Below are 72,089 nucleotides of genomic sequence, written 5' to 3' on the forward strand. Positions count from 1 at the left end.
CTGTCAGGCTGGTACACTCTTTTTAAAATGGGTATAATGAAGAACCTGATGGTTGCAATGCAAGTGTTTCTAACAAAGCGTACAGTACAAAAGAGTACAATAATCTTACATTTGCATAAAGCTATATCCTTGCTCTAAAATAATTCTTAAATTTCTTAGCAAATTTACAAGTCTCATGTCACACCTGATGCCTTTTAGAAGATGTGAGCAGCAATATACCACAAGCATAACTTTCAATGCTACAGATACATACTGAAATAGAGACATATTTAGGCATGTTGACAGGAAAAAAACAAGATTGTCTTACCTTTATTTGCCAACTACTACAGTTTCTTATTGTGACCGTTTGACGTTGTGCCTTTGAGGAAGGGGCACACTGGATAAATGTTTATAAAATATTTTGGTATTCTAAACGAGTTTCATTGGCCAAGTTAAGGTGGGAGGCGAGGTTAGTCCCAGCACGGCTGGAACTTTCTCTCAGTCTTCCTTTCTCCGCTGTCCCTTTTGGCTGGATCTGCTTCTGGGCTTCTTGCCAAGAGATAAGAAACTAACTCCCTGTGCATAGGCCTTTGTCTGCTGTGCTAACCCCTCTTTTCTCGTCTTCTACCTCTTGGGGGGGAGAAGGGAGGTAGGGGGGTGAAGCGGGCACAGGGAGACCCCCCCCTCTGTTGGGGGTCTGGTTTCTGACTGTGTTCATTTGCTGTATATTCCTGTATATATTGTAAAATACCTGTATTTGTTGTGTTACATTGTGGCCGTTTGACGCTGTGCCTTTAAGAAAGGGGCACACTGGCTAAATGTTTGGAAAATATTTTGGTATTCTAAATGAATTTCATTGGTAGGATTGTGGGAGGTGAGATTGGACCCAGGGGAGCTGGGAACTTTCTCTCAGTCTTCCTTCGCTGTCCCTCTCGGCTGGATCTGCTTCTGGGATTCTGGCCAACTAAGATAAGATACTAACTCCCTGTGCCAGGCCTTTCTTCCTTTCCTGCCCTGTTAACCGTCCACATCTCTTTTCTACCTCTTTTGGGGGAGAAGGGAGGTAGGGGGGTGAAGGGGGCACAGGGGGAAGCCCCCTCTGTGGGGGGTCTGGTTTCTGGTTGAGTTCATTTGCTGTATATTCCTGTATATATTGTAAAATACCTGTATTTGTTGTGTTACATATAATCTGTTTCCTTGTAAAATATAATCTCATTTCTCCGACTGGGTTTAGCCGTGGTCTCTTTCTCAGTGGGGGAGGGAAAGCAGAGCCTTTCCTTTCAAACCACCACACTCTCTTTATTGGCTCACCAACGTGGGGCCAGGTAATTAAGTAATTAAGTTGATTTATTGCTTGTCTCAGCCGGAGAAACGAAATGAAGGTGCTCTGGGTTTTAGAACGTTTATTCTTCTCGGTCTGTGGCATGTTGGTCTACCGGTACTGCATCGGATTGATGTTAGACCAGATAGGTAAATATTTAATGCGTAAAATCTATTTGTAGTTTATGCATAGGATCCAGCTGTTGTATAAACACTGTTTGGGTTTTTTTCGGCTCACTAATTACGGCAATAGAACGTCTTCCACTTTGCCGATCGAGATAAGGGAGTTTAACACTTCAGGAGGTCAAAGAGTAACTTTAAGTGCTGGCTGGGATCTTAAGGTGATTTATTTGACGGGTGTAATCCTCCTGTTGCTGATAATTATTGTGTGTCTGCTGTGGGCTCTACATAGACAGAAAAAGGTTTCTCAACCATGTTTTGTGATTAAGCAAAAATCTAGGAAGCGTAGGCGTTCCTCTAAATGTGCCCCAGAGTCCTCGAGTGATGAGGAAGGGGCTGCAGTTAGAAAAATAGCAAAACCTATTGGCAAAGCAGCCTTAAATGCTCCGCTCCCTGACTTTGGCAAGCAGCCAGGGGCGGCTCCTATTCCCAAGATGGCGACCGGTAATGAGGCAAGGTCATTTCCGTCCGCCATGACAGGACCGGAAGGGGCCCCCATGGTGGCTGGTTTAGATCAGGACCTGTCAGCTTCTATCAGGATGGCTGTAAATTCAAACACAGCTCCAGTTAAACAAGTAGCAGTCTTAAAGACCAGAGGTGGAAAGGCCAAAGCTGATCCAGGAGCTAGTGGAGCTAATGGAGGAGAAGAGCAGGAGACTGATCCCGGTGAGGGAACCTCTGCTAGACAGGATGATCCTGGTGAGGGAACCTCTGCTAGGAAAGGGCCTGCTGGAGATGAAGAGAAGATTTGTCTTAGAGATATAGCTGAGTTATTGAGATCATCACAGGATGGAGATGCAGCTAAGACAGCAGCTGGCAGTGGCGCTTTTCAGCTTAAAGAGGTCCTTAGGAGAGTGACAGCAGGATTATGGGGACAAAAGGTTCAGGAAGATGTGATAGATGGAGAGCAAGATGATATCACCGAATGCTCGTCACCGAGGGAGGAGATTCGCAATGTCCGTAAAGATTACCTCAGAGCAGATAAGGAACCCATCCTATCTTGGCTTGCTAGGTGTTATGATACAGGTGCTCCAGCTCTAATAGTTGGAGACAAGTCAGCAGCTCAGCTAGGAACTCTCTCAAAGGATAATGGAATAGATAGGCATCTAGCCAGGATTCTCGGTAAGGTTAATCTGTGGATATGCCTCTTAATGGCGGTTTCCCTGAGATACCCTTCCCGAGATGATCTTCCATGGAATCCTAAGCCCTGGACTACCATAGATGAGGGAATTAAGCGTCTGAGAGAGTTTGACATTAGAGAGATACTCTATGGTGACCATGATACTCTGAATCCTGACAATATTCTTGTGGCAGCTGGTCTTGCTAAAAAGCTTATCAAACTTGCTCCTTCCAATTATGCAAACATTCTGGCAAGGAGAATTGTGGCAAGAAATTATGGTGGAGATCCTCCTACAGTTGGCCAATTCACTGATCAACTAAGACAATTGGATGATAGCATGACACGTGTTTCTTTGGTTTCAGCCATTGAAACTCTGTCTGGAAAAATTGAGAATTGCATGAAAGAGCTCAAAGATTCCATATCCCAATTGGCACAAAGAAATAATTCCAATTCTTCCTCCAGGTGGGTGCAGGTTTCAGCTGTGAGGAATAGACGTCCTCCAAGGAGGTCATTCCAAAACAGGCCAAACCAAAACAGACCACCAAGGCAATCACGTAGGATTTTTTGGATAACTCTGTGTGATCAGTTTGGTAAGGACATGAACAGGTGGGATGGTCAACCGACTTCTAATCTTTTCAGGAGACTGAGGGAACTGCAAAGTGGCAGAACCCAGGGTAGCAATACCAGAAGGGTAGCTGTTACTTCCACAGTTTCCCAGGACAGCTCTAATAGCTCCAACAGTGGCTCCAGTTCTAACACTGCACAGTGTGCTCGTTGCACCTGTGGAAATGTTCCCCATAATTAGGGGTGCCCTGCCTCCCGCCAGGGGGAGGAGAGGGATAATGGAGATAACAGAATCTATTGGGATGTGTACATCCAGTGGCCTGACACTTCACACTTTCGGAAGTACAGGGCCTTGGTTGACACAGGGGCTCAGTGCACCATAATGCCATCAAATTATCAGGGATCAGAGTCTATAATTATTCTGGGAGTCACTGGTGGATCTCAAGAGTTAAGTAAGGTAGAGGTTAATATAAGTTTAACTGGTAAGCAGTGGAAGAAGCATACAGTTGTGACCGGACCTGATGCACCTTGTATTTTGGGAATTGACTTTCTGAGAGAAGGGCGTTTCAAGGACCCTAAAGGTTACAAATGGGCTTTTGGAGTAGCTTCTGTAGAAATTGATGGACAAAAGCTGAAGCTGTCTGCTAGACCTGAGCTTTCTGATGAAACTGCAGTTGTGGGACAACACAAGATTCAGGACATTAAATTGCCGGCTGCTTCTCAGACTGTGTATCACAGACAATAAAGAACCAACCGTGACTCTTTGTTGCCCATTCAGAATCTGATTCGTCAGTTGGAGAGTCAGAAAGTCATCAGCAAAACTCATTCACCTTTCAACAGTCCAGTGTGGCCTGTGCAAAAGCCGAATGGAGACTGGTGTCTGACAGTGGACTACCGAGCCCTGAATGAAGTAACACCACCTATGAGTGCAGCAGTACCAGACATGATGGAACTCCAGTATGAGCTGGAATCCAAAGAGGCCAAATGGTATGCTACCATAGACATTGCTAATGCATTCTTCTCTATGCCCATAGCAGAGGAATGCAGGCCTCAGTTTGCTTTCACCTGGAGAGGAATCCGGTACACTTTCAACAGACTGCCAATGGGCTGGATCCACAGCTTCAGCATCTGTCATGCAGTAATCCACAATGCTCTGGAGGAAGGTGGTGCTCCAGAACACATCCAGTTCATCGATGATATCATCATCTGGGGTAAAACTGCTGAGGAAGTCTTCGAGAAAGGTAACAAAATCATGGACATTCTTCTGAATGCAGGTTTTGCCATCAAGAGAGACAAGGTGAAAGGTCCTACCACAGAAATCCAGTTTCTGGGAGTGCAGTGGCAGGATGGACACCGACACATTCCAGTGGATGTGGTAAACAGAGTCTCTACCACGGCAAATCCCACGAACAAGCAAGAAACCCTACGTTTCTTGGGGATAGTGGGATTTTGGAGACTACACATTCCTGGATACAGTCAGATTGTGAAACCTCTGTATGATGTGACTTGAAAGAGGAGCAGTTTCCACTGGGGACCTGAACAGCAAGCAGCCTTTGACCAGATAAAGCAAGAAGTAGTTCAAGCAGTGGGTCTGGGACCTGTCCGATATGGTCCAGACATTAAGAACATTTTGTACACGGCTGCAGGTGACAATGGTCCAACCTGGTGCTTGTGGCAAAAAGCTCCAGGTGAGACACGTGGGCGACCTCTTGGTTTCTGGAGTCGAGGTTACAGAGGTTCAGAGGCTAATTACACTCCAACAGAGAAAGAGATTCTAGCTGCCTATGAAGGAGTGAAAGCAGCTTCTGAAGTGATTGGAACTGAATCACAACTTCTCTTAGCTCCCAGATTGCCAGTTTTGAATTGGATGTTCAAAGGCAAGGGTTCCACACCACATCATGCCACAGATTCCACTTGGTCCAAGTGGATGGCTCTGATAACACAGAGAGCTGGAATGGGAAATCTTGAAAGACCTGGTCTGGTGGAGGTGATTTCGAGTTGGCCTGAAGGTACCAACTGCGCTAAACCTCCAGAGGAGAGAGTAACTCGTGCTGAGGGAGCTCCTCCTTACAATGACCTTTCAGACGATGAGAAGAAGTATGCTTTGTTCACAGACAGTTCCTGTCGTCTCGTCGGGAACAAGCGAAGGTGGAAGTCTGCAGTGTGGAGTCCGACACTCCGAGTTGCAGAGGCGAAGGATGGAGAAGGAGAATCCAGTCAGTTTGCAGAGGTAAAAGCTGTCCAGCTAGCTCTCGATGTAGCTGAACGTGAGAGATGGCCAAAGCTTTATCTCTACACCGACTCATGGATGGTAGGCAATGCTCTATGGGGTTGGCTAAAGAACTGGAAGAAGAATGGTTGGCAGAGGAAAGGAAAACCCATCTGGGCAGCCAACCTGTGGCAAGACATTGCTGATCGAATCGAGAGAATTCCAGTGAAGGTGAGACACATTGATGCTCACATTCCTAAGAGCAAAGCTACTGAGGAACAGCAGCACAACCATCAGGCAGATTTAGCTGCAAGAGTTTCTCAAGTAGACAAGGACTCTGATCTTGATCTCGACTGGAAACACCGAGGTGAGATATTCTTAGCTCGGTGGGCCCATGCTTCATCAGGACATCAAGGCAGAGATGCAACATACCAGTGGGCTCATGACAGATCCATAGACATTTCCATGGATGCTATCACACAAGTCATCCATGACTGTGACATTTGTGCTGCTATTAAGCAGGCAAAACGAATTAAGCCCTTGTGGTATGGTGACAGATGGGCCAAGGTACAGGTATGGTGAAGCTTGGCAGATTGACTATATCACTCTACCATGTTCTCGTTCTGGTAAGCAATACGTGCTTACTATGGTAGAGGCGAACAATGGTTGGCTGGAAACTTATGCAGTTCCACATGCAACTGCATGCAACACCATTCTCGGTTTGGAGAGACAGATCCTGTGGAGACACGGAACTCCAGAGAGGATTGAGTCAGACAACGGAACTCAGTTCAAGAACAACCTTGTAAAGAGCTGGGTAAAAGAGCACGGTATTGAGTGGATTTTCCATATTCCTTACTATGCACCAGCTGCAGGGAAGATTGAACGCTACAACGGTTTGTTGAAGACCACTCTCAAAGCCATGGGAGGTGGATCTTTGAAAAACTGGGAGAAACATTTAGCACAAGCAACCTGGCTGGTGAATAGTAGAGGTTCAGTGAATCCAGCTGGACCGGCACATTCAGATCTGCTACAGAAAGTAGAAGGTGATAGAGTTCCTGTTGTTAGAGAAAAGAACCTGTTAGGTAAAACTGTTTGGGTATTTTCACCCTCCGAGAGGCTAAACCTGTCCGAGGGGTGGTTTCAGCAGAAGGTCCGGGCCACACTTATTGGGTAATACAGGAGAATGGTCAAATTCAGTGTATTCCACAAAGAAATTTAACTTTAGCTGAAAGAGCTTAATTTCAGACTGTCGTACAGCTACAACGCGCCCAAAGGAAGAATCCCTGAGGAATCTACAGTGCACGAACCCTGAGAACCCTGAGAGCCCTGAGTCAACTGAGAGTCCCTGCGTCCCTGTTTGCCTTTTCTTCACTTTGTCTGCAGAGAGACAAGCTGGTTTCCATTTTCTTATTTCCTGACTTTTTTGGACTTCTGAATCTACATCTGAGTATAGCCGGAACGGACTATGAAGTTTACTCACGAACTGTAAATATTGTTTCCGATTGGATGGACAGTGCGAACAATGAAATTGTTTAGAAGGGGTGGACTGTGGCCGTTTGAAGCTGTGCCTTTAAGAAAGGGGCACACTGGCTAAATGTTTGTAAAATATTTTGGTATTCTAAACGAATTTCATTGGTAGGATTGTGGGAGGTGAGATTGGACCCAGGGGAGCTGGGAACTTTCTCTCAGTCTTCCTTCGCTGTCCCTCTCGGCTGGATCTGCTTCTGGGATTCTGGCCAACTAAGATAAGATACTAACTCCCTGTGCCAGGCCTTTCTTCCTTTCCTGCCCTGTTAACCGTCCACATCTCTTTTCTACCTCTTTTGGGGGAGAAGGGAGGTAGGGGGGTGAAGGGGGCACAGGGGGAAGCCCCCTCTGTGGGGGGTCTGGTTTCTGGTTGAGTTCATTTGCTGTATATTCCTGTATATATTGTAAAATACCTGTATTTGTTGTGTTACATATAATCTGTTTCCTTGTAAAATATAATCTCATTTCTCTGACTGGGTTTAGCCGTGGTCTCTTTCTCAGTGGGGGAGGGAAAGCAGAGCCTTTCCTTTCAAACCACCACACTTATCCAGAGATATTTTTTATATAGTATGAATTGTTAATAGGACTGATGAAGAGCAATGATTATGCATGTTCTGATATTCATAATTGATCTTGCTGCATTCGCTTTTCCAATGTCTAGTACATTTTAAGCCCTAATGCAGTAAAATGAATTTTTTTTTTTTTTTAAATTCAAAGCAAAATTTAATTCAGATGTCACATATGCAACCAAATATTTGTACTGAATATCCTGGGCTTATGAATATTATATTAGGAATGTTTATTAGGTGGCAATTTAAATTAACCTATATTTACATGTGCAATTTTAAGCCACAAAATTGCATAAGTTTCCAATTACAATGAAAGAACTGAAATTATTTCCAGTGTTTAAAGTGACTTCTGGGAAGTTACTGTATTAGAATAATGGGAAAAGAACTGGAATTTAAACCTGTAATATCTATCAATTCCTTAGAGGGCTGATTTACACATAATTGTCTTCACTCAGGCATCAAAAGAAATATTGTAGTCACTTAAAGTTTTAGAATATGGTGCCAAGTGATGGTGATTATGGATTATATCACAGTACCCCTCACACAGACTAAAGGAATTTTGCAGGGAAATATGCAAGCAATCATTCCTACTGGAAGTCTTGTGAATTATTTCCCTTCTGTGTACAAAGTGGAGATAACAAAGCATCAAATATTTCTGCTAATATACTAGATGCCTAGAAAAACTAAATGTTTGTGTATACTCAGGAAAACTTCATTTATTACCAATATTACCTCTCCTGTTTTTTGAGAAGCAGCAAATACAATGAAATAAATTTTCCAGACTATTTTTTCCTTTGGTAGAATGTGAGCAGGAGCAAGGACAAGATTAAGATGCCAGAATAGACATTTGGGGTAAACATCAATTCTTGTTTCTTTCTGAATAAATTTGGTGTTGTTTTTTCTCAAAATGATAACTGCAAAATAAACCCTTAATCTCATGTATGATGTTTTCTCTGGATCAATGCATTCGGCATAGGCAATCTAAAATAGACTCTATAGCATTAGTAACAAGTTACAGAAGTTTGTGGCTTGTAAGTTTCTGGAAACAGAAACATCATATTTTCTAATGAATCTTCCCTTGATATGAATATGAAATATTAATAAAGTAGAAAAACTAATAAAATATTCATTATTATTTATTAATATTAATAAAGTGCCCAAACTTATTAATGGTATAGTTAAAGGTACAGCTGTATGGTCATGGTGGTAATCTCCATGAAAGAGTACAGGCAATAGTTTAAACAATATTGGCAAAACTAGAAAATGCAAAACAGATACTCAATTAGAAAAAGAATCCATGGTGTAATATGCCATGCTTTGACAGGCACTGACTGCTTCTGGAAGCAGTGGCAAGGATTCAGGGCATAAAGCTAAAGAACCTTTGCAAAGAGGCTCATCAGGAATAAAACAATTTTACTCACAATTTATGACTCCAGAGGTTACCGGGGCTGCTGCTATTATAAACCACGGATTATGATACCACACAAACAAGGGCAGGGATTTTTAACAAAACCGAAATGACACATCAATGCTGAACAAGTACAGTTGCACTTGTGGCTGTTTCCAGGGCAGTCCCTCCTGGGGACACATGTGGAAGTAGCTCACTCCCATGGCTGCGGGAAGCAGCTTGAGTTTCAAGAGTGCACTCCCTGCTGCTGAAGGTGGCAGTCCCCTGGCACAGATTGTAGCTGGCCCTGAGCTTCAAATGAGTGGCCAATTCCTCTTGGCTGCTGCTTTTTCTGGGATTTTCCTGGAGCTGGCTGTTGGCATGTCCCCGCGCTAGGCTCTTCAGGGCTGTGGAGCACTGCAGCTTATGGGTGATGGCTCCTTTTCCAGCTCAGCTAAATCCCTGCTCAGGCAACTCCTATGTCTCTGTGGACTGGGCTGTCCACAGATGGCAACAACTCTCCTCTCTCGAGTGAGTGGGTCTCAAATAGTTCCTGTGCTTGGTGCTGCAGGATCAGTCCCCTTGGACCTGGTGTGCTGCAGTTTGCAGTAGTCATGTTTAGAACTGCTAAAAAAGGTTTGAGCAGGTTCTCTGCCAGCTAGTGGGTCACAGATTCTCTTGCAACTCAGGCAAGGTCCTGGTTCTCCCTGGTGCTTGGCCTCCCAGATCTCTGTCCCTTCTGCAAGGCTGGGCAGCTTCTTTGTATCATCAGGACTGGTACAGCTATTTGCTGCAATGGGTTCTTTACTGATTCCATGTAAACTGAGGCACAGCTTGGTTCCAGGTTTTCAGGCAGGTACAAGGCTTTTCCCAGGTAGCAAACAAGGTTGACAGGGTTTCTTTCTGGACAGCAGGCAAAGGCAAGGTGGTTTATAGCTTTGTTAGTATTTATCATTTGCTCAATGCCTGAATTACCTAATGGCAAAACTTGGTAAACACACCAATTAACCTATAGCAGAGCATTTGACCAGAGTTCTTCCATACATGGAAGAAGCATAAGCACAAACATAAGCATCTCACAAGCAGGATGCATGATTCTTGTTTGCTCCAACTAGGCAGGGAGGGCAAAAAGTCTAGGCATGTTGGTGTTTTCCCAGGCTACATGGTGCCTGGCCTTTTGTCTTCAGCTCTAGGCTAAAATGCCCACTCCAGAAGGGAGGGAGAAGAAGAGGGGGATTGAGTAAAACATGTAAGGACATAATTCTGGGCATATTCTGACACATCCTTGAAGAGATGTCTGATTTATTTGGTTGAAGTTACCACCCAGCATTAACTTTGCCAGACCAACTCAGTTAGAAGCAAATGAAGTTGTATTTACAAGCAAAATCTACAATCTACGATGGAATGCAATGAATATGTACCAAATATACTGTATTTACAATTAGCAAACAACATGAAAAACCCACTGGCCATTCAAAGATCCACCCCCCATGGCTTTCAGAGTGGTCTTCAGCAAACCGTTGTGGCATTCAATCTTCCCTGCAGCTGGTGCATAGTAGGGGATGTGGAATAACCACTCAATGCCATGCTCTTTGGACCCTTTTTTTTACAAGATCGGTTTTGAAATGAGTTCTGTTGTGTGACTCAGTTCTCTTCGGAGTTCCGTGTCTCCACAGGATTTGTCTCTCCAGACCAAGAATGGTGTGATGCGCAGTTGCATGTGGAACTGCATAAGTTTCCAACCATCCAGTTTTTGCCTCTACCATAGTAAGCACTTATTGCTTACCAGATCAAGAACAAGGTAGAGTGATATAGTCAATCTGCCAAGCTTCACCATACTTGTACTTGGACCCCTGGTTACCATACCACAAGGGCTTAATTTGCTTTGCCTGCTTAGTAGCAGCACAAATGTCATAGTCATGGAGGACTTGCATGATAGCATCCATGGAAATGTCTATGGATCTGTGTGATAGTTTCAGGCTGTGCCTTTAAGAAAGACAGCTGCAAATTCTCTATCTGACAGTTGAGTGTAAAAAGGAAAATAAAGAAGGATAATTCCAAGCAAATTTCATTGGTCACATGTGTGGAATGTAGTTGTATGATCTTACATTATTTTCTCACTCCGTTTCTCTCTGCTGGCATGCATGCTGCTCCTGGACAGAGACAACTTACCATCTAACAACTTTGAGATAAGCATGACTAGCTTTCTAATGACGCTTTTGAACTAACTGAAATTTCCCTAACATCTTTCCTTTTCTCTTGGCCTCTAATTAACCAGAGAGAAAAGGGAGGGAGAGGTTGGGGGACAGTGGAGCAGTGTCCTACCCAAGGAGGATTTCTGTGCTGTGTGTAAAAACCTATATAATATTGTAAATAGTGTATATTTTGTACACATTCACTGCATTCCATTATTGCTTGTAAAATACAGCTCCTTAATTTGCTTCCCAGACTGAGTTCAGCCAAGCTTTTGTTGATATGCATGGGTTAAACCATCACAATCTGTCACAAGCCCACTGGTAGGTTGCATCTCTGCCTTGATGTCCTGATGAATCACAAGCCCACTGAGCTAAGAATATCTCACCTCGGTGTTTGCAGTCAAGATCAAGATCAGAATCCATGTCTGCTTGAGAAACTCTTGCAGCTGTATCTGCCTGTGGTGTTGCTCCTCAGTAGCTTTGCTCTTAGGCGTGTGAGCATCAATGTGTCTCACCTTCACTGGAATTCTCTCAATTCAATCACCAATGTCCAGCCAGAGGTCAGCTGCCCAAATAGGCTTTCCTTTTCTCCGCCAACCATTCTTTTTCCAGTCCTTTAGCCACCCCCACAGAGCATTTGCTACCATCCATGAGTCAATGTAGAAATAAAGCTTTGGCCATCTCTCACAATCAGCTATGTTGAGAACTAACTGGACAGGTTTTACCTCTGCAAATTGACTGGATTCTCCTTTGCTATCCTTTGCCTCTGCAACTCAACGTGTTGGACTCCACACTGCAGACTTCCATCTTCATTTGTTTCCAACAACATGGCAGGAACCATCTGTGAACAAGACATACTTCTTTTCATCATCAGAAAGGTCATTGTAAGGAGGAGCTTCCTCAGCATGAGTTACTCTCTCCTCTGGAGGTTTAGTACAGGTAGTGCCTTCAGGACAGTTTGTGATCACCTCCACCAGACCAGGTCTTTCAAGATTTCCCATTTGAGCCTTGTGTGTTATCAGAGCAATCCACTTAGATCATGTGGCATCTGTGGTATGATATGGTGTATGATTTTTTTTTTTTACATACATAGAATAAACCAGGTTGGAAGAGACCTTCAAGATCATCGCGTCCAACCCATCAACCAATCCAACCCACCTAAACAACTAACCCATGGCACCAAGCACCCCATCAAGTCTTCTCCTGAAAACCTCCAGTGATGGCGATTCCACCACCTCCCCAGGCAGCCCATCCCAATGGACAATCACTCTCTCTGTATAGAACTTTTTCCTAACATCCAACCTGAACCTCCCCTGGTGCAGCCTGAGACTGTGTCCTCTTGTTCTGGTACTGGCTGCCTGGGAGAAGAGACCAACATCTGTCTGTCTACAACCTCCCTTCAGGTAGTTGTAGAGAGCAATCAGGTCACCCCTGAGTCTCCTCTTCTCCAGGCTAATCAACCCCAGCTCCCTCAGCCTCTCCTTGTAGGGCTGGTGTATGGTGTATGATATGGTGTATGCCTGTTCGTCGGGCAGCCCTCTCGGGACAGCACCAAGACCAGCAGCTGCTGGGGACCAGGCACTGCTCTCCTTCTTGGGCTGCGGGGATCGCCGGCACCATGGCGATTCCTGCTCAAGCCGTGAGGCTAGGAGGAGCCATCTTTTCATGCGGTCAGACTCGTGACCCAGTGGTGGGAGTGGCTTAATTTAAAAGGGTTTGCTGCGGTTTGTGGGGGCTCTGTTCGTTGGGCAGCCCATATTCTCTTGTACTCTCTCGTGCTCTCACATGCTGTAGCATTTTTTTTTTTTTTTCATGTGTGTGTGTGTGTGCACCAGGTGCTGTGGCCAGGGACAGGCATGGTTGTAACTCACAGCAAAAACTCCCTCAAAAAATCAGTGTCGACCCAGACTGAGGTAGAACACAAGCAAGTAGCTGTCCAGGTATCTGGCTGTAGATAGTGCTGGAGCCTGGCTCTTGAGATGCAGGGTAGTGGGGGCAACTCTTGCATAAGGTGTGAGCAGATTGACTATCTGCTTAATCTGGTGACCAGATTGAAGGATGAGGTTGCTAGCCTTAGAAATTTAAGGGAATGTAGAAAAGGGATGAACCAGAGGAGGAAAGAGATGAACCAAAGGAGGAAAGAGATGAACCAGAGGAGGAAGGAGATGAATCAGAGTAAGCAGGCTCTGCAGGCTCCCCCAGCAGGGGCTGGTTATCCAAAAAGCAGAGGGGAATGAACGCAGGTTCCTCTCAAAAGACACAAACTAAAACCTCCTTGCCTCCCCTCACCTTCCCCGCTGTAGTTGGAAAACAGATATGGGGCACTGGAGATCGAGGGTGAGGTGATCGTGATGCTGGAGGACACACCATCTGGAGTTCTCCCTGAGGCTAAAGAGCCTAAGGTTAAACAGCCTTCCCCTGGCATCAGGACCTGCTCCCTCAAAAAAAAGAGGAGGGTAATTGTTATTGGTGATTCCCTTCTGAGGGGAACAGAGGGCCCCATTTATCGGCCAGACCCATCTCATAGGGAACTCTGTTGTCTGCCAGGAGCCCAAGTTAATGATGTTACCAGTAGGCTGCCCAGCCTGGTGGAGCCCTCTGACTACTGTCCTTTACTAGTTATGCAGATAGGGAATGATGATGTTGCAACCAGAACTCCCAGAGCTATCAAAAATGACTTCAGGGCCCTGGGAGATCTGGTTGAGGGGTCAGGTGCACAAATAATTTTCTCATCAATACCCTTAGTCGCAGGAGGGAATACAAGAAGGAACAGATCAGCAGCCATAGTAAACAAGTGGCTTAGAGGCTGGTGCAGTCAAAAGAATTTTGGGTTTTTTGATCTTGGAAAACATTCTACTGCACCAGACCAGCTGGCAACAGATGGAGTACATCTGTCCCAGAGAAGGGGAAAGGTCACAGTATATGAGAACGGCCTCTCCCCCAAAGGTAAAAAGATTCTGGGAAGGGAATTGGCAGCTCTCATTGACAGGGCTTTAAACTAGTTTTGAAGGGGGAAGAGGCTGAAACTAGTCCCCTCAGGCAAGAGTCTGGGGGTGATAAGCTAGAGTCAGAAGTGAAACAGGCAGCCCAGCTGCAGCACATGCACACTAATGCACGAAGCATGGGCAACAAACAAGAGGAGCTGGAAGCCTTGTTGCAGCAGGAAAATTATGATGTAGTTGCCATCACAGAGACATGGTGAGACGAGTCACATGATTGGAGCACTGCAATTGATGGCTACAGTCTCTTCAGGAGAGACAGACAAGGAAGAATGGGTGGAGGGGTTGGCCCTGTACATCAAGGAGGCACTAGATGCCATTGAGATGGAGATTAGGGATGATCGGGTTGAATGCTTATGGGCAAGAATTAGAGGGAAGACTGGCAGGGCAGACATCCTGGTTGGAGTATGTTATAGACCACCCAACCAGGAGGAAGATGTTGATGAAGCATTCTATAGGCAGCTTAAGGCTGTCTCAAAATCTCCTGACCTTGTCCTCATGGGTGACTTCAACCTGCCTGATATCTGCTGGGATCTCAACACAGCAGAGAGGAGACAGTCTAGGAGGTTCATAGACTGCCTGGAGGACAGCTTCTTATCCCAGGTGCTGCGTGAGCCTACCAGAGGCAAGGCTCTGCTTGACCTCCTCTTCACCAACAGGGAAGGGCTGGTGGGTGATGTGGTGGTCGGAGGGTGTTTAGGGGCCAGCGACCATGAGATAATTGAATTTTCAGTATTTGGTCAAGCTAAGAGGGGCAGCAAGAAGACCTCCACTCTGGACTTCTGGAGGGTGGACTTCAGGCTACTCAAGGAACTAACTCAGAAGGTTCCTTGGGAAACAGTGCTTAAAAACAAAGGGTTCCAGGAGGGCTGGCCCTGCTTCAAGAAAGAACTGTTGAAGGTGCAGGGGCAGGCTGTGCCAATGTGCCGGAAGATGAGCCTCCGGGACAGACAACCAGCCTGGATGGGTAATGAATTTTAATAGAACTAAGGGAAAAAAAGAGGGTGTATCATTGGAAGAAAGGTGAGGCAACCCACGGAATGTTTAAGGATGTAGCGAAATCATGTTGGAAGAAAATTAGGGAGGCAAAAGCACATTTGAAACTTAAACTGGCCTCTGATGAGAAGGACAACAAAAAGTCCTTCTATAAATATATTAATAGCAAGAGGAAGGGCAGGGACAACCTCCATTCCTTGGTTGACATGGAGGGAAATGTTGTATCACAGGATGATGAAAAGGCAGAGGTACTTAACACCTTCTTTGCCTCAATTTTTACTAGCAGGACAGAACTTCTACCAGACAGCTGGCCTGCAGAGCTGGTAGAAGAAGCCAGGGAGCTGCATAGTTTCCCTGTGTTCCATGAGCAAGTGATTGGAGCTCTCCTCATCCGCTTGGACCCCCACAAGTCCATGGGACCAGATGGGATCCATCCTAGGGTGCTGAAAGAGGTGGCAGATGTGCTGCCCAAGCCACCCTCCATCATTTTTCATCAGTCCTGGCTCACTGGAGACATCCCAGATGACTGGAAGCTGGCCAACGTGGTACCCATCCACAAGAAGGGCCTGTTGGATGAGCCAGGGAATTACAGGCCTGTCAGCCTGACCTCAGTGCCAGGAAAGATTATGGAACAGGTCATCCTGAGTGCAATCACACAGCACTTCCAGGATGGCCAAGGGATCAGGACCAGCCAGCATGGATTTAGGAAGGGCAGGTCCTGCCTGACCAACCTGATCTCCTTCTACGATCAGGTGACCCGCCTGGTGGATGTGGGGAGGCCTGTGGATGTAGTCTACCTGGATCTCAGCAAGGCCTTTGACACCATTCCCCATAGCAAACTCCTGGCCAAGCTGTCAGCCCATGGCTTGGATGGGAGCACGTTGCATTGGCTTAGGAACTGGCTGGAGGGCCGAGCCCAGAGAGTGGTGGTGAATGGTGCCACATCCAGCTGGCGGCCAGTCACTAGTGGTGTGCCCCAAGGATCAGTACTGGGCCCCATGCTCTTTAACATCTTTATTGATGATCTGGATGAGGGCATCGAGTCCATCATCAGTAAATTTGCTGACGACACCAAGCTGGGGGCAGGTGTTGATCTGCTGGAGGGTAGAGAGGCTCTGCAGAGGGACCTCGACAGGCTGGACAGATGGGCAGAATCCAATGGCATGAGATTTAACACATCCAAGTGCCAGCCTCTGCACATTGGCCACAACAACCCCATGCAGAGTTACAGGCTGGGGTCAGAGTGGCTGGAGAGCAGCCAGGCAGAGAGGGACCTAGGGGTGCTGGTTGACGGTAGACTGAACATTAGCCTGCAGTGTGCCCAGGCAGCCAAGAGGGCCAATGGCATCCTGGCCTGCATCAGGAACAGTGTGGCCAGCAGGAGCAGGGAGGTCATTCTGCCCCAGTACACTGCACTGGTTAGGCCGCACCTCAAGTACTGGGTCCAGTTCTTTGCCCCTCAGTTTAGGAAGGATGCTGACTTGCTGGAACAAGTCCAGAGAAGAGCAACAAAGTTGGTGAGGAGTTTGGAACATAAGCCCTACGAGGAGAGGCTGAGGGAGCTGGGGTTGATTGGCCTGGAGAAGAGGAGACTCAGGGGTGACCTTATTGCTCTCTACAACTACCTGAAGGGAGGTTGTAGACAGACGGATGTTGGTCTCTTCTCCCAGGCAGCCAGTACCAGAACAAGAGGACACAGTCGCAGGCTGAGCCAGGGGAGGTTCAGGTTGGATGTTAGGAAAAAGTTCTACACAGAGAGAGTGATTGTCCATTGGGATGGGCTGCCTGGGGAGGTGGTGGAGTCGCCATCATTGGAGGTTTTCAGGAGGAGACTTGATGGGGTGCTTGGTGCCATGGGTTAGTTGTTTAGGTGGTGTTGGATTGGTTGATGGGTTGGACGCGATGATCTTGAAGGTCTCTTCCAACCTGTTTTTTTCTATGTATTCTATGTATTCTATTCTAAACCCTTTACTTTTGAACATCCAATTCAAAACTGGCAATCTAGAATCTAGAAGAGGCTGTGAGTCCATTCCAATTACTTCTAGAAGCTGCTTTTACTCCTTCATAGGCAGCTAGAATCTCTTTCTCTGTTGGAGTATAATTTGCCTCTGAGCCTCTGTAGGCTCAACTCCAGAAACCACGTGGATGTCCACATGTCTCACCTGGAGCTCTTTGCCATAGGTACCAGGTTGGACCATTGTCACTTGCAGCGGTGTACAAAGTGTTCTTAATGTCTGGACTATTTCAGACAAGTCCCAGACCCATTGCTTGGACTACTTCTTGTTTTATCTGGTCCAAGGCTGCTTGTTGCTCAGCATCCCACTGGAAACTGTTTCTCTTTCAAGTCACATCATACAGAGGTTTCACAGTCTGACTGTGTCCAGGAGTGTGCAGTCTCCAAAATCCCACTTGGGATTTTCTTGCTTGTTCATGTGATTTCTTATGCTACAGATTGTTTACCACATCCACTGGAATGTGATGGTGACCATCCTGCCACTGCACTCCTAGAAACTGGAACTTTCTGGAAGGTCCTTTCATCTTGTCTCGCTTAATGGTGAAACTTGCTTTCAAGAGAATGTCAATGATTGTAATGGGACCCCCTGGGACCCAGGGGTGGCATGTTGTAGTTTGAGCTGGGTGCCCCCCTGGTGCATTCACTTCCTGTGTCCAGAAGTCCAGCCCAGAGGGATGGACACAGGAAATTGTGTATTTCCTACCATAATTCTTTGCACCACTATAAGATCCAGTGCGGAGTCTGGCACTTCCTCTTTCCTTCCCTCTCCGAGACTTGGTAACTGGGGGAGAGATCTCCCGGCCATGGGCCTGATTAGGCCCAAGGCCACAGGGGGATGGGCAGTCTCAGGCCTGGCCAGCTGAGACTAGCCCAGCAGAGGGAGGGGGAAGAAGGAGCCCTGGGGGTTTTGCATGCACCCTCAGGTGGGGATGGGATCTTTCTTTGTCACTGCGCTTTGGGTTTTCTGTAACATTCACTGCTTTCTATTTAAACTTTCATCACTTTTGCAATCCGTTTGCCTGAGTCGTTATTTCTGCCTGTGGTGGGGAGGGGACCTGCCCCAACCCATTACATTTTGGCGCACCAACGTGGGGCCAACTGCAGCTCAGATTGCAAAAGATGGAGAGTTTAAATTTAGTTCTGGGCGTCGGTTTGGGTTTGGAAAGTTGGGGCTCAGGTTTTGTGTTACCGGGGCGACTGTGTGAACTCCTGTGCACTGCAGGATAGCTGGTGCGTGGCTGATGGCATGGAAGTCCCTCCTGTTGCTTGGGAACAGCGAGGGGTGGTTCTTTCTGTGACTTTCTGCCCAGGGTAGCTTAAGAATGCTCGAGTAGCCTAAGAAGGCGAGACCTGCCTTCTCCTCGTTCTCTGCGGAGCGGCAGGGAGCGGAGGAGGGGCAGCGGCAAGCAGAGCGTGGTCGGCCCGCGGCCGCTGCGGGGAGCGGACACCCGCGGCGAGCGGGCAAGCGACTGCTGGAGGTGACTCGGACTCTGCATCGCGGCGACAGAGACGGCGGGGGCCGGGCTGGGCCGCGTTCAAGCGGCGGCGGCGGCACCGCCCGAGCTGGGCTGCGTTCAGGCGGCGGCGGCAGCTGTAAATCTTTCCCTGGTGTTTTCGGACGTGTTCCGAAAATGGCGCCGAGCACCTGGCTCCGCCTCCCTGCTTCCTCAGCGGGCTGTGGCGCAGCTCCTCCCCCTTCCGGGGGTGGAGGTTGTGCAGCCGGATGCTGTCCTGCCTCGGTATGCGAGCGCCCAGCCGGGGGGTGCGGAGTGCCTCTGACATGCATCCGTGTAGCTTTGGTCCGCGTGAAAGCGGTTGGCTGCGGCACCCTGGATGGATTGAAAAAGGCAGTCGTGGAGCCGGATTGTTCCGACTGGCCTGCCCCAGGGGTGGAGAATTTGCCGCTGAATATGAGAGTAAAGGCTCAGCTGAGAAGTTGTGAGGTATTTCCAGGTGACCAGGATGTCCCAAGGAGTCCACAAGGAATTCACGCTGCAGGAGAAGGACTGCGTCGCTGGGAGGTTCCATCACATGAGGAAGAACAACTGGAATGGACTGATGCTTGAGCCTGAATGAGAGACTGTTTGAGTGGACGCCCAGATGAAGACATGGACTCCGCCGGACATGTCATCAGAAGTTTTCTGATCTGATGATGTGTTTGGGTGCAAAGATTATGGTATGAAATACAGGGGTGGCATGTTGTAGTTTGAGCTGGGTGCCCCCCTGGTGCATTCACTTCCTGTGTCCAGAAGTCCAGCCCAGAGGGATGGACACAGGAAATTGTGTATTTCCTACCATAATTCTTTGCACCACTATAAGATCCAGTGCGGAGTCTGGCACTTCCTCTTTCCTTCCCTCTCCGAGACTTGGTAACTGGGGGAGAGATCTCCCGGCCATGGGCCTGATTAGGCCCAAGGCCACAGGGGGATGGGCAGTCTCAGGCCTGGCCAGCTGAGACTAGCCCAGCAGAGGGAGGGGGAAGAAGGAGCCCTGGGGGTTTTGCATGCACCCTCAGGTGGGGATGGGATCTTTCTTTGTCACTGCGCTTTGGGTTTTCTGTAACATTCACTGCTTTCTATTTAAACTTTCATCACTTTTGCAATCCGTTTGCCTGAGTCGTTATTTCTGCCTGTGGTGGGGAGGGGACCTGCCCCAACCCATTACAATGATTTTATTACCTTTCTCAAAGACTTCTTCAGCAGTTTTACCCCAGACAATGACATCATCAATGAACTGGATGTGTTCTGGAGCTCCAACTTTCTCCAAAGCATCATGGAGCACTGCATGACAGATGCTTGAACTGTGAACCCAGCCTTGAGGCACTCTATTAAGAGTGTATTGAACTCCTCTCCACATAATGGCAATCTGAGGCCTGCACTCCTCTGCTATGGGAATAGAGAAGAAAGCATTATCAATGTTTGTGGTAGCATACCATTTGGCTTGTTTGGATTCCAGCTCATACAGGAGTCCTATCAGGTCTATTACAGCTGCACTCATTGGTGATGTTACTTCATTCAGGGCACGGAATTTGACTTTCAGATGCCAGTCTCCATTCTGCTTTTGCACAGGCCATACAGGACTGTTGAAAGGTGAATGAGTTTTGCTGATGATATTCTGACTTTCCAGCTGAAAAATCAGATTCTGAATGGGCAGCAAAGAGTCACGGTTGGTTCTGTATTGTCTGTGACGCACAGTTTGAGAAGCAACTGGCAACTTTATATCTTATATCTCATGTTGTCCCACACTGCAGATTCATCAGAAAGCTCAGGTCTAATAGACAACTTCAATTTTCCTCCATTTTGCTATTCCATTTGCATTTCCTCCTTTTGCTATTCCAAAAGCCCATTGTAATCCTCAGGGTCTTTGAAACGCCCTTTTCTCAGAAAATCAGTTCCTAAAATACAAGGTGCATCAGGTCCTGTCAAGACAGTATGTTTCTTCCACTGTTTACCAGTTAAACATATGTCAACTTGTATCTTAGTCAACTCTTGAGATTCAACAGTGACTCCCGGAATAGCTACAGGCTTTGACCCTTGGTAATTTGATGGTATTATGGTGCACTGAGCTCCTGTGTCAACAAAGGCCCTGTACGTCTGAAATGTTGAAGTGCCAGGCCACTGAATGTATGTACCACAATAGAATCTGTTATCTCCATTGTCCCTCTCCTCCCCCTGGTGGGAGGCAGGGCCCCCCTAATTATGGAGAATACATCCTCATGTGCAGTTAGCACAGCATCTAGTGTCAGAATTGGAATCACTGTTGGAGCTATTACAGTTATTCTGGGAAACTGAGAAAGTAACAGCTACCATCACTGTCACCATCACTGGAGGTGTTTAGGAAGTGATTGGATGGGGCAGTTGGTGCCATGGTTTAGTTGATTAGATAGTGTTGGATGACCGGTTGGACTCAATGATCTCAAAGGTCTTTTCCAACCTGGTGAATTCTATTCTATTCTATTCTATTCTACTCTTCTGGTATTGCTACCTCGGGCTCTGCCACTCTGCAGTTCCCTTAATCTCCTGAAAAGATCAGAAGTTGATTGACCTTCCCATCTGTTCATGTTCTCAGCAAACTGATCACACAGAGTTATCTAAATACTCCCACATGATTGCCTCTGTTGTCTGTTCTGGTTTGACCTATTTTGGAATGGCCTCCTTGAAGGGTGTCTATTTGCCACAGCTGAAACTTGTGGCCATCTGGAAGAAGAATTGGAATTATCTTCCTGTGCCAATTTGGATATGGAGGTTTTAAGTTCCTCCTTCAGCTCTTTCATGCAATTCTTTATCTCACCAGACAGAGTTTTAATGTTTGAGATCAAAGAAACTTCTGTCAGACTATCCCCCAGTTGTCTTATTTGGTCAGAGAAATAGCCAACAGTAGGAGGCATTCCTCCATAATTTCATGTCATAATTCTGCTTGCCAGAATAGTAGCATAATGAGGAGATGCAAGTTTGATGAACTTTTTGGCAAGACCTGTTCCCACAGGAATTTCATCAGGATTCAGAGTACCATGGTCTCCATATATCACTTCTCTCACAGCAAACTCTCTCAAGTGCTTAATTCCCTCATCCATGGTGTTCCAAGGCATAGGGTTCCATGAAAGGTCATCTCTGGTTGGGTACCTCATAAAAGCTTCCAGTAGAAGCTGTGCCCACAAAGAAACCTTACCAAGACACCTGCCTAGATATCTATCTATTCCACTATCTTTCGAGAGGGTTCTAAGCTGAGATTCTGATTTGTCCCCCACTACTAAAGCAAGGGGCCACATGTCATAGCACCTGCCTAATCATGTTAGGATTGGCTCATTCTCTCCATTTGTCTGAGTCATTATTTTTGCCCGTGGTGGGGAGGAGGTCTGTCTCAACCCATCACAACATCTCTCTCCATACAGTGCAATTAACAAGAACACATTAATTATTACCAATGACAGAATCACACACAGCAAATAAATAATTTTTGGATTCCAACTGCTCACATAGCTCTCAGCAACAGGAATGCTGAATTCATATATCTCTGCAGGAACACTTACAGTCACATTATCATATCTTTTAAGCCAAAAAAATCCCAAGCATTGGTCATACAGCATTTTCAGCTTGTATTTAAACCAAAGGAAAAATTTATATGCCAAATATCTTCCCAGCTCATCTAACATCAGAGCCACACAGAGCAGAATATATCAAATTCAACAAAACCCAAAACAGCTTAATTTTGCTTCCTTAATCTGAGCAGGAATTAATCAATCAAGCAATTGCCCCATGTTGAATAGATGACATTTATGTTTTTGTAATGGGTTGAAGTTACCCCCCAGCATTAACTTTGCCAGACCAACTCAGTTAGAAGTGAATGAAGCTGTATTTACAAGGAAGAACTGTACTCTACAATGGAATGCAATGAATATGTACAAAATATGCAGTATTTACAATATTATACAGATATTTACAATTAACAGACAACATGAAAATCCCCTTGGGATTCCCCCCCAGGGAAGCCATTCCTCTTCCCCCCCCCACCCCCTCACCCCATTCCAAGAGAGAAAGGAGCAGAGAGAGAGGCAGTTGGTTAGACTTAGTCAAGGCCAGCCAAAGCGTATTATCTCTCCTGAGCAAAGAAAAACAGCCAAGATCAGAAGAGAAAAAAAGAATTGTTATGGTACAGCACATCTTATTCTAGATATTTATCCAATGCATTTGTTTAGAATAATCTTTAGTTTTCCTTTTTACACCCAATAGTGATTTACTTATATTTTTCTACTTACCTGCTCAAAATCTATAATTAAATTTTAAAGGCATAGTCTAAACCCACCACACTATTGCTGCATCATATGCTTAGAGAGACTATTTTAAAAGTAAATATTTTAAAGTATTTCTAAATTAAGATGCATTAGATTACATAAAAGTTCTTGTGCAAACTATGCATATGATTAAATTTATGAATCCCAGAAACTGGGATTGCAAGAACACGGATTTTTTTTTTTTTTTAATGGGGTTTGCAGATATAATAAGATATGATTGCAACTATATACTTTCACTGACCTCTGAAGAGTTTATTTAACCTACATTCCCAGAAAATCATTTATTGCAAGCAGATGCAGGTGAAATGCAGCACCTTTCATCATGCTGTTGATGAAATGTCCATTACAAATTTCTGAAGGACAACATTGGATTTGCATTAAAATAGAATATTTTTCCTAGCTCTGTCATTTTCACTTTGAATCTTAAGATTTTTCATAGAAAATATCCTCAGAAAATAGTCTGATTTTCAAGCCAGAATGACCATTTGGTGAGAAACTACAATCAATCGCTCAGAACAGCCACGTGACCATGATCACAACCAGTCAGTCCCTGCAGCAGACCAGGAAACCAGTATCTTTTTTTAATTTGGTGACTGTGTGGACTTTCTGTGACCAGGAAGCTCAGAGAAGTAGGCAGTCCCTGGCTGGGTGCCAGTTTCTCTTACAAAGGAGGCTGGGATAGGTGTGGGCCAAGCCACCATGGGCTACTTAAATGCCCCAGGACACTGAGCAAGGCCAATCAAGGGTGAGTCATCCTAGCATCTCTCAGATGCCTGCGAGGTCAGTTGCTCATAAATATCTAGTCATGGTTATAACTTGACCCAAAGCTGTTGTTAGAAAAATGAAGCCATACACAAGCATGTAGGCATCCAGGCCCTGGGCTTCAGAGAGTGCTGAAGCCTGGCACTTGCAATGGAGGGCACTGAGACAACATCTGTCTTAGGTGTAAAGAGGTGAATGATTGCTCAGCCTGATGAATGAGCTGAATGAAGAAGCTGAATGAAGACTAAGTACTATAAGGGAATGTGAAAGGGAGTTAGACTCATGGAACAAAACTCTGTGGACATATCTAGTAGAGAGAGGTGACCCAAGAAACAGGGTGGAATGGATACAGGTCCCTGCTAGGAAAGGCAAGGGAAACACCTGGCCTCTCTCACCATCCCAGTTGGCCTTGCGCATTAAGTATGGGACACTGGAAGTTGAGGATGGGCAAATGAGAATGCAGAAGAGACACCATCCAAGTGGTTGCCTGAAGCAGATCAGTCTGCTCCACACATTAGGACTTGTGCCCTTAAGAAGAAGAGGAGGGTAATTTTTACTGGCGATTCCCTCCTGAAGGGAACAGAGGGTCCCATATGTCGCTGGACATGGGGCCTCCTTGGGGTCTAGGCCAGAGATGTTACCAGAAGGCTGCCTAGTCTGATATAGTGCTCTGATTCATATACTTTACTAGTTATACAGGTGGGAAGCAATGATGTCAAAACCAGAAGTCCATAAGCAATCAAAAGAGGGTTCACTGCACTGGGGAGACTGGCTGAAGGATCATGGGCACAGGTAATTTTTTCTTAAAAACTCTCAGTGGCAGTAAGGAATACAAAAAGGAACAGGAAATCACACATGATTAATAAGTGGCTCAGAGGCTGGTGCCACCAACAGAATGTTGGGGTTTTTTTGATCTTGGGGTACTTTATGTGGCACCAAGTCTGCTAGCTGCAGATGGAGTACATCTATCTCAGAGCAGGGAAAAGATCCTGGCACATGAGTTGGCAGGGCTCGCTGGAAGGGCTTTAAACTAGGCTTGAAGGGAAAGGGGGTGAAAACCAGATGGACTAGAGATGAATCTAAGGACAGCCTTCAGTCTGTCATTTCACTTGACGTGGGAGATGGTGACAATACATCAAAACTGTCTGTGAAAAGTGGCAGGAGCACACACCATGTTGGGAAGGATGGGGTGATAGTAAGGACCTTCCACCTGTTGCCCTAAAGCGTGCTGTGAACACTGCAGCAAAGGCAAGGTCTTGCAGAGATGAGCCAGGGGACTCTGAGGTAATAGGAGACACAAGGGTAGCTTCCAGGAAACACCTAGGGGCAACAATGGGGTGCCACTCTGTCTCAGGTTACACCCATTCTTGATGGGGGGGTTGAAAAGAACCCAGCTCCCAGGTGGACAAAAGTAACCTGACCCAGGTGGGCAGAGAGAGAGACTTGGTTTTTAATCCACTCCCAGAAGCAGGGGTCCCCTGTGTCAAAGGTCTATTCCTGTCCAGCAAGCTTATTTAAGGAGAGACACTTCTTGGTTCTTTCTTTCTTTTTCCCCTGCACTTCTACTGCTCAACACACCATCTTTGCTGCTGCTCCTGCTTCCTGTTACCACATGGTGAAACCTACCTCCATGTGGCATCCACATTTCTAAAGAACTGCATCCACTTACATTGAGAGAATTCAATGCCAGATTGGCCTGGTTTTGTATATTTTTCTATTTACCCTTTTCCTTATACCTTTGTAACTTTCCCTCTTACTCAAATACCATATATATTTTGTTAAAAAATTACTTTTACTTCTGAACAGATTCCAGACCATTTCTTTCATGATTCTACCTTTCCTTTCTCCTGCCTAATTTGCTTTTACCCTACCAAAAAAAAAAAAAAAAGAAAAAAAGAAAAAAAAGAGAGAGAGAAAGGGAGGAAAACCTTAATCTGTTGCTTTCGGGCTTTTGGACTCCAGGAAAAGGTTCAAACTGCTACACCCTCTAAGAAGATGACATAGCCAGCAGCTCAGTTGAAGTTCCTCTACACCAATGCACACAGCATGGGCAACAAACAGGAGGAGTTGGAAATTACCCTGCTGCAGGAAAGGTGTGACATAGTGGCAATGACAGAAACTTGGTGGGATGAATCCTATTACTGGAGTGTGGCTATCTATGTCTACAAGCTGTTCAGAAGGGACAGGAGAGGAAGAAGGGGTGGAGGTGTTGCCCGCTATGTAAAGAAATGGATGGAGTGCAAAGAGTTGTTAAAGAATAACCACGAGAAGGTTGAAATCTTATGGGTAGGTATTAGGGATTGGGACAACAAAGGGAGCCTTGCGGTAGGAGTCAACTACAGGGCTGTCTGACCAAGCAGAGCCTATTGATGAAACTTTCTTAATCCAGCTCCAGGAGACATCAAGATCACAGGCTCTCATCCTTCTAGGGGATTTTAACCACCTAGACATCTCTTGGAAAAGTAGCACAGCTGGCTGTAGGCAACCCAGGAGGCTCCTGGAGTGCCTAGATGACCACTTCTTGAGACAAGAATTTAACAGCCCTACACAAGGGCATGTGTTATTAGACAAATACAAATGAAGTCATCAGGGATGTCAAAGTTGAAAGCAGCCTGGGCTTCATCAATCAGAAGCTAGTGCAGTTCACTGTTCTGAGGGGTATGAGGGGTATGAGAACTTCCAGCTCTTCAGGAGTTAGTAAATAGGACCTTGTGGGAAACGGCCCTCAAGGACAAGGGAGCAGAACAGAGCTGGCAGATCTTTAAGGATCCTTTCTATAGAGCAACCGCCGCGTGTTGGAAATTAGGCAAGAAAGGTAAGAGACCACTATGTCTGAGCCAAGACCTGATGATCAAACTAAAGGGCAAGTTGGGACTACACAGGAAGTGGAAGATGAGACAGGCATTCTGGGAAGAGTATAGGGACATTGCCTGTTTGTGTAGGAACAAGGTCAGGAAGGTGCAGCTGGAACTGAACTTGGCAAGACATGTAAAGAAAAAGAAAGGCTTCTACAGGAATGTAAATCAGAAAAGGAAGGTTAAAGAAAGTGTAACCCCCTTGATGAGAAACAGAGATCCTCTCCTGTCTCTGAGAGGGGCCAAAGAATGACACTCACACATCAGCAAATTTGCAGATGACACCAAGTTCGGAGCAGATGTTAGTCAGTTAGAGGGTGGAAAGGCTCTGCAGAGGGACCTCGACCGACTGGACAGATGGGCAGAGTCCAATGGAATGGCATTTAACAAGTCCAAGTGCTGGGTGCTGCACATTGGCCACGACAAAACCATGCAGAGCTACAGGCTGGGGTCAGAGTGGCTGGAGAGCTGCCAAACGGAGAGGCACCTGGGGGTGCTGATTGGCAACCACCTAAACATGAGCCAGCAGTGTGCCCAGGTGGCCAAGAAGGCCAATGGCATCCGGGTCTGCATTAGGAATAGTGTGGCCAGCAGGAGCAGGGAGGTCATTGTGCCCCTGTACTCTGCATTGGTTAGGCCACACCTTGAGTACTGTGTCCAGTTCTGGGCCCCTCAGTTTTGGAAGGACATCGAGACACTTGAACATGTCCAGAGAAGGGCAGCAAGGCTGGTGAGAGGCCTTGAGCACAAGCCCTATGAGGAGAGGCTGAGGGAGCTGGGATTGTTTAGCCTGGAGAAGAGGAGGCTCCAGGGTGACCTTACTGCCCTCTACAACTACCTGAAAGGTGGTTGTAGCCAGGATGGGGTTGGTCTCTTCTCCCAGGCAACCAGCACCAGAACAAGGGGACACAGTTTCAAGTTGTGCCAGGGGAAGTTTAGGCTCATGATGAGGAGAAAGTTCTTCACTGAGCGAGTCATTCGTCATTGGAATGGGCTACCCAGGGAGGTGGTGGAGTCACCATCCCTGGAGGTGTTCAAGAGGAGAATTGGACATGGCACTTGGTGCCATGGTCTAGTCATGAGGTTTGTGGTGGCAGGTTGGACTCGATGATCCTTGAGGTCTCTTCCAGCCTTGGCGATACTGTGATACTGTGAAATGGACTGCAAAAGTGATGGAAACTTTAAATGGAAAAAGCAGTAATTGCTTTACAGAAGCTACAAGCATAGTGACAAAAGAATCCCAAAGCATACAGAGTACCCTATAGCACATCCAAAGGCCACCCAACACTTCCCTTTTCCCCACCTGAGGGTATACCCAAAACCCCCAGGGCTCTTTCTTCCTCCCCCACTGCTAGGCTAGTGTCAGGCTGGCCAGGTCTGAGACTTCTCTCCACCCCCCCTACCCCCTCTTTCTCCTCCTGGCATTAGGCCTAGCCAGGCCTAAGAAGCCTTGAGATACTCCCGTGCTGTTACCTGATGGGGAGCATCTCCCACAGGAGCAGAGAAGGAAAAAAGAGGAAGAGAATGACTTTGCAGATGGATTTATAGGGCACAGGATATTATGGGTATGAAATACCCTACTTCCTGTGTCTACCTACTGCGTTGGACACTCTGGACATCAGAGATGTAGCTTATGCAGCAGTAGCAGGAGGCACCCAGCCTAAACTGCCACACAGCCTCACAGCTGTGCCTGGGAAGATCATGGAACAGATCCTGCTAGATGGCATGTTAAGGCATATGGAGGACAGGAAGGTGATTCAAGATAACCAGCATAGCTTTACTATGGGTAAATCCTGCCTGACCACCTATTGGCTTTCTACTATGTCAGTGGATAAGGGATGACCTATGGATATGATTTATCTGGACTTAGGCAAGCCTTTTGACACGGCTGCCCACAACATCCTGCTCATAAAGTTGGAGAGAGATGGATTTGATGGGTGGACTGTTCAGTGGATAAGGAACTGTCTGCATGGTTTTTATTCAGAGGGTAGTGCTCCATGGCTTGAAGTCCAGATGGAGAGCAGTGACGAATGGTGTCTCTCAGGGGTCCAAACTGGGACCTGTACTGTTTAATGATTTTATAAATCATATAGACAGTGGGATTGAGTGCACCATCATCAAGTTTGCAGATGACACCAAGCTGAGTGGTGTTGTTGATACACTAGTGGGACAGGATGTCATCCAGAGGGACCTGGGCAAGCTGAAGAGATGGTCCAGGTGAACCTCGTAAGGTTCAAGAAGGCCAAGCATAGGGTTCAGAACAATCCTCACTATCAATACAGACTAGGGGATGAAGTGTTTGAAAGCAGCCCTGTGGAAAAGGGTTTGGGGGTGCTTATGGATGAGAAGCTGGACATGAGAAGACTATGTACTTGCAGCCCAGAAGGCCAATTGCATCCTGGGCTGCATCAAAACAGATGACTCGGCCACTTTGCTCTGGTGAGACCACAACTGAAGTACTGTGTCCAGGTCTGGAGCCTCAATATAGAAAGTACATGGAGCTGATGGAGAGGGTCCAAAGGAGGGCTATGAAAATGATCAGGGGGTTGGAGGACCTCTGCTACAAAGACAGGATGAGGGGGCTGAGATTGTTCAGCCTGGAGAAAAGGAGGCTCAAGGGATACCTAATAGCAGGCTTCCAGTACCTGAAGGGGGGCCTACAAGAAGGATGCAAAAAGGCCTGTAGTGACAGGACAAGGGACAATGGCTTCAAACTAGAGAATATTGGACAGGATGTTAGGAGCAAGTTCTTCCCAATGAGGGTGGTGGAACACTGGAACAGGTTGCCTAGGGAGGTGGTTGCAGCCCCATCTTTGGAAATATTCATGGTGAGGCTTGACAGGGCTCTTGACAGCCTGATCTAGTTGAGGATGCCCCTGCTTACTGCAGAGGGGTTTGGACTAGACGATCTTCAGAGGTCCCTTCCAACCCAGACCATTATGATTCTATGAATCTATAAGTAGAACACACTGAAATATCTGGATGTACAATAAGAGAAACAGAGTCTAATTTAAAAATTTTAACAGATCAAATCCTAATGTTTTTTCTTCAGATTTTTGATTCATAGACATTTGCATAGTTTCTATTTTACACTCCCAAGATGAAGGCAAAGTCAAACCCTTAAAATTCTAGTGAAAATTTTTTTTCCCAGCATTACGCAGAAGTTATACTATTCTCTACAAGAATTTTTGTTCCTTTTTTAGATGTGACAGATCTTCCTCAGACTGACTAATACATTTCTTCAGGTTTTCATATGCAAAAAAGCTGTATCAGCCTTTTTACTCTGTAGTCTGATTGAGGATCATAAAGGGTACATTCATCAACATATCAGTAAATGTAATTTGGTCTCCCTGTTTGTCAGCAGTTTCATTCATAAAATAGCGTACTGAGGCTCTATTTAATAAATGCTTGTAAAATTTTGGTTTAGACATTATCTGTTTGAAGATTTTCAACTATTGCCTGTAGATTTTCATACTGTGCATACAAACACAATTCAACTAGTAAAGCCTAGTCTTCTAATTCCTTGCTAACAAATAGCTTCCTAAAGAGGATGAGATTAAGCACAGGCACTCACCAGCGATTTCAGCAAGTCTGGTAACTATTTTAACACCTTGCATAGGTAGGAAGGTAAACATCAAACTGCCAGGAGAAGGAATTTTACAAGGAGGGGAATGAGATATGTTTCCTCTCCAAATGTGCACAACATTTCTGTCTTAATGTGTTTCTGAAGAAGACCAATGTAAGACAGATATAGCACTTAATGTAATACATTGGTTATACATTACAGTTTAGGTAAAGGGCAGAAATACCTGCACCGGACTGATAGAGATATATGCATTACAAAGCAGTGTATTGAGAAAATTTATGGGGTTTTGTTGTTGTTGTATTGTTTTGTTCTGTTTAGGATGGAAGTGTAGAAAAACACAATGCATTGGAAAACAGACCTTCTGAGCAAAGCATATCATATGACACAGAAAGGATTCCTGATAAAGACAATGAAAATAAATATAATTATTATAGAGAGAAATTATGATAACACTTTACACATTCTGCCATTCCCATCACTGTTTATACACTGATTCTGGCTGGGATAGAGTTTACTGGGGTTTCTACCTTCCTTCCTTCCTTCCTTCCTTCCTTCCTTCCTTCCTTCCTTCCTTCCTTCCTTCCTTCCTTCCTTCCTTCCTTCCTTCCTTCCTTCCTTCCTTCCTTCCTTCCTTCCTTCCTTCCTTCCTTTTCTTCCTTCCTTCCTTCCTTCCTTCCTTCCTTCCTTCCTTCCTTCCTTCCTTCCTTCCTTCCTTCCTTCCTTCCTTCCTTCCTTCCTTCCTTCCTTCCTTCCTTCCTTCCTTCCTTCCTTCCTTCCTTCCTTCCTTCCCTCCCTCCCTCTCTTTCCTTCCTTTATTTCTTCATCTCTTCCTTCTTTCCTTTCTTTCTTAAGTTGTCCCTTCCTTCCTTCCTTTCAAATTTCTTCTTTCCCTCCTTACATATTCTTCCTTCCAAATTCTTTCCAAATACCTTCCTTCTGTATTCCTTCCTTCCAATTTGCTTTCTTCCCTTTTTCCTTCTTTCTTATTTCTTTCTTTCTGAATTCCTTCCTTCCAAATTCCTTCATTTGAAATTCCTTCCATTTGAATTTTTTTCCTTCCAAATCCCCTCCTTCTGCATTCCTTCCCAAATTTTTCAAATTAACCCATGTTAATATGCCCTGTTGTTTGTACTATTTATTGACTGTCTAGTTTTTTCAGAATGCACTAAAATGATTTTGTGAATTAAATTTTTTGATGGTGGTGAATTTTAAATTTGTCAGTTGATCCCTATTTTGTTTGTGATATGAGATATCCTTAGAGCAAAACTTCTAGCTTTTGTAGTTTCTTCCTCATGAATCTAAAGTTTGGTTTCCATCTGTATCATATCTTGAGCCTTGTCTCTGTTAAAATGCTCCTTTCATTTTCTTATGTCTTTCAGAGTCTCTGTGTCTGGTTGTTTGGATATGATAGTCAGAGCCTAAATGTCAACAGCTTTGACAGGTGTAAGGATTAAACAAATCTCACACTAGATCCATTCTGAAGATGTTACTGCTCTGAATGCCATAAAAGGTAACCTTGATTCTGCTGTCCCATGAAGACATCCCTTCTGTTTATCCATCCACCATTAGAAGGTACCTGCGATGGAAAGTTAAAACACCTTTCAATGCCATGTCATGTTACCTGTTAATTGCTTGCTGCCAGCAAACTCAAGATTTGTTACAAGGACAAAAATAACATGATTGCTGTAGGAACCACATGTTTTCTGTCGGGGTGTGGGCTTGAAGGGTTTAGTCTGCCTGAATTATTTTATGCTTGTGAAAGTTAAGCAGATGAGAAACAAATTAAATAAGATCACAGAATTTAGATTGTATCTCTTCCCCTCCTTGTGTCCTTACCCAGTCTTTTAGTTGAGTGGATGAATTCCTTCATTCCTTTCTTTTTCTTTTTTTCAATTTGTTAAGATGCTGAAATCTGCTTTGTGTGAATTATGAAGGAACTGGCAGTGATTAGTTTCACAGTGCATGAAAATTCCTCAGGTTCAGAGGGATGTCCAATCTGTTACACAGTGAGCTGTTGACTGGATGAGAACATGAGAAGCTCAGAGCCATAAGGAGGTTGTGTTGAGTTATTAAACACTTGTGGTAAAGCTGCTTATTGTTAATTCCCCAATGTCCTGCTGAAGTGATCAGCTAAGATCAGATCAGATTAGATCAAAGAGCCTGGGAACCAGCCTTTCGAGTGGATTCCTTTAATCAATAAAGAGAGCCTCTATAGAGAGAGAAGCAGTACCAGGATCCCAAGAGATTAGAACAGGGAAAATAAGAAACAACAGATTATTTCCCTCTTATTATTTACATGTAATTCTGTAAGCCAAAGCATGATTTTGTGGGTGTATATGTATGTGTGTGTGAAAATTATTGTAATCAACCCTGCCAAAAAGGATATACATGCTCTGTTAAAACTTCATTGTCTAGCATATAGTTTAAGCCCAAGTATTTTGTGATACAGTAATACTTTAGAAGTCAAGAGACTGTAAAAGTATTATTAAAGCAATCAGTACCATGAAATAGCTACTGTGAAAAAAACAACTATTAAGAGTATTCCAGCAGAAGCAGCTTTTGCTTTAATGACTTCCTAAGAATAGGGGATTCTGCGGTTAATCTGAAGTTTCTGATGTTTTTTTCAACTCAGAGAAAACCAATAACAAAAAAATCCCACCCACCTACCAATATAGTGCCAAGAATGGAATGTAATAAATTAATAACACTGTTACTAATATTCAATTAATAACAAGGTATTTATTTAATAATAATTAATGTGACTGATTGATTAATTAATACATTAATGGATTTTTTTTTTTACTACAGTTCACAAATTAAATATTCTGGATTGTTCATTGTTATAATATATGTAATTACAGTATAACAGTTGCTGCTGTTAATGTTCACATAGTGAAGACACTTATTTCTACTTACAGAACCTTGTTAAATCTATACTAAAAGCTAGCAGCTTTTGGTAAATTATTTGAAAGTTAACCCACAAAAGAAGGGAAAAATAAAAGAGAAAACAAAACCTAAAAAATCAGTTGTTGATTCATATGAAGCCATTATATAAGTGCTTTCTGTTTCTAGAGCAGAATTTGGCCCAAAATAATTTGGGAAGAGAGACACACTTCCTTCAATGATTGTTAGCCCTAATAGCATCATAAAAACATTACATCTATTTTTACATGTTATACTTTATATTGAGAGTTATATCAGAATATGTATCAATAAATTCCATCTCTAAAATGTAATTTTCCATCACAATAGGTTGATGCCTTCAGGCACTGAATATCTTTAAAAATTGTTAATTACTATGGGATGCTTTAACACTAATTTCCAAATAGCATGCTTGGATAAAATGACTGCAATATAATTTGACATATTATTGGTGATGATTATTGTCATAGATTAAATTAGATTGAATGGAAAAGAACCTTCATCCTTAGCATGTTTTAACTCTCAGAATTAATGTGATTTGGTGAACACATATAAATAAATGTTTGATGAGTCCCGGCTGACTGCAGGGCCTGCTGGTGCTGAAGTGTATCAATTTCATGCAGATGATGAATTCCTTAAGCGTTCAGTGATAATCATGCTTGATTTGACAAGACTTTCTCATGGTATTTTAGGACCTTAATTTTCTGTGAAGTTCTGTCAAGTGTTCATCAACATCCACTTATCTCCGTATCTTAACCTGGCAACCAATCCAAAGGTTGCCTACCAATGCTGTTGCCAGTTCCAGACCATTAATATTCTCACTACATGACTGTCCATGGAGAGAAGCCAATCAATGGCTGATTAACATTCAGGTCACATGATGCCCAAGGAGAGTAAATGAGTTACACAGTAAGACATCAAGCAAATTTTCATCTTGAAAGAGTGATTGCTTTTTCTGCTGCTGTGATGTTTGTCAAATTTGCTCTGCCCTTGTCCAATTAAGCTTCATGAGCTGAATGACTAATGAAGAGATTGGAGCACTGTGCTGGTGTGACAGCTATGAGAAGTACCACTGACTAAAAACTTCTAAAAAATAAAATAATTATTAAAAAAATCCACAATGATTAAAAAATCACATCTGGATAACAAGCATAATTGCCTTCAAATTTCAGATGATCTTTAGAAGTCTCTAGTGAAAAAAAAACAAACAAAAAACTGATGTATAGGATATTTGCTCTTTTTTTGTCTAAATAACCATTTTCCTGTAATAAAATTATTTTTTAGATTGTAAGCCAATGTGCATTAACTGGATTATTGCCAGAAAATCTGCCAGTGAACGTTTGCAGGCTGCTGTACACACACTGGTGACAGAAGATCCAACCTTAAAGCATCAGTCAGCATGAATAAAACAACTCTCCATTTTATGAAACTGGGTAGAAAAAAAGAGAGAAATTAAGATATTTAACAGATGAAGTGGTGGACTTTACAAGGAAGTAGCTTTACATGGCATTGATTTAAATACTGGGTGACATACTTAAATGACATAACTTGTCATAACTCCATTTGCATAATTTGAGAAGCTGATCCAGTATGCATTGATTATTTTATTTTACTTCATTTTATGTCCCTGCTATATATTACTTGCTAAATAAAAATTCGTCCAGAGGAAAAAAACAAACAAATGGAACAAAATCCTGCTTAGAAGAAAACTTTTAAAGTGGATATCAGAAACTACATTTTGGGATGTCATTGAAAGTCTATTATTCAGAAAGTCAATTTCATTTTAGTGCTTATACTGTACTAAATTCTGTTGACATATTTAGAGTAGAGACCCTATGACTAATAAGGCTTTCATCCAGCCACTGGAAGGAGTTACAGTCACCTAATGGATTAATGAAGATATGAAAGTGTCAGATCCTACTTATTAAGTTCTAGCATGAAATTAGTTAAATTCCCAAGGCATTATGAAGCAATATTTTCAAGTTAGCTTAATAAGGGTGTTAGAGTATGCCAATTAACTGGCAGACTGAAATAAGCAGTATTTGGAGGCATATGACAGTGTTTATATTTGCAAAGTTGGTAACATTTTAAATAGGACTTCTTGGTACAACAGCTCAAGGTGCTGTAAGGAGGCAAGATGTGGAATATGTGTTCAAAGTCTATAAGCCAATTCTTGTTGCTGCTAGTCAAGGATGGCCACTTCAAATAGAGAAACGATGAATATTTGAGAGTCAGTGAAAAGGAAGACAATAACGTACGGGGCTACGGTCAGTGAAAGAAGAAGTGTGAGTCGGGTGGATATTGCTGGTGGAAGCAACCTGTGGTAAGTGATTTGGCAAAGTGCCTGCCTTTAAGGCACCACCACAAAAGCACATGATGCAAGAGACTAGATAAAGGAGGAGGCAGAGTGCAAAAGAGAAGAATACACTTAAATAGCTATATGTCATACTGTTTGTTTAAAACATTGTTCATAGTAACATAGAGCAGTAACTTCAGAGGTCAGCACTGTCTCTATATGAAATACTAGCTGTTAGATTACTGGATTACTTGTCCTTGGTACAGCCATGCCACAGAGACTTCACAGGCTTTAAACTATTAGCTACTCAAACATTAACAAAACAAGAAATGGTGAATATTACTACAAGTGACACCACTTGCTGACACCTTTAAATCAACAGTGGAGAAGGTGTCTAACTTTCTGTCAGTCACACTAGGTGGTTATGAATAAAAGAAAATCTTTTTTTCTGCATAACTTTGCATAATTAATAGTTTTTCTTGCAAACTATTGTTTGCCTTGATTGTTGTTTCAACAGCTGTTTTCATTATATTGTAAAGCTCTTTGTGCCTAATCCTTTGGGCTGCACTATTGATAACAAGCACATGCTGGAGTTAGCTTTAGAGGAATGAAGTCCCTGCCAAGCTGGAAAGCAGTCATGAAGTTACTTGAGAAATAAGACCCTACAGTGGCACTGGTTGTGTAGCTAATCCATCATTTTTTTCAAAAGGACTTTGCTCTGCACCCACATGGCTAAATTGACCCAACAACCTATCGATGCCTTTATTTACTGAGTGGTTGTCCATGAAAGGTCTCCATGCTGGATCCAAACTGTAATCAAAGCCTCCATCAGCACCAGAGCCCTGATGACACAAATGGGCAAGCTTTTGATGAGGCTGGCTGGCTTCCAGCCACACCATTTTGAAGATACAAAGAGGCTGTGTTGTGCTGTGGAATTCATTTTCTTGTTTACTTCCTACAGAAACAAGAGCATAATCAGCACTCTGTGCATCACATCAGAGCACTGAGTTGTTGACAGGGGCTTGAAGAGTCTTGCCAGTTTTCCACACGAAGCACTGGCTTTCTTCTAATGCACTCCCCACTGTCTGTGGCCCTGCCAATTGTAGCACATCAGAGTAGCCATTGAGATAATGACCGTGAGTCTCATGATACACTTTGATGAAGTGTAACATTTTTTAAAGGATTTTTGTCTGTGCCAAAATGATAGAGACAGCTGACTGAAAATCACCCCATCAAAATCAAGGCTGATGAACAGCAGGCAAAGTCACGTACATAGAGAAAAGGGAGGAGAATTAACAGCCAAAGATTCTCAGTGACTATGTGTACTGAAGATTCCTTTATTTTGCTTTTAAATGATACTTTGTTTCAAATGAATGCATGTAAATTTGCCAAGAGAATGATTTATTTATTTATTTTTAATCATAAAATGATTCAGCATTTCCTTTTCATAATGTTAAATAAATACCTATAATATGCAGGGAGATTTTATTTCCTAACAGTAATTTTTGCAACCTTGTAAAGTAATGTTTTGGAACAGCCAGGACTTAAATATCTTCTCCACCACATTTAAATTATTTAGTGCAAACTGTTTGAACCAACTTAGACTATTGTAAAGCAACAGGGTATGTGTTTTCCACACAAACCACAAGGAAAATAAAGAGTAGGAGAGCCACTTAAACTTTTACCTGGCTTATATCAGTAGTGCCATGTTTTTCCTAACAGGAAATTTATTGCTAGCAATGGATTCATTGAGACACAACAGTGCTAAGGGACATGGGTTTGGAGGTTAGAGAAAAACTGCAGAATTTCATGAGCTTTTCATTTACTATAGATCTAGACCACCCCACCGTGCTGATGGAAGTGTGGTTAGGAACTCTTTGAGCTACATCAATCTGAGTTGGAATTTTTCCAGTATAGCACAGTTGCATAAACACCTGTGCCAAATATCTTTGAGCTGAATTAATGGCAGAAGGGTGCAGGGGGAAAGAAAGGAGAGAAATGGAGCAGGAAAAGGAAAGCTGTTTTCAGTAGCCTTCAATGTTTTCTGTTCGCAGAAAGTTGTTTCAGGAGACTGTATTTGAGACTATCTTTACTGTAGCCAGTACAAGAGTTCATGTATTTCTTTTTTCTGTCTCCTCAGTACTGGAAAAAAATGGAACAAAAATTAGTGGGTTTCATGTAGTTTGTGCAGAGCAAAACCATGCAAAACTTCTCATTTTGTCACTATCCCTCCCAACAAATAGGAAGTAGCTCCGATTTGCCAAGTAGTGGCACAGACCTGATCGACAGACTTCAGAATCTGAGCATGTCTTTCAATTAATTTAAAGAAACCAGGCATTCATATCTGTATCTCCATTTCTAAGCAGGGCTTATGTTGTGTTCTATGTAAGGGTATGTGCTATTCTCTTCCATGACCACACAGAATCATAGATATTTTGGACTGAAAGGGACCTTTAAAGGACATCTAGTCTACACTTCATGAAGTGAGCAGCAAGATTTTTAACCAGACCAGGTTGTTTGGAGGAGGTGTTGCCCTCTATGTCAATAACCAGTTGGAATCAGTGGAGCTCCACCTGGGGAGGGATGATGAGCTGGTTGAGAGTGTATGGGTTAAAATTAAAGGCAAGACAGGGGAAGGAGATATTACTGTGGGGGTCTCCTACAGGTCACCTGACCAGCAGAACCAAGCAGATGAGGCCCTCCACAGGCAAATAGAAGCAGACTCCAGGTCACAAGTGCTGGTCCTCATGGGTGATTTCAACCACCCTGACATCTGCTGGAGGGACAACACAACAAGGCACCAGCAATCCAGGATGTTCCTGGACTGCACAGAAGACAACTTCCTCCTCCAAATGGTAGAGGAACCAACAAGAAAAGGTGCTATGCTGGACCTTGTTCTCACCAACAGGGAAGGGCTGGTAACCAATGTGAGGCTCAGAGACAGCTCAACCGACTGGACAAATGGGCGGAGTCCAATGGAATGGCATTTAACAAGTCCAAGTGCCGCGTGCTGCACTTTGGCCACAACAACCCCATGCAGAGCTACAGGATGGGGTCAGAGTGGCTGGAGAGAGGCCAAATGGAGAGGGACCTGGGGGTGCTGATTGACAGTAGCCTAAACATGAACCAGCAGTGTGCCCAGGCGGCCAAGAAGGCCAACGGCATCCTGGTCTGCATTAGGAAGAGGGTGGCCAGCAGGAGCAGGGAAGTCATTGTGCCCCTTTACTCTGCATTGGTTAGGCCACACCTTGAGTCCTATGTCCAGTTCTAGGCCCCTCAGTTTTGGAAGGACATCGAGACACTTGAATGCGTCCAGAGAAGGGCAACAAGGCTGGGGAGAGGCCTTGAGCACAAGCCCTATCAGGAGAGGCTGAGGGAGCTGGGATTGTTTAGCCTGGAGAAAAGGAGGCTCAGGGGTGACCTCATTGCCCTCTACAACTACCTGAAAGGTGGTTGTAGCCAGGAAGGGGTTGGTCTCTTCTCCCAGGCAACCAGCACCAGAACAAGGGGACACAGTCTCAAGCTGTTCCAGGGGAGGTTTAGACTCAAGGTGAGGAGAAAGTTCTTCACCGAGCAAGTTGTTCATTATTGGAATGGGCTGCCCAGAGAGGTAGTGGAGTCACTGTCCCTGGAGGTGTTCAAGAGGAGACTGGACGTGGCACTTGGTGCCATGGTCAAGTTATGAGGTCTGTGGAGACAGGTTGGACTCGATGATCCTCAAGGTCTCTTCCAACCTTAGTTATACTGTGATACTCTGATACTGTGACCATGAAGCAGTTGAATTTAATATCCTCAGGGCAATCAGGAGGAAGTATTCTAAGCTTACAACCCTAGACTTTAGGCGTGCAGACTTTGATTGCTTCAGGGATCTGCTTGCCAAAGTGTCATGGGACGAAGCCCTGGAGGGAAGAGGGACCCAGGACAGCTGGTCAGTATTCAAGGACCACCTCCTCTGTGTCCAGGAGCTATGCATACCAACAAAGAGAAAAGCAGGAAAGAATGCTAGGAGGCCTGCCTGGATGATCAAGAAGGTACTGGACACGCTATTACCTAAAAAGAAACTCTACAGGAAGTATCACAGTATAGTATCACAGTATAAGGACAGCTAGAACAGGGGGTATATAAGGAAACTGCCCGAGCAGCAAGAGATCTGGTTAGGAAAGACAAAGCTGAGTTTGAATTTAATCTAGCCAGGGAGGTTAAAGGGAACACTAAGAACTTCTACAGGTATATTAATGGCAAGAAGAAGACTAGGGAAAGTGTGGGCCCCCTCAGAAAGGAAACTGGTGAAATGGTCACAAGTGATGAGGAAAAGGCTGAGGTACTCAATAACTTCTTTACCTCAGTCTTCACTTCAAGCGCCTCTAGCCACACTCCTGGAGTCATGGAAGACAATGCCAGGGACGGGGAGGAAGAATTGCCCTTTGTAAGTGAAGATCAGGTTTGTGATCACCTTAGGGACCTGAAAGTGTTCAAGTCCATGGGACCTGATGGGATACACCCATGGGTGCTGAGAGAACTGGCAGATGAGGTTGCTAAACCCCTCTCTATTATATTCCAAAAGTCATGGCAGTCTGGGGAAGTCCCCACAGACTGGAAAAGGGGAAACATTACCCCCACTTTCAAAAAAGGTAAGAAGGAGGAACCAGGGAACTACAGGCCAGTCAGTCTCACCTCTGTGCCCAGAAAGATCATGGAGCAGATCCTCCTGGAGGCACTACTGACTCAGAAGAATAGTGAACAGGTGATTTAGAACAGTCAGCATGGCTTCAGCAAGGGCAAATCCTGCCTGACAAACCTGGTGGCCTTCTATGAAAAGGTGACAACATTAATAGATAAGGAGTGAGCAACTGGTGTTGTTTACCTGGATCTGAGCAAAGCCTTTGACACTGTCCTGCATGACATCCTGGTCTCCAAAGTGGAGACACATGGGTTTGATGGGTGGACCACTAGATGGATAAAGAACTGGCCTGATGGCCGCACCCCAAGAGTGGCTGTCAATGGGTCCATGTCCCAGTGGAGGCCAGTGACAAGCGGAGTCCCTCAGGGATCAGTCCTGGGACCCATCTTGTTGAACATCTTTGTGGGTGCCATGGACAGTGGCATTGAGTGCACCCTCAGCAAGTCTACTGAGGACACCAAGCTGTGTGGTGCAGCAGACACGCTGGAGGGAAGGGATGCCATCCAGAGGGACCTTGACAGGCTGGAGAGGTGGGCACAAGCCAACAAGTTCAACAAGACCAAGTGCAGGGTCCTGCACCTGGGTCGAGGCAATCCCAGGCACAAATGCAGGCTGGGCAGTGACTGTCTGGAAAGCAGCCCTGAGGAGGGAGACTTGGGGGTGCTGGTGGATGAGAAGCTCAACATGAGCTCTCAGTGTGCATTTGCAGCCCAGAAAGCCAATCAGATCCTGGGCTGCATCAAGAGAAGTGTGGCCAGCAGGTCCAGCAGGTCAAGGGAGGTGATTCTCCTCCTCTACTCAGCTCTGGTGAGACCCCACCTGGAGTACTGCATCCAGTTCTGGAGCCCCTATTACAAGAGGGATATGGACATGCTGGAACACGTCCAGAGAAGGGCCACAAGGATGATCAGAGGGCTGGAGCACCTCTCCTATGAGGACAGACTGAAGAAGTTGGGGCTGTTCAGTCTGGAGAAGAGAAGGCTCCCAGGTGACCTAATAGTGGCCTTCCAGTATCTGAAGGGGGCCTACAAGAAGGCTGGGGAGGGACTTCTCAAGATGTCAGGTAGTGATAGGACTAGGGGGAATGGAATGAAGCTGGAGGTGGGGAGATTCAGGCTGCATGTGAGGAGGAAGTTCTTTACCATGAGAGTGGTGAAGCCCTGGAATGGGTTGTCCAGGGAGGTGGTTGGGGTGCCGTCCCTGGAGGACAAGGCTCTGGCCAGCCTGATCTAGTATGGGGTGTCCCTGCCCATGGCAATGGGGTTGGAACTAGATGATCCTTGTGGTCCCTTACAACCCTGGCTGATACTATGATACTACGATACTATGATATCTACAATTAACAAACAACACAAAACTCACCCTGGTCAGAGACCAGGGAAACTGTCCCTCTGCATGTCCCTGCTCCCAATTCCCCCATCTAAAGGGAAGAAAGGAGCAGGGACAAACCATCAGTTAGACTTCACCAAAATAATTCAATAAAGGACAGCAGAAGCAGGTTAATCTCTCCCCAGCGAAGTGAGCAGAGAAGAGAAGCCCCCAGAATGTTTTTGTACAAGCAGTCTTATAGCAGACATTTCTCCAATGGAATTCTTTAGAATTATCTTTAGTTTTCCTTTTTACACCCAAGAGTGATTTATTTAATTTTTTCTACTTTTCTGCTCAAAATCTGTAACTAAATTTTAAAGGCATAGCCTAAAGCCACCACAGTCCACAGCGCTACAGGCTGGGGTCAGAATGGCTGGAGAGCAGCCAGGCAGAAGGGGATCTGGGTGTACTTGTGGACTGTAGGCTGAACATGAGCCAGCAGTGTGTTCAGGTGGCCAAGAAGGCCAATGGCATCCTGACCTGTATCAGGAATAGTGTGGCCAGCTGGAGCAGGGAGGTCATTCTGCCCTTGTACACCACACTGGTTAGGCCACACCTTGAGTCCTGTGTCCTGTCCTGTGCCCCTCAGTTTAGGAAAGATGTTGAGTTGCTGGAACATGTCCAGAGAAGGGCAACAAAACTGGGGAGGGGTTTGGAGCACAAGTCCTGTGAGGAGAGGCTGAGGGGGCTGGAGTTGCTTAGCCTGGAGAAGAGGAGGCTCAGGGGAGACCTTATTGCTCTCTACAACTACCTGAAGGGAGGTTGTAGACAGGTGGGGGCTGGTCTCTTCTCCCAGGCACCCAGCACCAGAACAAGAGAACACAATCTCAAGCTGTGCCAGGGGAGGTTTAGACTGGATGTTAGGAAGAAAGTCTTCATAGAGAGAGTTGCAGCCCATTGGAATGGGCTGCCCAGGGAGGTGGTGGAGTTGGCATTGCTGGACATGTTTAGGAGGATACTTGATGGGGTGCTTGGTGCCATGATTTAGTTGATTAGATGGTGTTGGATGATGGGTTGGACACGATGATCTCGAAGTTCTCTTCCAACCTGTTCTGTTCTATTCTATTCTATTCTATTCTATTCTATTCTATTCTATTCTATTCTATTCTATTCTATTCTATTCCATTCCATTCCATTCCATTCCATTCCATTCCATTCCATTCCATTCCATTCCAACAATTCCATTGGCTGCTAATACTATCCATCTAATCTGAAACAATATCTACAAATACGAGTAAATAAAGCTCATAGTCCATTCTGGCTATCTCAGATGTAGATGATTCAAAAGGTCAAAAAACAGGAAACAAGAAAACAGTTTGTCTCCTCGCAGCTTAGACAAAGAAAAGGAACAGGGACTCACAGGGGACCCAGGGCTCTCAGGGTTCTTAGGGTTCTTGCACTGTAGATTCCTCATGGATTCTTCTTTTGGGCACCTTTTAAACTCTCTCAGCTAAAGTTAAATTTCTTTGTGGAATACACTGAATTTCATCATTCTCTTGCATCACCCAATAAAGTGTGACCAGGACCTTCAGCAGAAACCACCCCTTGGACAGGTTTAGCTTCTTCTGAAGGAGAAAATACCCAAACAGTTTTCTCTAACAGATTCTTTTCTCTGACAACAGGAACTCTATCACGTTCTACCCTTCATAACAAATCTTAGTGTACAGGTCCATCTTGATTTACTGAACCTCTAGTATTCACCAGCCAGGTTGCTTCTGCTACATGCTTCTCCCAGTTATTCAAAGATCCACCCCCCCATGGCTTTCAGAGTGGTCTTCAGCAAACCGTTGTAGCATTCAATCTTCCCTGCAGCTGGTGCAGAGTAGGTAATGTGGAATATCCACTTGATGCCATGCTCATTGGCCCAGTTTTTCACAAGATTGTTTTTGAAATGAGTTCCGTTGTCTGACTCAATCCACTCTGGAGTTCCATGTCTCCCCAGGATTTGTCTCTCCAGACCAAGAATGGTGTGATGTGCAGTTGCTTGTGGAACTGGATAAGTTTCCAACCATCCAGTGTTTGCCTCTACCATAGTAAGCACATATTGCGTACCAGATTGAGAACAAGGTAGAGTGATATAGTCAATCTGCCAAGCTTCACCATACTTGTACTTGGACCCCTGGTTACCTTACCACAAGGGCTTAATTTGCTTTGCCTGCTTAGTAGCAGCACAAATGTCATAGTCATGGATGACTTGCATGATAGCATCCATGGAAACGTTTATGAATCTGTCATGAGCCCATTGGTAGGTTGCATCTCTGCCTTGATGTCCTGATGAATCATGAGCCCACCAAGCTAAGAACATCCCACCTCAGTGTTTCCAGTCAAGATCAAGATCAGAGTCCATGTCTACTTGAGAAACTCTTGCAGCTAGATCTGCCTGATGGTTGTGTTGCTGTTCCTCGGTAACTTTGCACATAGGAATGTGAACATCAGTGTGTCTCACCTTCACTGGAATTCCCTCGATTTGATCAGCAATGTCCTGCCACAGGTCAGCTGCCCAAATAGTCTTTCCTTTTTTCTGCCAACCATTCTTTTTCCAGTCCTTTAGCCACCCCCACAGAGCATTGCCTACCATCCATGAGTCGGTGTAGAGATAAAGCTTTGGCCGTCTCTCACATTCAGCTATGTTGAGAGCTAGCTGGACAGTTTTTACCTCTACAAATTGACTGCATTCTCCTTCGCCGTCCTTTGCCTCTGCACTCAGAATGTAGGACTCCACACTGCAGACTTCCATCTCCACATTTCCAACAAGATGACAGGAATGATCTGTGAACAAGGATATTTCTTTTCACCATCAGAAAGTTCATTGTAAGGAGGAGCCTTCTCAGCATGAGTTAATCTCTTCTCTGGAAGTTTTGTACAGTTAGTGCCTTCAGGCCAACTTGTGATCACCTCCACCAGACCAGGTCTTTCAAGATTTCCCCTTTGAGCTCTCTGCGATATCAGAGCCATCCACTTAGACCAGGTGGCATCTGTGGCATGATGTGGTGTGGAACCTTTACCTTTGAACATCCAATTCAATCTTGGAGCTAGAAGAAGTTTTGATTCAGTTTCAATCAGTTCAGAAGCTGCTTTTACTCCTTCACAGGCAGCTAGAATCTCTTCTTCTGTTAGAGTATAATTTGCCTCTGAGCCTCTGTAGCCACAACTCCAGAAACCAAGTGGATGTCCACGTGTCTCACCTGGAGCTCTTTGCCATAAGTACTAGGTTGGACCATGTGGTGAAGGCACATTGTGCCGAGACATTGAATCTTGCCCCAGCATGTGGGAAAGCTCCCCCTCCCTCATGAGGAAGACAAAAGCCAGGCTAGCACGCGGCTGGTGCATGCTGTGCTCGTGCATTCTCCAAATATGGAAGAATTCTAGCTTCATGCTTTCCCATAGGCTGAAGCCAGTTCTTTATGAGAATGCCCATTGGTCAAACCCAGCCTCGAGGTATTCTATAAATATTACCCCAGTGACTAAACAAGCGCTTTTCCTGCCTTCCTCCTCCATTTTCTGTCTCTGTGCTAGCTCGAGAGTTAAGTCCGAGCCGCTGCCTCTGCAATTGAGTTTATTGTTTAGCTTCTGTTACATACATGCACAAAGATCAAGGTATCTGCATGTGAGAAACGACTGGAGGAACTATTTCCATAGAGGAAGGACCTTGCGCTGAGCTGAGAAGCCAGCATTGTCACAGCCAGCCACCGACCGGGAGAGGAACCCCCCTGTCTCTACTGCATGGACTGCATCAACCCCCGAGTGTAAGATCTGCCTAATTATCGGGGAATACATAGAATACATAGAATACATAGAATAAACCAGGTTGGAAGAGACCTTCAAGATCACCGCATCCAACCCATCAACCAATCAAACACCACCTAATCAACTAACCCACGGCACCAAGCACCCCATCAAGTCTCCTCCTGAAAACCTCCAGTGATGGCGACTCCACCACCTCCCCAGGCAGCCCATTCCAATGGGCAATCACTCTTTCTGTATAGAACTTTTTCCTAACATCTAGCCTGAACCTCCCCTGGCGCAGCCTGAGACTGTGTCCTCTTGTTCTGGTACTGGCTGCCCGGGAGAAGAGACCAACATCTGTCTGTCTACAACCTCCCTTCAGGTAGTTGTAGAGAGTAATAAGGTCACCCCTCAGTCTTCTCTTCTCCAGGGTAAGCAACCCCAGCTCCCTCAGCCTCTCCTCGTAGGGCTTATGTTCCAAACCCCTCACCATCTTTGTTGCTCTTCTCTGGACTCGTTCCAGCAAGTCAACATCCTTCCTAAACTGAGGGGCCCAAAACTGGACCCAGTACTTGAGGTGCGGCCTAACCAGTGCAGTGTACAGGGGCAGAATGACCTCCCTGCTCCTGCTGGCCACAGTGTTCTTGATGCAGGCCAGGATGCCATTGGCCCTCTTAGCTGCCTGGGCACACTGCAGGCTCATGTTCAGTTGTTGCAGTTTGAGCTGGGTGCCCCCCTACCATCAACCAGCACCCCCAGGTCCCTCTCAGCCTGACTGCTCTCTAGCCACTCTGACCCCAGCTTGTAACTCTGCATGGGGTTGTTGTGGCCAATGTGCAGAACCCTGCACTTGGATGTGTTAAATCTCATGCCCTTGGACTCTGCCCATCTGTCCAGCCTGTCAAGGTCCCTCTGCAGAGCCTCTCTACCCTCCAGCAGATCAACTCCTGAGAGAAGGGGAGAAGGGACTTGACCGTGCCAGGTCCCTGCGCAATCGTTTAACCCCACCATAGTGGAGAGAAGAGCGCCGCGTGCCACTCCGAGCCCTGAAACTCCAGGGATTACTCAGCAGCATTCGTGCTTACACTGCACTGAACTCCCCCCGGACCGCTCCGGGCAGCCTACTGTTGCTTTAAGCCCAGCAGACGAGAAGCCGCTCCCTGAGAACTTGCCGAGCCGGGCCGATCTCTGTCGGGCCTGCCCCCCTGGCATTCCTCACTCCTGGGGCCGCCCCTGCAGACCCACGTACCACCGCATCTCCCGGGCACGCCTGCCGGCGATCGCCATACCGCCGTGTGGTACGGATCAATTCCGAGGACCAGCTCGTCTCCGGACCGGCCCTGCTAGCCCGTCCTTCCGTGCGAGCCAGCTCTGCGAGACCCCAGTCTCGAACCAGCGGCACACAGGACAGAACTCCGTCTGAGCTCGACCAGAAGCCGCGCACGTCCCGTCGAGTTGCTGTCTAGTGGCCAAGCGGCGGAACTGCACCCTTGCATATAAATACAGAAATAGCTTGTAATTAGCTCAAATAAGTTCCAATCATAATACTAAGCCAGTTATGGGATATATTTCACGAACGTGCACTAGAACATGTGTATAAGTTGGTGATTCATCGGTTATTGACAATTTTATTATAATAATTAAAAATATTAATTTCCATGATTCATAAGTCATAATTAATACATTAATAACCTCCCTCTTCACCACAGACCATTGTCACTTGCAGCTGTGTATAGAATGTTCTTGATGTCTGGACCATTCAGACAGGCCCTAAACCCATTGCTTGGACTACTTCTTGTTTTATCTGGTCAAAGGCTGCTTATTGCACATCATAAGTCACATCATAAAGAGGTTTCACAATCTGACTGTATCCAGGAGTGTGCAGTCTCCAAAACCCCACTGTACCTAGGAAACATAGAGTTTCTTTCTTATTGATGGGATTTACCATGATAGAGACTCTGTTTATCACATCCACTGCAATATGATGACGACCATCATGCCACTGCATTCCCAGAAACTGGATCTCTCTGGCAGGTCCTTTCACCTTGTCTCGCTTAGTGGTGAAACCTGCTTTCAAGACAATGTCAATGATTTTGTAACCTTTCTCGACGACTTCTTCAGCAGTTTTAATCCAGATGACAAAATAATTGTGTTCTGGAACTCCAGCTTTCTCCAGAGCATCATGGATCACTGTGTGACAGATGCTTGAGTTGTGAACCCACCCCATGGGCAAAAGATGGAAAGTAAATCAGATTCCTATTCATGTGAAGGTAAACTAAGGCCTTCATTCCTCTGCTATGGGAATAGAGAAGAAAGCATTAGCAATGTCTATGGCAGCATATTATTTGTCCTCTTTGGATTCCAGCTCATACTGGAGTCCTATCAGGTCTGTTACAGCCTCACTCATGGGCGGAGTTACTTCATTCAGGGCACAGAAGTCAACTGTCACATATATGTCTCCATTTTGCTTTTGCACAGGCCATGCTGGACTGTTGAAAGGTGAATGAATTTTGCTGATGATATTCTGACCTTCCAGTTGACAAATCCAGTTTTGAATTGGCACCAAAATGTCATGGTTGATTCTCTATTGCCTGTGATGCACAGGCAACTTCACATCCTTAATCTCTTGTTGTTTCACAACTGCAGATTCATTTGAAAGCTCAGCTCTTATGGACAACTTCAATTTTCCTCCATCAATTTCTACAGCTCCTATTCCAAAATCACATTTGTAACCATTAGGGTCTTCAAAATGCCCTTGTCTCAGAAAATCAATTCCCAAAATACAAGGTCCTGTCACAACAGGTCCTGTCACAACAGTGTGTTTCTTCCACTCTTTACCAGTTAAACTTATGTCAACTTGTTTCTTAGTCAACTCTTGAGATCCACCTGTGACTCCCAGAATAGTTATAGGTTCTGACCCTTGGTAATTTGATGGTATTATGGTGCACTGAGATAACCACCTCTGTCAGGAGGAGAGAGGTTTGTTCTGTATTACTTTCTTTGTTGTATATTTCTGTATATATTGTAAATACTGTATATACTGTGTATGCATTCATTGCATTTCATCTTGCTTGTAAATATAGCTTTAATTAATCTCTGCTTCTCCGACTGAGTCAGACTTTGTTGTGCAATGGTTTGTATTGCAGGGACATGGTTCTATGGAACAGCTGCTTGAACAAAGTTGTAGGCCAGACTCCATCTTGTTGTTTACTGCTCACAGTAAGCTAGTGTGCTGATGCAGCAAGGCCACCATAGCCTTGTGACTGTGCTTGCAGCTGCTTGCAAGATAACAGCATATGAAACAAAGTATATGTGAAACTGAGAAAGGAGCTTGTGAAGTTGCACGTAGACCTAACCGCAAGGAGGCTGGATATTATAATGTAACCCTGGCTAATAACCAATAGAATAATAATGACATTTGTGCATATTTTAGCTGAGATGCTTTATAAGCGGTGCTTTTGAACAATAAAGTTGAAGCTTGCTTATCAATCATATTGATTGCTGTGGCTTTCCCTCACCCTGCTTGCCGTTAGATTTCTTCCCAACAAATGGTGGCCCATACAGGGAACAACCTGAAGGCTTAATAGGAACGGAAGAATATCTGACGGCTGCTTCAGCAGGCTCGCGGTCTATGGCTGCTGAAGGAAGGAGCTCAGGTGGGCCTGGAGTGCGTCGATAGGGTATTCCCTGGTCTGTGCAGCGATCGATGGGCAAGTGCGGCTCTGACACTGGTGTAAGGAAGTTTGCACCATGCCTGGGCAAGGATTCATTAGGAAGAATTCTGCTCGCCATCTGGGTAACGGCTGCAAGCTCTGGGTTCAAGGCTGCACCTAGGGGAAATCCCTGGCCAGGGTATGAGAACATTGTGGCCCTTAGTTTATTTAGATGTTTCCTTGAGAAATGAACTTTAATTTATTTAGAAGTTTCTTTGAGAAACGACGAGTAGAGAGTGTGGATTTAGAGAAGCATCCTGAAAGTTTGATACAGTTAGTGCAACACCGCACTGGTGGGTCAAAAAGGCAGCTGACAAGCAGACCAATTAGGGGAGCTTGCGGCATGGAAGAGCCTTAAGGACACCGGCATGGAAGGACGGATACTGGTTATTATGGAAAAAGAGGTAGCGTTCTCATTATTTCGTTGTTTTTTAGAAAAACAAAAGGCAGACATATTGTCCAAGATAATTCTTGGGCTTTTGACCCATGGATCCGCTTTAGGGTATTTCCCTAGCGGAGATAGTTATTTTGATGAAACTTGTTGGAGAGACTATGGAAATAGATTGTGGGACTGGGTCACTATCAAGCTGCAAAAGCTGTGGCAAGAATGCATAAACTGTATTAAAAAATATAAGCTAGAACAGCAAATGGCTGCTGCAGTTACAGCAACTTTGTCAGGACGAGATGCAGCCCCAGTTCTATCTGAGTTGCAGCCGGACAATGTGTTTGAAAAGTATCAACCGAACAACCGGGGCTGCCCCCGATGCATCTTGCGGTGACCACACTGCGTTTACCAGCCGCCACCACTGCTGTTTGCAGCAGCCCCCACCCCTTTCTCCCGCAGAGGCTCGCACCAGCAACCCCCCTTCCCAGCAGCTTCAGCCGTGACTCTGCTCTGATTTAAAGCAACAGTGCTAATTTTATCATTTCTGGTTATAATGTTTTTCAAAGATTTGTTATTTAGACTTTTGCCAAGTTTTTCTGATAAGAATAATGAATAGTAAGCATTTGGTATTTACAGGTACTTAGTACATAGTAATTGTAGTAAGGTATACCTACAGTAATGAGTTCAAATTATAAGATTTTCTTTTGGTTCAAACCTTCTTAGTTGTGTGCTTAGGTATTTCAAAGGAGCTCTGTGTAATATAGTTAATATTTGTAGTAAATAGGTATTAATTTTAAAAGGTTTTCTTTAGTTAATGTGCAGAAGAATCAAGACTATGAGGAAGAAACATTTGGAACATCCATCACAATAACTGTTATGATAATTTGTAATCAAATGTACCATATGAATTAGGACTGGATATTATGGTTGTTTGATTGTTGTATAATTAGAGAAAATGTTCCTATGGACTTACATGTTATATCAATCAAAAAAAAAAAGAAAAAGGTGGGGGGGAAGGGAGAACACCCCATAGCAAAAAAGTTTTTTAATGGTACCAATAAGAGATTAGTATTACTAGGATGAGCAAAAATGCTTTTATGTGTAATTTTATATTGGGCAAAGCAATGAAGCTCTTTTGCTCTTGCTGTTTGCCTGCAAGTTTTCTGTCTGCGAAGCTGGAGCCTGGCCAGATCTACCTTTACAGATTAAAGAAATCTTGCTACCATTAAACGATTTATGATTTTTGACCATCCTAGAGAAAATAAAAATGCAACATACCCCTAAAGCAGATTGTAAAAGAGTGCTAAGGATTGCATTTGTGTCTGAATCTCTGTGTGCTATGTGTTCAAGCATAATCAAGTTTTCTCTGTTAATAAGAGGAGGGAAATGTAAAAATCGGAAATATTAAGATCAAAATTCTTTTTTACAGTGTCTGTTATTTTTGACCATGTATTATGCCAGCTCTGTTAGAACATTGTAACTAGTTTAACTTAAGCTTTGTGCCTTGTATGCGTTATACTAGTCTGTTAGACATGCTGTGCTATAGAGCTTTTGTTTTTGCTACATAGCTTAGCTTTAATTTGTTTGCTTTTGTGTATGCAAGTAATATCTTGTATATGATGAGAACAACTCCTATGAACCAAGTGTTAGCAATCTGGCAGTGTAGGCCTAGAGCCTGACATGGTGGTAGGCCATGCTCAGCATAAGTGTAGAAGTGGCTAGCAGTGTAGCAAAACACTGATAGCTATAAACACAGAAAGTGATCTTGGAACAACAGGACATGCACCATCAGCTACAACCAGCCTTCAATCTCAAGCCAGCCACATGCTTTTCAGCTGACCTAAAAGGACTATTTTTTTAACTGGAATTATTGATGCAGATTTCACTGGAGAGACTTATGTAATTGCTATGACATTTTTTCTACCACTGGTTATTCCTGAAGGCAGTTGCATTGCACAATTGGTGCCATCATCAGAACACCAGAGGAAATGCAGGCTTCCATTCAACAGGAGGAATGACACTATTGTGTATGCCCATGGATCAATGTACCAAAAGCTACTATTATTTTGGACAATGGACATGAACAACATCAGTTAAATGCATTATTTGACACAGGAGCCGATATTACCATCATTGACTGCTCAGTCTGGCCTGATAATTGGCCAATTACACTTGTGTTGGCCAAATCTTGCAATGTTGCCATGGAACTTGTTATCATGGATTTAAAGGACTGCTTTTTACTATCAATATTCATCCTGATGATACCAAGCGAGTTGCTCTTACCTTGCCAGCCTTAAATAGGGAAGCACCTGCTGCACGCTCTGAGTGGGTTGTGATTCCCCAGGGAATGATCTATCACTATATGGACGACATCCTTATTGCACAAGAACAACCATTTGCACAACAACAAGAATTGTTTTTAACAGAGCAACTGGGAAAAAATGTTCCCTTGTAATAGCAACAGAAAGAATACAGCGCACTGCACCTTGGAAATATTTAGGATGGACAATATCAGATTCTGTTATACAGCCACAGAAAATTACTATTCAGAAGGAACTACGTACCCTGCATGATGTTCAAAAGTTTATAGGTGATATTCAATGGCTTCGTCCTGTGATTTGCACTAGGAATTCACAACTGGAAATATTACGACGCCTTTTGAAAGGCACTGACCCTGCTACACCAGTCATGCTGACACAACAACAACAGAAAGCAATCAGTGACATTGCAGAGTCTATTCTAAAACAATCAGTATCACGGCGAATTTTTGATTTAACTATAGATTTGACTATTTTGGGTGATGGTCTATTTCTGTTTGGTGCATTTACACAATCTGAAAAGATAAAAGGGGACAGAGTGTGGGTCTTGGAATGGATATTTGGGCCTTTGCAACCTCATAATTCAATCCAGACAAAAATGGAATCATTATCCCTGTTAATTCAGAAGGGTCACAAACGAGTGTTACAAGTGACAGGACAGGAGCCGAACACAATCTTTGTAACTATTAGACAGGAAGATTTGAATTGGTTTTTACAACATTCAGTAGAGTTACATAAAAGCCTTTTAGGATTAAGTGTACAAGTTGCTTTGTCATTAGTACCCTCTTCTTTAAAATGGGTTGCTAATCAGGAATGGATATCTGTACCAAAGCGAAGTGAGGATCCATTGATAGATGCACTTACTGTTTTTACTGACGCAGGAAAGAAATCTAGGAGAGCAGCAGTCACCTGGCAAGAAGATGGCCAATGGCAGCATGTTCTTCTGGAAGCTGTTCCAGGAGACTCGCTGCAAACACTGGAACTTGCTGCCATAGTTTATGCCTTTAAATGATGGTTACAGATTCCCCTTAATGTACTTTCTGATTCCTTGTGTGCAGTAGGGGTAGCACAGAGAATAGAGGAAGCCCTGTTACAAGATACCAGCAATCACAGACTAGGTGAGTTATTTTTACAATTACAGTTGGCTATTCGGCAGCGAGAAGCTCCCTATGCAGTATTACATGTTAGAAGTCATCAAGGTACTATGGGTCTGGGAGAAGGTAATGCTAGAGCTGATAAATTGGTATCTTTTGTAAGTACAGGTGGATGCCTTTACTAAAGCTTGTGATGCACATGCTACCTTTCATCAGAATGCTAGAGGTTTGCATCGTTCCTTTGGTATCACAATGGATGAGGCACAGGGACTTTTGAGAGCCTGCCCACAATGCAGTCGCCATGCAGGTCCGGGTCTCGGCCTTGGGGTAAATCCCTGGGGTCTCAGCCCAAATGAGGTATGGCAAATGGATGTCACTCATGTGGCACAATTTGGGAGGCTCAAGTACGTCCATGTCATCATTGATACCTTTAGCCAGACAGATAATGGTCCGGCATATGCTGGATGCTGTGTTAATAGATTTTTGCAGCCATGGAGTGTGCAGCACCTCACTGGCAATCTACATTTACATACAGGACAAGCTGTTGTAGAAAGAGCAAATCAGGCATTAAAATGTTATTTAGAGAACTCTGACAATGTACAAGATCCACAGGAAAAGCTAGGGAAAGTTCTTTTTGTACAACCCTGTTCACAAATATCAGTTATGTATAGGCATCCTACAACTGGACTTTGGATGGGTCCAGCTCCCGTCTGGTATTTAGGCAGAGGTCACATGAGAAAATGTTAATGTATATTTGTGGGGAGGTGTTGTTTAAGAGCTTTGGTGTCTATCAGAGTGACCAAGAGAAAAAGTTTTTACAAGAATATTGTTCAAAGCCTACTAGCACCTCAGTTTGTACTGCAGAACTTATTGGGGACAGAATATTACCTTACCATGCACATCTCATAACTGGACTCATACATGTATTGTCTTTGGGGATGGATATCAAAAGCAATGGAGTATTTTATCATTTGTTTAAAAATTTGGCCATTACCTTTGGATGGACTATAGTTACCCCTTTCCTTCAAGAAGACTATCAGGTTTATGGTACTTATCGTGGATGGAATGATATGGACACGGACAATGGGACAATGTTTGGCGCTTATGGAACATCAGAGTTTGGTCAGACTTTGCAAAAAACAAAAAGGGGGAGATCTGTCTCTCTCATGGAACAATGCAACAGCCGACGCTCTGCCCCCTGGTATCTTTTTGATTTGTGGTGACAGAGTATGGCAGGGAATACCAAAAAATAGAAAATCATAATCAATTTTTAAAGATGTTAATCTTTCGATCAATGGCTTCAATCTTGGTTTGGAAATATGTCTCCTAGACTGCTGGGCCTAGTTAAAGAAGGTTTACGCTGGATTGGTATTGTCTTGTTGGTTTTGTTTCTTTTGCATATTGCATATGGATTGCATATTATAATGTAGCCCTGGCTAATAACCAATAGAATAATGACATTTGTGCATATTTTAGCTGAGATGCTTTATAAGCTGTGCTTTTGAACAATGAAGTTGAAGCTTGCTTATCAATCTTATTGATTGCTGTGGCTTTCCCTCACCCTGCTTGCCGTTAGATTTCTTCCCAACAAGATGTGGTTTCTTTCTTTGTGGGAGAGGGAGAGCTGGGCCTTCTCCCACCACCACATGATGATATGTTTTGGGTGTAGGGATTATGGTATAAAATAAGGGGTGGCATGTGGTGGTTCAGGCATGCCCTAGGGGGTCCAACCCAGTGGGTGGGGGCAAGAAGCCAGGTATTTCATCCCATAACATCTTGCTCCCCTATAAAGCATCAGTGGGGGGTCCTCTCTGCCTCTTTCTTTCCTCACTGCTGCCTGAGTAATGGGGTGAGCTGCTTCCCTTGGGCCTGGCTAGGCCCAAGGCTGGGCTGGGGGGAGAAAGAGCCCTGGGGGTTTGGGTGTACCCCCAGGTGGGAGTGGGATGTTCTTGGGTATGTTTTGGGATCACTCTCTTGTCATGGTGCTTGTGGTTCTCTGTAAAACTTTCATTGTTTTTTCGTTTAAACTTTCCACCATTTTTTGCAATCCATTTGTCTGAGTTTTCTCTTTTGCCTGTGGTGGGAGAATTGGTTTCTCAACCTACTGCAAGCAACTGGAACAGAAGTGAGTCCAGCAGCAGACACAGGGTCCCAAAGACTGCCTGGTGCTACTTCTACAGATCTTGCTGTGAATTTAAAAGCATCTCAAGGTAAGCAGGTTGCTTTTTTTCAAAAAATGGGGCATGTGTAAGGTAAAATAACAGCAAGATCCTTATGCTGAACAAGATCCTTCTGCTGATTAGGGACTTTCTGTTAAAAAGGATCCATTTGAAGAGGAAGAAAAAGTCTGCCTTAGAGATCTAGGTGAATTAATAAGGCAACCAGTGGATGTTCGAGATACAGGACAGGATATGGGTCCTGGTAGGTTAGGATCTAATGGAGGTGCTTCTGAACTTAAAGAGGTCCTACAGAGGGTAGCAGCAGGATTATGGGGACAGCAGCTTCAAGAAGATGAGGATGATGAGGATGACATATAGTCAGATAATTCACCCAGACAGGAAATTAGGCATGTAAGAAAAGATTACATTAGAGGAGATAATGAGCCACTTCTGAACTGGCTAGGAAGATGGTATGAGACAGGAGCTCCTGCTTCAGTGGTAGGTGACAATTCGACATCACAGCATGGTACTGCCTCGAAGAATAGTGGAATAGATAGGCATCTAGGCAGGTGTCTTGGTAAGGTTTTTCTGTGGACACGCCTTTTACTGTCAGCTTATGGTAGTTTGAGCCTTAACTGGGATTTAAGAGCTGAGATGGGGGGGCAAGGCTGAGAATCCCTCCCCTGCCCCCTTCCTCTTTCCTGATCAAGAGAAAAGGGAAGGAGAGAGGTAAAAATTTTCTTTAAACTATATATATAACAGGAAGAACAGGAAGGGTTCACAAGGGTAAGGAACAAGGATGGATGGGAAAAAAATATGTTTACAAAACCAGTCCTTTGAAGAGGAGTGGATGTAGCAGGGAGGAGAAGGACCAGGCCTGACCACTGGCAGGGAAGCAGGAAGCCAGCAGCAGTCCTCTTGTCTAGGCAAGGCAGAAGTGAAAAAGCCCAAATGGCTTCAGTGTCTTTCTTTTCATAGGCTTGGTGGACAGGGAGGGGGAGTGGAACAGACTAACTCAGTTCCCCAGGTGGAAAACACCCCCCCGGGGGAAGCAAGGCTCTCACAAGCCCTCCCCTCTCTGGCTTTCATGAAGGGTGTAACCCATCACACAGCTCTTATGATGCACCCACCCAGACATGACCTCCCATAGAACCCTAAGCCTTGGAACACCATAAATGAGGGAATTAAGTGTTGGAGAGAGTTTGCTGTATGAGAAGTTATGTATGAAGAAAATGGCACTGAATCCTGATGAAATTCCTGTGGGAACAGGTCTTGCCAAAAAGTTCATCAAACTTGCTCCTCCTAATTATGCTACTATTCTGGCAAGAATTGTGGCAAGAAATTATGAGGGAATGCCTCCTACTCTTGGCCATTTCACTGACCAAATGAGACAACTGGAGGATAGTCTCACACATGTTCCTTTGGTCACAGACATAGAAAATCTGTCTGGTGAGATAAAGAATTGCATGAAAGAGCTGAAGGAGGAACTTAAAACCTCCATATCCAAATTAGTGAAGATAGATGATTCCAATTCTTCTTCCTCCAGATGGATACAAGTTTCAGCTGTTAGAAATAGATGTCATTGAAGGAGGCCATTCCAAAACAGGTCAAACCAAAACAGACAACAGAAGCAATGATGTCGGAGTATTTGGATAACTCTGTGTGATCATTTTGGTGAAAACATGAATAGATGGGATGGTCAACCAACTTCTGATCTTTTCAGAAGATTAAGGGAACTGCAGAGTAGCAGACCCCAAGGTAACAATCCAGATAACTTTAGTTATCAACCAGATAACTTTCCAACCATCCAGTGTTTGCCTCTACCATGGTAAGCACGTATTACTTACCAGAACGAGAACATGATAGAGTGATACAGTCGATCTGCAAAGCTTCACCATACTTGGACCATCTGTCACCATACCATAAGGGCTTAATTGGCTTTGCCTGCTTAATAGCAGCACAAATGTCACAGTCATGGATGACTTGTGTGATAGCATCCATGGAAATGTCACGAGCTCACTGGTAGGTTGCATCTCTGCCTTGATGTCCTGACGAATCGCGAGCCCACCGAGCGAAGAATATCTCACCTCGGTGTTTCCAGTCGAGGTCAAGATCAGAGTCCATGTCTACTTGAGAAACTCTTGCAGCTAAATCTGCCTGATGGTTGTGTTGCTGTTCCTCAGTAGCTTTGCTCTTAGGAATGTGAGCATCAATGTTTCTCACCTTCACTGGAATTCTCTTGATTTGATCAACAATATCCTGCCACAGGTCAGCTGTCCAAATAGGCTTTCCTTTTCTCTGCCAGCCATACTTTTTTCCAATCCTTTAGCCAACCCCTCAGAGCATTGCCTACCATCCATGAGTCGGTGTAGAGATAAAGCTTTGGCTATCTCTCACGTTCAGCTACGTTGAGAGCTAGCTGGACAGCTTCTACCTCTGCAAATTGACTGGATTCTTGTGGTGGTGAGAGAAGGCCCAGCTCTGCCTTCCCCACAAAGAAAGAAACCACAGCTAGCTCAGTCAGAGAAGCAAAGGGGTAGAGCTGTATTCACAAGCAATATGGAATGCAGGTTGTATATACACAATATATACAGTATTTACAATATATACAGAAATATACAACAAAGAAAATAATACAGGAACAAAACTCCCTCCTCCGGACAGAGGACGGTTCCACCCCATTTACCCCCCCTCTCTCCCCCTACCTCCCTTTTTTCCCCAAAAAGGGATAGAGAGAGAAAAGGTAGTTATTAAGAAGGAAATTCTCTGTTAGGCTTCAAAGTGCATGCAGGATTAGTTCTTACCTGGTATTCAAGGCCAAACTCCGGCTAGTTGCTCAGAAGACAAGCTGGAAAGGCAGAACAGAGTGGAACTGAGAAAGAATCCAACTGCACTAAAAGTTGCATTCTACCAATCTACCAATGAAATTCATTTATACCTATCTTTGTTTTCAAAATATCAGCCAGAGTGTTCCAACACTGTCCATTTCTTAAAGGCACAGCCTCAAACAGTCACGAATCTACTTCTCCATCCTTTGCTTCTGCAACTCGGCGTGTTGGACTACACACTGCAGACTTCCACCTTCACTTGTTCCCAACAAGAAGACAGGAACTGTCTGTGAACAAAGAATAATTCTTTTCATCATCAGAAAGGTCATTGTAAGGAGGAGCTTCCTCAGCACGAGTTACTCTCTCCTCTGGAGGTTTTGTACTGTTGGCACCTTCAGGCCAACTTCAGATCACCTCCACCAGACCAGGTCTTTCAAGATTTCCCATTCCAGCTCACTGTGTTATCAGAGCCATCCACTTAGACCAGGTAGAATCCGTGGCACGATGTGGTGTGGAACCTTTGCCTTTGAACATCCAATTCAAAACTGGTAATCTGGGAGCTAAGAGAAGTTGTGATTCAGTTCCAATTACTTCAGAAGCTGCTTTCACTCCTTCATAGGCAGATAGAATCTCTTTCTCTGTTGAAGTATAATTAGCCTCTGAACCTCTCTAACCTTGACTCCAGAAACCAAGAGGTCATCAACGTGTCTCACCTGGAGCTTTTTGCCACAAGCACCAGGCTGGACCACTGTCACTTGCAACCGTGTACAAAATGTTCTTAATGTCTGGACCATCTTGGACAGGTCCCAGACCCACGGCTTGAACTACCTCTTGCTTTAACTGGTCAAAGGCTGCCTGTTGTTCAGGTCCCCAGTGGAAATTGTTCCTCTTTCGAGTCACATCATACAGAGGTTTCACAATCTGACTGTATCCAGGGATGTGCAGTCTCCAAAATCCCACTATCCCCAAGAAACGTTTTGTTTGTTGCTTGTTCATGGGATTTGCTATGGTGGAGATTCTATTTATCACATCCGCTGGAATGTGTCAGCATCCATCCTGCCACCACACTCCCAGAAACTGGATCTCTGTGGTAGGTCCTTTCACCTTGTCTCGCTTGATGGCGAAACCTGCATTCAGAAGAATGTCAATGATTTTGTTACCTTTCTGGAAGACTTCTTCAGCAGTTTTACCCCAGACGATGATATCATTGATGAACTGGATGTGTTCTGGAGTACCATCTCCATCAGCTTCTACAGATGCTACTCCAAAGGCCCATTTGTAACCTTTAGGGTCTTGGAAACGCCCTTCTCTCAGAAAATCAATTCCCAAAATACAAGGTGCGTCAGGTCTGGTCACAACTTTATGCTTTCTCCACTGTTTACCAGTTAAATTTACATCAAGCTCTACCTTACTTAACTCTTGAGATCCACCAGTGACTCCCAGAATAGTTATAGATTCTGATCCCTGATAATTTGATGGCTATATGGTGCACTGAGCTCCTGTGTCAACCAAGGCCCTGTACTTCTGAATGTGTTAAGTGCCAGGCCACTGGATGTACACATCCGAATAGATTCTGTTATCTCTATTATCCCTTTCCTCCCCCTGGTGGGAGGCAGGGCACCCCTAGTTATGGGGAATATGCCCACATGGGCAATGAGCACACTGTCCAGTGTTACAACTGGAGCCACTGTTGGAGCTACGAGAGTTGTTCTGAGAAACTGTGGAAGTAACAGCTACCCTTCTGGTATTGCTACCCTGGGTTCTGTCACTTTGCAGTTCCCTCAGTCTCCTGAAAAGATTAGAAGTTGGTTGACCATCCCATCTGTTCATGTTCTCACCAAACAGATCACTCATGCTAATCCAAATAGTCCCATGTGATTGCCTTGGTGGTCTGTTTTGGTTTGATCTGTTTTGGAATGACCTCCTTGGAGGACGTCCATTCCTCACAGATGAAACTTGTACCCACCTGGAGGAAGATTTGGAATTATCTCTTTGTGCCAATTGGGATATGGTATTTTTAAATTCATCCTTCAGCTCTCTCATGCAATTCTCAATTTTTCCAGACAGAGTTTCAATGGCTGAAAACAAAGAAACACGTGTCATGCTATCATCCAATTGTCTCATTTGATCAGTGAATTGGCCTACTGTAGGAGGAGCTCCACCATAATTTCTTGTCACAATTCTGCTTGCCAGAATGATTGCATAATTGGAAGGAGCAAGTTTGATGAGCTTTTTAGCAAGACCAGTTCCTACAGGAATTTCATCAGGATTCAGAGTTTCATGTTCACCATAGAGTACCTCTCTGACAGCAAATTCTCTCAGACACTTAATTCCCTCATCTGTGGTAGTCCAGCATTTAGGATTCCATGGAAGATCATCTCGGGAAGGGTATCTCATGAAAACTGCCAATAAAAGGTGTATCCACAGATTAACCTTACCGAGAGCCTTGCCAAGATGTCTATCTATTCCATTGTCCTTTGAAATAGTTCCTAGCTGAGCTGCTGACTTGTCTCCAACCATTAGAGCTGGAGCACCTGTATCATAACATCTACCAAGCCAAGCTAGAACTGGCTCCTTATCTGCTCTGATGTAATCCTTATGCACGTTTCAAAGTTCTTCCCAGGGTGAAGAACTTCCTGAACATGTTCTCCCCATAATCCTGCTGTCACTCTCCTAAGGATCTCTTTAAGCTGAGAAGCGCCACCACTAGCTGCTGTCCTAGCAGGACCTGCATCTCCATCCTTGATGATCTCAATAACTCAGCTGTGTCTTTAAGACAAACCTTTTCTTCCTCCTCAGCAGGCTCTTTCCTAAGAGAAGTTCCCTCATCAGCATCAGTATCTTGGTGTTCTCCCCCATCAGCTCCTGGATCAGCTTTGGCCTTTCCACTTCTTGTTTTTAAAACTGCTACTTGCTTAATTTGAGCTGTGTTTGAATTTACAGCTGCCTTAACAGAAGCTGACAGGTTTTGAGACGGACCAGCTGCTGTGGAGGACACTTCCGGTCCTGCCGAAGAAGAAGGAGGAAATGACTTTGCCTCTTTAATGGCAGCTGAAAAAGTGGGAACTGCCATGTTGGAAGCTGCTGCCACCCCTGGCTGCTTGCCAGAATCATGAACAGCACCGTTCAAAGCAGCCTTTCTGATAGACTTTTTAGCTCTATCTTTAACTGATAGAGATTTTCCATTCTCCTCATCACTAGAAGTCTCTGGAGTAGAGCCAGATCTATGCTTCCTTCTCTTTGATCTACTCTTAATAATGAAACAGGCCATAGATACCTTCTTCTCCTGGCGCAGAGCATATAACAAATACACATTAATTATCACCAGCAGCCCAATTACACACACCAAATAAATCACCTTTGGATCCCAGCCATCACTTAAAATTACTCTTTCACCTACTGGAATCTTAAACTCCCTTATCTCAATTGGCAAAGTGGTCGATGTTATATTTCCGTATCTATTAAGGCGAAAGAATCCCAGGCATCAGTCATAGAGAAGCTGAATTTTACATTTAAACCATATATAATTTATGCATTAAATATTTGCCTATTTGATCAAGAATCAAACTTGAACAATACTTGTAGATCAATACAAAACATATTGAAAAGACTAGATGCTCTAAAATCCAAAACACTTTCATGTTTGCAATTCTGACTCGAGCAGACAATAAATCAAGCCAATTATCCACAAGCCCCAAGTTGGGCGGCCAAATAAAAAAATGTGGTGGTGGGAGAAGGCCCAGCTCTTCCTCTCCCACAAAGAAAGAAACCATGTCTGACTCAGTCAGAGAAGCAGAGATGAATTAAAGCTATATTTACAAACAAGATGAAATGCAGTGAATGTATACACGGTATATACAGTATTTACAATATATACAGAAATATACAGCAAAGTAAGTAATACAGAACAAAACTCCCTCCTCTGGACAGAGGAGTGTTCCCCCCCCGTACTCCTCTCTCTCCCCCTACCTCCCTTTTTTCCCAAAAAGGGTTAGAGAGAGAGAAAAGGCAGTTATTAAGGAGGAAATTCTTTGTTAGGCTTCAAAGTGCATGCAGGGATTAATTTTCTTATCTCAAGGTTAACAGGTCCCACCACTGTTGCTTGGAAGCAGACAGGCTGAAAAGACAGAACAGACTGGAACCGAGAAAGATTCCAACTGAACTAAAAACTTAAAGTTGCTTTCTACCAATCTACCAATGAAATTCATTTAGACTTTATCTTTGTTTTCATTACATTCAGCCAGTGTTTCAGCAACTGTCCCCTTCTTAAAGGCACAGCCTCAAACGGTCACACATAAAATTAGAACTCTTCTGATGACATGTCTAGCAGCAGTCTGTGTCTTCACCTGGGTGTTCTTCCACACAATCTCTCATTCATGCTCAAGTATTAGTCCATTCCAGTCCTTCTTCCTCACATGACGGAACCTCCCAGAGACACAGAGTCATTCTTCTGCAGTGTGAATTCTTTGTGGACTAGTTGGACATCCTGGTCACCTGGAAGAACCTCACAACTTTTCAGCCAAGCCTTTATTTGTATCTACATTTACTCAGTAGCTTTTTCCACCCCTGGGGCAAGCCATCTGGGGCAATCAGGCTCCATGACCGCTTTTTCCATCCCTCCAGGGAGCTGCATGTTGAGCCTCTGTAGCAGTTTGGGCTGGGTGCTCCCTACTGTGTTCATATGAAGGACACTTCCTGTGTCCCGAAGGAGTCCAGCCCAGTGGGTGGACACAGGAAGCCAGGTATTTTATTCCATAATACCCTGCTCCCCTATAAGATCTCAGCAGGGGTCCGAGCACTGCCTCTTTTCTTCCCTTGCCACCACCCAGTAACTGGGGGGAGATGTCTCTCGGCCTTTTGGGCCTAGCTAGGCCCAAGGCTGGGGGGATGGGCAGTCTCAGATCTGGACAGCTGAGACTAGCCTAGCAGTGGAGGAGTGGGGGGGAGGGGAAGAAAGAGCCCTGGGGGTCTTGGGTATACCCTTAGGTGGGGATGGGATATTTCCGGGTCTGCTTTGGGATCTCTTTTGTCACTGTGCTTCTGGTTTTCTGTATACATTCACCACTTTGCATTTAAACTTTCCACTACTTTTGCAATCTGTTTGTCTGAGTATCATTTTTGCCCGTAGTGGGGAGGGGGGTCTGCCTCAACCCATCACATTCTTGGTGAGCCAGGCAGGAGTTAGGGCTGTTGTGGCCATTCTGCAGATCAGATTGCAAAAAGATGAAGAGTTTAAATTTAGATCTGGGTGTCGTTGGCTTTGGAAGTTGGGGCTCAACTTTTCTTGTCAGGGTGATTGTGTGAGCTTCTTGTGGATTGCAGGGGGTGCACCTGGTGCGTGGTTGATCGCATGGAGCCCCTCCTGCTGTTTTAAGCAGCGGTGGTTCTTGACCATTGGAACTGGGGTACCCCTTGTGAGCGCGGAACCTGCCCTTTCCCCCCATTGTTCTCTGTGGAGCAGCAAGTGGCAGGGAGTGAAGTGGGGGAGGGGCAGTGGCAAGCAGACCAGAATCAGGTCCATTCTTGCTGCGGGGATAGGGCCAGCCATGGCAAGGAGGTGAGCCCAGCTCCCAAAACCCGAGAAGGGAAGTGGGGATTTCAGCTGAAAGCTGTTCTCAAGGGCTCTGAGAACGTGTTTATGGCTTTGGCTAAAAGAGCCATTTGAATGCCCAAGGGATGGAGGTGACTTTGATTCTGTACCACAGCCTCTTTCCCTTCCAGCAGTTGGCTGTCTGCCCCATTATCCCAGCACCGCAGCAGCCAAGCAGAAATCCACTCTCCTGGCTGGCAACTATAATCCTTGCATATGTGTCTCAGTTCTGCTGAGGTTAAGGACCGAGTAGTCTCTGCTTCCTCTTGATCATAATCTTCCCCATCCCTTACCAATTGATGAGGAGGACCTGTTGACCTCCTTGTCCACTGCTTCTTTTTTACAACTGAGGCAAGCTCTCTGGTTGCTGTTTGGGTCCCCATCTCCACCATGGTATACTCAGGTAGTGTTTGGGTGCCTGCCTCGGCCATAGTTCTCATAGAGTATTGAACTGTGGCTTGGTAAGCACAGGCCAGGCCCCAGTAGAATGCAATAAGTTGTTGGTTCTCATTGGGATAAGCAAGGCACCCTTCTATCAGATGGAGAGCCAGTTTAGTAGGATCACTTGCCTCTTCTAGGGTAAAGTCCCAGGCTATGGGAGGTGATAACCATCCTAGGAATCTGCCCAAGTCCTTCCACAAACCCTGCTGCCCCGGCACTGACCACCTCAAGGCACATTTCAATATATCCCCACCCAAGGGCTGTCTTCTTTCATGCCATGATGGAACCAAACTCCACAAAACCCACAACATGCCAGTAATGTTGATTAGCAGTACTAGAGAGCTCATGTAAGGATGGATCAAAATCTTGGGGGCCTGCATAATAAAATTCTCAACATTCATTTCAGGTGGGGAGAAAGAAATGATAACCTCTCTAGCATAGCTCCCACAAAGCAGCAGCCCTACAAGCAGGAGAAAGAAACACATAGCCATTATCTGCTTTGACATGTTCCTAAACAAATTAAGTATTTCCAAAACAAAGCAAAAGTTATCAACAAGCCACATGACCAGCACAGAAGCCTGTATCATAAGCAAGCTTATAGAAAAAATGCAGAAATTACAGCCATGTTATATTTTGTTTCCCGGCCAATGCACCAAAAAGGACTATGGTGGTTTGGCTCTGGCCTGAAGTCCAGGAATAGGATAGGAGCAATTTTAATAACATTAATAAGCAAATAGCAATAGACCACATGGAAGCAAAAAAAGCAGAGAGAAAGACGTTAGTCTCTACTTCCCATCAGCAAGACGATGGTTAGTCTGGGGAAGCAGGGCTCTCTAAGCTTGGTGGTTCCTTGGGAGCATAAACACCATGGAAAAATTCCCACACTTCCCTCTTTCACTTCATTCCTATATCCGAGCTAACGTCATATGGTATGGAATACCTCTTTGGCCAGTCTGAGTCAGCTGGCTCAGCCATGTACCCTCCCAAGATTTTGCCCACCCCTCAATGTACTCTTGGGGCAGGGAAAGGTTGAAAGGACACAGCCTGGATACTGGATTCAGCAGTAGCCAAAACACGGCTGTGTTATCAACTACAGCTGCAAAAAACCACAGCACTAGAAAGATGCTGTGAGGAGAATTAACTCCAGCTCAATTTAACCCAATACAGCCTCCCATAAGCCTGCATGGACCTGTCCCAAGCCCAGCGCCAACCACTTCCAGCTATGGCCCGAGGCTACACAAAGGTACATTGCAGGTACATTGCAGGTACATTGCCCTCCCACTGGGTGTTCGTGTACCGAGGCACGAGAGCATCCAGTTACACAGTCCTCCCCCAGAAGAGGGAGCAGCTGCACCACAACCCACTGAGAAGAGAGGAGGCAGAGCCAGGTGCTAGTCATCATTTTCGGAACATATCCGAAAGCCAGGGAAGAGATATACAGCTGCTGCCGCTGCCCGAATGCAGCATGGCACAGGTGGTGGTGCTGCTGCTGCTCGAACGCAGCACGGCATGGCTTCCATCACCTCTATCGCCGTGATGCAGAATCAAAGTCACCTCCACCCTTTCAGGCACTCAAACAGGTTTTCCAGCCAAAGCCATGAACGTGTTCCCAGTGCCTTTGAGAATGGCTTTCCAGCTGAGTCCCTGCTCGCCTTCTCGGGTTTTGGGAGCTATTGGTCACCCACTCACCACACGTGGCCCTCCCCTGAAGTGACAACGGGCCTGACTCTGGTCTGCTGCTGCCCCTCCTCCACTTTGCTCCCTGCTGCTTGCTGCTCTGCAGAGAAAAAGGAGGAAAAAGGCATGTGTCGCATTCTCAAGCTACCCTGAGCCAAAAAACACAGTAAGAACTACCCCTCACTGTTTTCAAGCAGCAGCAGGGACTTCCGTGCCATCGGCCATGCACCAGTGTCACCCTGCAATCCATAGAACACAGGTTGCCCTGGCAAGAAAACTTGAGCCCCAACTTCCAAACCAGCAAAGCCCAGATCTGACTTTAAACTCTCCATCTTTTGCAATCTAATCTACAGTTTCACAGCAACCCCAACTCCTGTCTGGCATCACCATTAATGTAGTAGGTTGAGAAACCAATTCTCCCACCATGGGCAAAAGAGAAAACTGAAACAAATGGACTGAAAAAGATGGTAGAAAGTTTAAATGGAAAAACAATGAAAGTTTTACAGAGAACCACAAGCACCGTGATAAGAGAGAGAGAGATCCCAAAACATACCCAAGAACATCCCACCCCCACCTGGGGGTACACCCCCCCCCCCCCCCCCAAGGGCTCTTTCTCCCCGCAAACCGGCCTTGGGCCTAGCCAGTCCCAAGAGAAGCAGATCACCCCATTACTCAGGCAGCGGTGAGGGAAGAAAGAGGCTGTGACCGTTTGAGGCTGTGCCTTTAAGAAAGAGAGAGAGAGTGTTGGGAACACTCTGGCTGAATGTTTTTGTATCAAAATGAAAACATGATATTCTAAACGAATTTCCTTGGTAGATGGGCAGAATGCAACTTTAAGTTTTAGGACAGTTGGAATTTTTCGGAGTTTCAGCCTGTTTTGCTGTTCCAGCCTGTTCTGCTTCTCAGCCTGTCTGCTTCTCAGCAAAACTAGACGGAGCTGACCTTGAGATAAGCAAAACTAATTCATGCATGTGCTTTTGAAGCCTAATAACATCTCTTTTCCTTAATAACTGCCTTTCTTCTCTCTCTCTAACCCCTTTTTGGGAAAAAACGGGAGGTGGGGGGGGAGAGAGGGGGTTATAGGGAGGGAAACCCTCCTCGAGGAGGGAATTTTGTTGTGTTATTTTTCTTTGCTGTATATTTCTGTATATGTATTTGTAAATACTTTATAAATTGTGTTATATATAACCTGCATTCTATATGTGCTTGTAAATATAGCTTGCTTCTCTGACTGAGTTTAGCTGTGGTTTCTTTCTCTGTGGGGGAGAGAGAGCTAGGCCCTCTCTCAACCTACCACAGAGGCAGAGAGGACCCCTGATGATGTTTTATAGGGGAGAAGGGCATTGTGGGATGAAATACCTGGCTTGCTGTGCCCACTCACTGGGTTGGACCCCCTGGGGCATGACCGAACCACCACACTGCTGAGAAAAGACTTTGCCTGGTTAATGACCTCTGCCTGTGAAGCAGTGGTCACTATTTTAGGTGCTGGCATAACCTGTGTTGTTGCTGTGGGCTGCTGCTGCCCTCCTAGTGGCTCAGCTCCAGTGCTGCCATTTTCACTGTTTAGAGCTGCTTTCCCATTAACTCCTGCTTGCTACTGCCTGCTGCTGCAGCTTGTCCTGTCTCTCTATCTTCCTCATCGCTAGAAATTTCTGCATTGGAGCCAGACCTCCTACATCTGCTGTGCCTGAAGTTAGAACACTTATTAACCTTACACCTCTCTCAGTACAGTGGTATCAGCAGGCATATATTTTTTATCACTGATAGTAGAAACACACATAGCAAATAAATAATTTTTGGGTTCCAGCTGCTTACATAGCTCTCTGTAACTGTAATGCTAAATTCATAGACCTCCGGTGGAACAGTTACATTGTTACATTTTCTTAAGCCAATGAACCCTAGGTAGTAATCACACATAATTTTCAGCTTCTCTTTAAGCCAAAAAAACATTTTACATGCTAAATATCTACCTATTTTATCAATCATTGCAGAGACACACCACTTGTACAACATTACAGTCAGAGCAGAATACACCAAGTGCCATGAAACCTAAAATACCTTCATTTTGCTTCCTTCATCTGAGCAGGAATTAATCAATGAAGCAATTGCCCCACACTGAATAGGTGCCAATTAGTTTTTGTAATGTAGTGAGTTGAGATTTCCCTCCAACATTAACTTTGCCAAACTAACTCAGTTGGAAGTAAATGGAACCTCTATTTACAAGCAAAACTACAATCCACTATGGACTGCAATGACTATGTAGAAAATATACTGTATTTTACACTATTTACAGATATTTACAATTAACAAACAACACAAATGTCCTGCTTGTCAGAGACTAGGGAAACTGTCCCTCTGCAAGCACACAGCCCCACCCCCCTCATCCCCCACCCCCCATCCAAAGGGGAGAAAGGAGCAGAGAGAAAGTAGTGGTTAGACTTAACCAAAATAATGCAGCCAAGGACAGCAGAAATAGGTTAATATCTCCTGAGCAAAGCAAGCCAAGAAGAGAAGCCCCCAGAATGTTTTGGTACAGTCAGTCTTATAACAGATATTTCTGCAATGGAATCCTTTAGAATTAGCTTTAGTTTTCCTTTTTACACCGAATTGGTTAGGACACACCTTGAGTACTGTGTCCAGTTCTGGGCCCCTCAGTTTAAGAAGGACATTGAAACACTTGAACGTGTCCAGAGAAGGGCAACAAGGCTGGTGAGAGGCCTTGAGCACAAGCCCTATAAGGAGAGGCTGAGGGAACTGGGATTGTTTAGCCTGGAGAAGAAAAGGCTCAGGGGTGGCCTCATTGCCCTCTACAACTACCTGAAAGGTGGTTGTAACCAGGAAGGGGTTGGTCTCTTCTCCCAGGCAACCAGCACCAGAACAAGGGGACACTGTCTCAAGCTGTGTCAGGGGAGGTTTAGACTCAAAGTGAGGAAAAAGTTCTTCACTGAGCGAGTCATTCTTCATTGGAATGGGCTGCCCAGGGAGGTGGTGGAGTCACCGTCCCTGGAGGTGTTCAAGAGAAGATTGGACATGGCACTTGGTGCCATGGTCTAGTCGTGAGGTCTGTTGGGACAGGTTGGACTTGATGATCCTTGGGGTCTCTTCCAACCTTAGTTATACTGTGATACTGTGGTACTGTGATTTACATTTTCCTACTTTTCTGCTTGAAATCTGTAACTAAATTTTAAAGGCATAGCCTTAAACTACCACAGCATCCCATTCCTCATGCATGTCAATTACACCGCTTGACTGGCTGTTGTTTACAAACTTACTGAGGGTGTGCTTAATCCCACTGTCTGTGTCATTGACAAAGATATTAAAAACACTGGTCCCATTTTGGACCCCTGAGGGACACTACTTGTCATCAGTCTTCATCTGGACCTTGAGATATTGAGTGCTATTCTCTGGATAAGGCCATTCAACCAATTCCTTATTCACTGCACAGTCTATCCATCAAATCTGTATCTCTCTGATTTAGAGAGAAGGATGTTATATCCGTGAATACACACTGAGAAGCTGGTGGCTGAAGTATTTTCCAGTCACTGGGCATTTTAGTTTGCACAACTGATTAAGAAATCTATCCAGAAGTCCTGCGCAAGCATTCACCAGCACATATTCCACGTCTTCCAATCTGTTAATGGCAACAAACTTATACATTATTATTCCACTTGAAACACTGTATCTGTGGAAGTGATGGCCGAATGTTTAGTGATGTGGTTCAGTGGTGTTAAAGCAGAAATTTAATATCTTACAGAAGAAGCTAAAGAAGGAAAAATTTGAGTCCATTATTAGAGAAAGTGATGACATTGCACTCTGTGTATAGTATGTGAGCATGAGTGAACCAGGCACTATTCTTGCAGGTTGAGAGTCATATTTACCCTTTTCTTCCTTTCCTTGGATGAATGTTCTGAGAGTGTTAATTTTGGAAAGCAGTTCAGACAATAAGGTTATTCAAGCTAGCACTATTTTTGCTGGCTTCAGGATGCTAGTGCACATGGAATAAGTAAATTGCCAGCAAGCTGATGGAATCAGAATAATTAGAACGCTTAAAAGATTTGTAGCTTAGAGACCAAGGTTGTCATCCTCCCACCTCCATTTTCATTCATGTACTGCAAAACTAAGTTCGAAAGGAAGGACTATGTTTGGCAGGTTTGCATCTCTGAGTGGGCATCAGTCACTGATAAGCAATTTTGAAGAAACTGCAGGGAATTTTCAACAGAAATATCATCCTAGCCATACCAATGAATTTATTCATTATGGGTGCCAGCATGACAAAGCCAAATAAAGTCAAGGGAAATGAAGAAAAGGTTGTGGGGAGAAGAGGTAGGAGAAGGAAAGACAGGTAACAGTATAGGCATATATGTTTCAAAGCTGCTTACATTTCCTGAAACTGAGCCTAACTGAAATGACGAATAGAATTCAAACACAGTATCATGACAATCTGGGCATTTTGGAAACTACTTTCCCACAGAATCTGTAAGGACTACTTGATGTTGTGGATTGTGGTTTGAGGAACTAGCATCTGTTGTGTTTAGCCAAAGCATGGATATGATTCCATCTTTTTTCCCCCTTGTCTTTTAATGACAATTTTCAATTTTTTTTTTGTTTGTTTTGTTTTGTACTTGTTACAGCAAGTCAAAAGAAAATAGAATACATTTGCTGATCTCCAGTTTTCTTTGTAAAAATAAACTCACAATTATAAAGAATAGAAAGTAATTAGGAAACAATTCAAAATAAACACCAATTCAAGCAATAAGTGAATATTTATTACAGGAAAATAAAACAAGTTTTTTCAAAATAACAAAAAAAAATGCTACCATATTCAAAGGGGGCAAAAGAAATTTCTTCTGATCCTACATCCTACTTTGCATGAAGTTATTTGACAGATAAACATTAGGTTATCAAAAGACACAGTACTGTAGAAAATAGTACAATTTTCATGTTAAGTTGATTATATTTACCTTCCTGTGGGCCCCAAACCACTGGTGTAAAATACAGCCAACATATAATAATGAAAAAAATCTTTTTTTTTTTTTTTCCTCCCTTAAAGGCAGAATCAGGTAAAAAAAAAAGTAGTAAACAAACCTTGTTTTATACTCTAACTTGCTATGATTTATATTGAACATTTTAAAATTAAGTAATGAATGGCATTATATCATTAATATAAAAACACTTGAGGGCTGCAAGATCAACTTGTTTAAATCACAAATTCATCTTCATTCAACATGTACATACATGTACACTTAAACAATGTTACCAACTTGTACAAACCTTTGTCTATTCAAATTCAGTCACACCAAGTATAGACAGTTTTTATGTACATATAAGTCATATAGCTAGAGAGAGACACTTTCTGGTTAGATTTAAATAGATATGTTTATGTCTACACATGACAGAAGTTGTTGGCTTTATAAGTAACAAAATTTATCTGATTCCAATCCAATCGTTTTTGAAGTGACTTGAATCTTTAAAAGAATTAAGTCCCTTTTCCCTTCCTTTTTTCATATGTTAAAATGATATTTCAAGATGAATGAGGAGGAAGTATTTCACCTTCCTTTGAATGAAATGTATTTGGATACCAAAAATATACATCAAAGAATGGCACTAGAGCTCCAACTGGCAAATCCTTTATTCATCATGTGAAAGTAAAAAATTTTGTGCATTCATATCATAGTATCATAGTGTCAGTCAGGGTTGGAAGGGACCACAAGTATCATCTACTTCCAACCCCGCTGCCATGGGCAGGGACACCCCACACTAGATCAGGCTGGCCAGAGCCTCATCCAGCCTGGTCTTCAACACCTCCAGGGATGGCGCCCCAACCACCTCCCTGGACAACCCATTCCAGGGCTTCACCACTCTCATGGTGAAGAACTTCCTTCTCACATCCAGCTTGAATCTCCCCACCTCCAGCTTCATTCCATTAACCCTAGTCCTTTCACTACCTGATATCCTGAGAAGTCCCTCCTCAGCCTTCTTGTAGGCCCCCTTCAGATACTGGAAGGCCACAATATATATATACCCTTTTTAAGACCATCAGGACCAATAACCTGTCTGAATAACCACCATGGGACTTGCTAGACACCATCAGTTCTTTTGATCAAAAAAAGATGGTATTATTTATAGTGGGAGTAAATTCACACAAGCTGTTAAGCTTAATGGTGCATTTTTGAACTTGTTATGTTATTCTTACATCATTATTATTATTTTAATATTTGTAGTAAATTTGTGATATTAATTAAATATACTTTCATAGACTCATAGAATGGTTTAGGTTAAAAAGGATCTTGAAGATCATCTAGTTCCAAACTCCCTGCCTGGCCTTGAACACCTCCAGGGAAGGGGCATCCATAACCTCCATGGCCAACTAGTTCCAGCGTCTCACCACCCTCACTCTAAAGAATTTCTTCCTAAAATCTAGTCTAAATCTACCCTCCCCAAGCTTAAAGCCATTCTCTGTTGTCCTGTCAATACACAGTATCACAGTATCAGAGTATAACTAAGGTTGGAAGAGACCCCAAGGATCATCAAGTCCAACCTGTCTCGGTAGACCTCATGACTAGACCGTGGCACCAAGTGCCACGTCCAATCTTCCCTTGAACATCTCCAGGGACGGTGACTCCACCACCTCCCTGAGCAACCCATTCCAATGACGAATGACTCGCTCAGTGAAGAACTTTCTCCTCACCTTGAGTCTAAACCTCCCCTGGTGCAGCTTGAGACTATGTCCACTTGTTCTGGTGCTGGTTGCCTGGGAGAAGAGACCAACCCCTTCCTGGCTACAACCACCTTTCAAGTAGTTGTAGATGGCAATGAGGTCACCCCTGATCCTTCTCTT

Source organism: Dryobates pubescens, chromosome Z (assembly GCF_014839835.1).
Source record: "Dryobates pubescens isolate bDryPub1 chromosome Z, bDryPub1.pri, whole genome shotgun sequence".
Taxonomy (NCBI): Eukaryota; Metazoa; Chordata; class Aves; order Piciformes; family Picidae; genus Dryobates; species Dryobates pubescens.